This window comes from Meles meles, chromosome 2 (genome assembly GCF_922984935.1).
Source record: "Meles meles chromosome 2, mMelMel3.1 paternal haplotype, whole genome shotgun sequence".
Classification (NCBI taxonomy): domain Eukaryota; kingdom Metazoa; phylum Chordata; class Mammalia; order Carnivora; family Mustelidae; genus Meles; species Meles meles.
Genome location: NC_060067.1, coordinates 49,310,332 through 49,382,420, shown reverse-complemented (window position 1 = coordinate 49,382,420; position 72,089 = coordinate 49,310,332). Strand labels below are relative to the sequence as shown.

General features: G+C 42.2%; 1 protein-coding gene across 2 annotated transcripts; it reads right to left on the bottom strand.

Moving 5' to 3' along the window:
* Positions 1–34,427: 34,427 nt before the first annotated feature.
* On the bottom strand, positions 34,428–70,768 carry SEPSECS (Sep (O-phosphoserine) tRNA:Sec (selenocysteine) tRNA synthase). 2 transcript variants are annotated; one of them, XM_045997512.1, is made up of 11 exons: positions 70,580–70,768; positions 69,620–69,774; positions 67,394–67,512; positions 66,911–67,069; positions 63,716–63,869; positions 60,741–60,843; positions 53,554–53,683; positions 53,346–53,437; positions 42,164–42,257; positions 40,245–40,335; positions 34,428–38,840 (listed from the first exon to the last, which is right to left on the bottom strand). In XM_045997512.1, the coding sequence occupies exons 1-11, from the start codon at positions 70,691–70,693 to the stop codon at positions 38,537–38,539; spliced, it is 1,515 nt and encodes a 504-aa protein (XP_045853468.1). In that variant the 5' UTR covers positions 70,694–70,768; the 3' UTR covers positions 34,428–38,536. The 2 variants fall into 2 exon arrangements, with proteins under 2 accessions (XP_045853468.1, XP_045853469.1); XM_045997513.1 differs by lacking the exon at positions 70,580–70,768 and adding an exon at positions 70,134–70,490.
* Positions 70,769–72,089: the final 1,321 nt, after the last annotated feature.

Genomic DNA, 72,089 nt, shown 5'->3' with positions numbered 1-72,089 from the left:
CTGAGAGGAAATAAATTTCTATTGTCTACGCCTACTCAGTCTGTGGTGTTTTGTTGTGGCAGCCTGAGAAGAAATACATACAATGGCAGGCCAACTTGGAAGGTCCAGGTCTAGCCAAGCTCCCAAGTGAATGGCAGAGACTCATGAATAAAACCCAACTGAGACCTGGAGAAAACTGCCCACCTGAGCGCTGGCCAATGACTTGACCTGCACAATCATGAGGAAATTAACAAATCATTGTTCTAAGCAACAAGTTTTGGAGTCTTTTGTTAGACCACAGTAGTAACTGAAAAACAAAATCCCCCTGTGGCCTCTTTTCTTTCCATTGCGTGTGACATAGCAGTCTGATCTAACCAAGCTCATTCTGTCATGCCCAATTATTAGTTGTGCAGCTATTATGAGCCTCCCAATGAGGGTTTTTAACCTAAAGGTCATGGAATTCAAGAAGGTCCATGAATTTGGATAAGGAAAAAAAAACAACTTTATTTTCATTAACATTTAACTGAAATCTAGCATTGCCTTTAATTATGAATGAGGCAACAAACTAGAATAGTAAAGAATTCAGGGCACCTGGGCTTAGTGAGTTAAAGCCTCTGCTTTTGGCCCAGGTCATGATCTCAGTGTCCTGGGATCGAGCCCCGCATCGGGCTCCCTGCTCAGTGGGGAGCCTGCTTCCCCCTCTCTCTCTGCATGCCTCTTTGCCTACTTGAGATCTCTGTCAAATAAATAAATAAAATCTTTTTTAAAAATAGTAAAGAATTCTTGTGACTCTGCACTAATAGAAATCACAATTTTTTTCATATCATGTGACAATTGCTATCAAATATCCTCAAATATCTTTCACACCTATCATTGCCCATTGCTAGGCATTGCTACGTAAGGTGTTAAGAAAGGAGTACGTATAGTATACTAAATGTGTTCATTAATATTGTGGTAAAGGTACTTCAATGTAATTGATTCCATCTGTATACTAACATTTTGTTTTACGCATTTAGAACCACGATCTTGCAATGGTATCTATAGGCTTCACAACTGCTAGGGGGGCCCATCGCCCTAGAGAGGAATAAGAATCCCTGAACCAGAGGTGGGTATGGGCCCAAATTCTCTACTCTATGAATTTCCCAGCAGGTTTCACTAAAAGCAAGTCTCAGACTGACTCCCGCCACCTACCCAGACATTTCTCAGCAAGCTGGTACTAAAGCACTTCCTCCAGTGTATTCTGGAAGCAAGACTGAGTTCTGGCTCCCTTGGTCTTTTTAGGAGTTCCATAACATCTCATCTGAAAGGTTCACTCAAGGCAAATATTCTAGCTGCATGTTTCAGCCAACTAGCAGCTGGACACTATAATCATGCCTTAGGAACTTTTCCAAAAAATCACAATAAAAATAGAGTGAATGAGAATAATATAATAACACTTAATTGAGAACTACTCCCTATCCTGGTCTAAATGCTCAACATAAATTAACTCATTTAGAACCTCACTACTACCCGATGAGGTAGACATTTTATTATACCCATGTCATGGATGGGGAAACTGAGCTCGCAGAGGTTAGCAACGTGCTCAAAGGCACACAGCTCACAAGGAACTGAGCTAAAGGAGAAGCACACCAGTGAAGTCAATCTCTGCAGGCAGAATTTGGGTATCAGAATTTCTAAAGTGTCCCACCCTGCCATCACCATGTGTAGCCAGGTTTGAGAACCCTTACATGGTTGGATTCCCTGGATACTTAAAACTCTGCTTGTGCAAGAGTAGGAGTATCAGTATAATATTCAACCCCTCCACACACCTTAAATACTACATATTTCACTGGTGATAAATACTTTCTAGCATCCATTATGTTAATCAACAAAACCTCTGACATTGACCTGAGATGAAGATAGCTGAAAGCTTGTGGTAGCCACCTCAAGAGGTTAGACTGATTTGAAGTGCTAACCAACAACCCCTGGAGCACTCTGATTAGAATGTTCTAAATGCTAACTGTCTATAGACCATGAATCAAAACTAACTCACATACATTTACATATTATACTATCTGTCAAAATATTTTATTTATTTATTTTGAGAGAGAGTGTGGCAGGGGGACGGCAGAGGAAGAGGGAGAGAATGCAAGCAGACTCTGCCCTGAGCACAAGCCCAAGGCAGAGCTTGATCTCTTGACCCTGAGATCATGACCTGAGCCAAAATCAAGAGCCAAGCACTTAACCCACTGAGCCACCCAGCTGACCCTCCGTTAAAATATTTTAGATTAATTTATAGAAAACATAATACATTACCATTACCTCCATTCTCCTCTCATATTGAAAAACCCAACAAACCCTCCTAACCTGCCTTATAGTCACCAGCTGGAGTTTTCTAAATCACCTCCTTAATAATATTAGTGGGTGTTTTTAACTCCCAAATCTTCAACACGGAACTTCAAGATCAGTTTCCCTATCCCTTGAGATTAAGATCACCTCAAGCTACTCTCTCCAACTCCACACTTTATACTCTATCACCACTATTCTGTCGGGATCTGAGACATGATCCTCCTTGCAGACTCTTAAGTAAGCCTGACACAGTTTCATGGACGTTAGCAGAAGACATGAGCTTCCTGGGTCAGAGATAAAGGGATTTATTACTCGCAGCCTTGCAAGTAGTAGAGCACAGTGTTGACACTGGTCTTCATATCTCCCAAGTCCTGTCAGGATGACACAGGGGGCCTAGCTGGAGGCCACTCATACAGCAGAATTACATCCCAGCAGAAGAGCATCATGCTGGGGAATTTATAGCTTTTATAGTGAGTGGTAAGCCAACCTGTTCTATGTGTGATGGGAAACAAGATTGCTCATCACAAACACAATCATGAGGGAGGCCTAGTAGAGAGTAATGAGGGTCTCCCCTTCTTGGCATACCCAGCAATGATGAGCAGGGACACTCAGCGCCTGTACTGGATTGCCTCTTCCAACACCCATCGCTTGGTTTTATTTTCAGTGTACCACCTACCTTCCTGATATTTTCTCATTAGTTGGTTCTTACTCATCTCTTCTAATGCAGTGGCAGCTTCAGCAGGGCAAAGGTCTGTTTGTCTGTCCTTTCACTGCCAATTCCCCAGCACCAAGGACGTCACCTGGCTTGGCCCACAGAAGGTGTTCAGTGAATGTTTGTCAAATGAATGAGTAGGATTGGCTTCAAACTCCAATCTGGGCCACAAATTCTCCATGCCCAGTCAAAGAGAAATCTTTGTTGTCCCCATACATGTCTGGCCTCATGGCTTCTGCCTAAAGAAGCCTCTGCCCCAGGGCTTACCTCCCCTCCCACTATACTACACCCACCCCCAAGTCCAGTTCCATCTCCCTTTCTCAACTTCGTTCCACCTGTGGTCTTCTCTTTTTTCCAAAAGTCTTCTCTTTGGGCCTCATGCATTATTTTTATTGCTATTATCATCCCCTTCTTCTCTATCATTATTATTTAGTTGCAATGGCTTAAAGGTCTTGTTAACATATAAACATCCTGAGTGGGGAACAGAAAGAGAGAAGAGGCAGGGAAAGTAGTAACAGATCCCAGACATCTGCCTTGCTACTTACCAGCTGCATGACTTTACACAAGCAGTTTAACTTCTCTGTGCCTTAGTTGTACGATCTGCAAAATGGGAATATGGCCATACTTACCTCATGGGGTTATTCTGAGGATTAAGTGGGCTGTTTTACAAAAAGCATGCAGAAGAGTGTTTTTTGGTTGTGTCACACTTCTTACACACCCTCCTAGATTTCTCAGATGAATTCTTGGAGGCCCCCTTGGGAATGCCTCCGTGGCCCCCTTGGAAGGGCAGGGGTGTGGATTTCTAGCTCTCCTGCTTCTCAAGCAGTTCCTCACTCTGCCCCAGAACACAAGGGGGAGGGAGGGCACAAAAAGCAAGTTTGGCAGATATTCCTAGATAGAGTCAAATCTTTCACAGAATTGGAAGCTGGTGTTCACGAATGACTTTAATCATGGTCAAAAAGAAGAGGCTTGTTCAGCCACATGGCTGAGAAATGGTTACCCCACATTTCAAGTCTGGTCAGAGAAGCAAAAGTAACCTTACTCAGAGTTGGCTTTCTGAGCTGAGAAAGGCAAATATTTCTAACTGGCTCTGGACTGGCCGTTACCCATTTTTCTCCCTAAGTACTATTTTATTGATAACAAGAAGCTACCTGTTTGTAGAACTTCAGAAAGTCCTTTAACATATAGCATCCCCTTTAGCACTTAGGCTCCTTAGGTATTTCCACCAGCCTCATCATTATCCCACTTTAGAAGGAAGGAAACTGAGGCACAGAGGGCTGCAAATAGTAGAGCAGGGGTTTAAGCCCTGCCCCACCCCTAAGGTAAACAGAATAATGGGTTCCCAAAGATACCCTTGTCCTTATCCCCAGGATGTGTTAATGTGTTTGCTTGCACAACCAAAGGGACATTGGAGCTTGAATAAATTAAGGATCCTGAGATGGGAAGATTAAACTGGATTACCTATGACACAAGTCCTTGTAAAGAAAAGACTAGAGTCATAGGTAGGAAGATGCTGCTGGTTGTGAACATGAAGGCGCCACAGGCTAAGGAATGCAGAATCCTCCCGAAGCTGGAAATGACAAGGAAGTGGATTTGCCCCTGTAGTCTCCAGAAGGAATGCAGCTCTGCCAGAACCTTGATTGTAGCCCAGTTAGACTGACTGAGGACTTAACGGCTATCAGAACTATAAAATAGTAAGTCGATGTTGTTTTAAGCCACTTCGTTTGGGGAGTAATCTGTTATAGCAGCAACAAGAAACTAATACAGCCCCCAAGTGGCTGCCAGGGCACCATGATGAGGTTAGCATGCTATTTTCCAAGGAAATTTCTGCTTGATGGGAAAAGGATAGCGGCATATGGGATCCAGAAGGCACCTCCACCTATCTTGTCTTGCCAGCTCCTGGAACTCTGCACAAGGATCTTGGGAGAGGCAGGATGTGTGCTGGTTAGGAATGTGCCTCTGGAGTCATGGCCCGTGAGTCCACAAACCAATAATTTAGCCTCCTCTGTTTCCTCATCTGTGGACATGAATGAGAGTAGAATGGACCAGGATAATTAACAAATGCTTGGAACTGTGCCTGGAACTTGGCTGTCAGCTATCACTATTAAAGAACTCTTAGTCCTTTAAAAGATTGTTAAAATCTAAACATGGTAGAAGGGATAGTGGGAGAGAGATCACTTCCTGAGCTTCTGCTGGGTTCCAGACACTGTCCTGGGAACTCCAGACACGCTATCTGATAATATTCTCCTGATGGCCAAGAGGTGAAGGATAAAATGCCCAAAGTCACACAATGAAGAAAAGGCTAAATTCAAAGCCAAATCTGTCACGTTCCAAAGTCCTGTCCAGAACCACCTCTCACACCTCAGCAAGAGCAGAGAGAAATTGGAAGGCAACACTTAAGTTAGTTTATTTTCTGAGTCTCAGTTTTCTCATCTAGATAATGAAGCGAAAAATAACCAGACCGTCGGGAAAATCAGAAGAGATAATACCCACGAGCTTCCTTTGCAAACCAGAAGGCACCATTCACATGGAAAGGGCTGCTATAATTACTGGGAAAGTCAGCTGGGGTGAGGTTGAGGAGAGGGAGGGATGGAGTGGCCAAATGTGGACAGAGCGGCTGGGGATGGAGAACAGAGGTCAGACTAAGGCACTTGAATCGAGAGCCACTCTTCTGAAAGGTGGCTCTGGGCTGGGGGCTGTGCCAAGTGCTGGACATTCAGTCCTCAGGCCAGCCCTTCCTCCCCTGAAGGGTCCGATTCTTCTTTCTTAGAGATAGGAGAAGTGGAGGTTTGAGGGGAAGTGTGCAAGCCACTAATTCATTTTCGGCAATCACAACCAAAATGCTGAGTGGAGAATGTTCTGGCCTGGAGCGTATTGGCTGATGGCTTTTCCAGAAAGCAGTGGTCAGGCCATTTGGGGTCAGTCAGCAGCCTAGTCTAAAAGCAGATGTTTTGCGGTGGAAGAGAGCTCTCTGTGTCCCATGATTTCAACCCTTGAGTTTGGATTTCTTGCCTGAAGCAGAGATTGCCAGCATTTCCAAACCAATAGCAAACATTGCCCATTTGCTGAGTGTTTTACAGTTTGCAAAGTGCTTTCATATACATCAACATGTTTAGTCTTTAGAGTGATTTCAAGGCTAAGGAAGATTAAAGATGGCTGTATAAGGAGTGCTTTAGGCTATAAGGGACAGAAAACATAACTGGAGTGGTTTAAGCAAATAGGTTGGATTGTTTCCCAAAACAGGAAGTCCAGAGGTAGGCAGCTGCTGGGTTTGATTCGTCAGCACAGTGATGTCAAGAGGGGTGCCTGCAACTCTCCTGGTCTTCCCTCGTGATTGTAAGATGGCTGCCACTGCTCCGGGCATCTAGTAACATATTTGAGGCAGGAAGAAGTAGATGAAAGAAAGATACCAGCGGGATTTTGTTTATGTTTCTTTGCCAGAACAGTGTTATACAGGCATTCTGAGCTGTCTGGCTGTTAGAGAAATCAGTGCTTAGATTTCTAACATCTATAGTAGAGGAAGGAAACAGATAAAAGGTTGGGGAACGGTGTTAAATAAGTCACCTGCAGGGTCTGCTGTAAGAGGAGTAGAGGCTACAGGCTATTATGGGGCCCAGTGGTTCTCAGCACCTGGCTGTACATTAGAATCACCTGAAGATCTTTTAAAATAGTGATGCTGGGGCCTACACTAGATCACTTAAATCAGAATCTCAGAGAATACATCCTCGTATTGTTACCTTTATAAGCTCCCCAGTGAATTCAAACTCATGTAGCCAGTTTTTCAGAGCTGTTCTGTCTAATACAGTAGCCCCTAGCCCCATGTGGCTATTGACATTGAATTGAAATTAGTTAAAATTAAATACAATTTAAAATTTAGTTTCTCAATTACAGTGGCCACATTTGAAATAATCAGCAGCCACATAGGGCTAGTGTCTCTAGTATCGGGCAGTGCAGATCTAGAACATTTCCGCCATTGTGGACAGTTCTGTGAGTGGATGGCACTGTTTCAGAGGAACCTACAGGAAAAGCCTGTTCAGAATTTCAAGGCTCTGTAAATCTGGCCTGATTTACATGGGGCAATGTAGATGGGCTTGACTGGGAGGCAGTTCGAGAAGAGTGGTTAAGGGCGTGAACCATGGGGCCACACCACCCAGGTTTGAATCCCAGATCTCCCACTTCCTGAGCAGGTGACACACACAAGTTATTTACCTTCTCTTCCTCCATCTGTAAAATGGGAATACCATCTCCTGTGGTTGCCGTGAGACCTCCAAGCCGATTCACAAAACAGTGCCCTAGCTCATGCTATCTGCTATTTGTGCCTGAAGCCCACGTTATCTGAGAGGGTTGACAGGTGCTCAAAGCCCCCAAGAGGCCCTCGCTGGACACGTTTGTCATGCTACCCCTCAGTTCCACCTGGGACTGCACGGAGTCTTCCCGACTAGGGCTCTGATGCTGGTATTTCCATGGGACCCCTTGCTCTGAGTCTGACCTCCTGGTGCTCCGCTGGGTGGCCCGCCCTGGCCCCTGCCTGCAGGGTGAGTGGGAGAATGAATGAATGCATCAACCCTGAACCCATTCTGGTTTTCATCCACAGAGTATAAGCGGGCCCTTTGACTTGTAGCTTGGTCCTGGGTCTGGTGGCTGTAGAGGGTGTAGGGGCGGGAGAGGCAGGTGTGTGGTACCGGGCAGGTCCCCCACCTCTCTGAGTTCCAGGCACCTGATCTAGAGAACCAAGGGTTGGGGCAAATGCTGAGTACAGCCTCTGAAGGACATGGGATCTCTGCAACACAGTTTTCCTTTCTTGGGGAAAATTACAGCTTCCTAACCAGTGTGACTGTGCCTCGGTCTTCTTCCAGGGTTTCTGATCTCCTCAAGGTGAAGTGCGACTCCCAGTCTTCCCTGCCCCCTCCCTATCTCCAGGCTGTGTTAACAGTGTTGGGAACAGGGTTCTGGGGTAGGAAGATGTCATTTACTGCACCAGAAATGAACAAGATGCCCCCCTCCCTGCCACATGAGGGTTCTCAGAAAGTCGGGGTGGGGGGTTAGGCTCCTCCAACAGCCCTCCTCCCAGGGAAGGAAGGGCATTTTCAGATGCAACAACCTTGAGGCTCAGCACATCTGCTCCTGGCGTGCGCACTCCACAGCGCGGCAGACACGCCAGGATAGGTCCCAGTCATTAACTGGCTGTCAGGTTCTTCAGATGATGGAGCTAAAAATAGCACGCTATAGATAGAAGCTTCTCCCACGCAGGCAGGCACAGGCTGCAAATGGAAGTGGGGAGAAGGAACTGCACGGCTCCCTTTCCCCTAAAGGGAAGTTCGTGCCCATCTGCAGCACTCCACCCCCTGCCCTCCTGGGCAATGCCCTGCCTCCTTCAGTGCATCCCTCCGCCTGTGACCCGCAGACGCGCCCCAATGATGCGCCCCAATGTTGCCAATGCGCCCTGATGGGCGGGGTGCACAGCGGCGGGGTTCATTTGTATGCCGCACCCTGGATAAAAGTGATAAGGCCCCAAACACTCCAAGGAGACCACGCGGATGAAACCCCCACGCGGCTGGCTCCGGAGGCGAGCTATTTATAGAATCCAAATATCAGCATTTTCCACCCATTTACACAAAGCAATTTCAGCCTTTTCAGATGAGAAAAGAGCAGCCCGGGCCGTCATTCATTCCGATGCTGGAATCACATTTGGGGCCAGGAAGCTCTGATTTTATAGGAAACCTCCAGGCAGGCTCGGATTAAAGATCAATGGCCACATAAAATGTAGGCTGTCATATTTTCGCTGCGAACTTGTCCTGGTAATAAAAAATGTTGTTTTAGTAAATAAACTCGGGGAGATGCATTGCCGGCTGCTCTTTATCCCCCAGCCTCACCCTGAGCACTTGGAGCAAAGGACTCAGAGACAGAAAGAGACACAGGAGCTTCTGCTGGGAGCTAACACCCCCCCCCTTCCAGCCCCAGAACCCGCCAGCCGCCCCCTTGGCCCCTGATGCCCTCGCCAGCCACCGCAGAGCCCACTTGCCACCTGCCAGGTATGTCCCTGCAGACAGGCTCGCTCTGCTGCTGCTTTAAGAAAAGTGTGAAATGTGTTTGTAAATAATAGTGAGGCCGGCAGTGGAGCTAGCCATCTCGCAGCGCAGACTCTTGGGACACACGGACTTGGGGTCAAGGCCAGGCCCCAGCGCATCCTAGCTGCCCGAGTCTGGGAACGTTAACCCGATCCCACTGAAGTTTGGTTTCTTGTCTGTTAGGAGGGGGCCAGTGACCCTCCATCCCTCTCACTGGACAAAGAATCTTGTGCCAACCATGTCCTCCAAACATCCATTCCCTCCTGCACCACACCCTGATTTGGCAAACAGAACGCAGAGGGGAGCCGGCAAGGGGTTGTCTCTTTTCCAGGTGTCATCTGGTCATTGCTCTCTTCCTCCACCACTCACTCGTCTGCTTGCTGTCTAGACCACTGGTCCTCCAACTTTAGGAACGTCCTCAAAATCATCAGGACGGCTTGCTAAACCCCCTTCCCCACCCAACCCCTTGGAGCCCTGAGCTCCACTTGCAGTCTCTGATTCCCTTAGAGTGGGGTGGGGTCTGAGAATTCACATTCCTAGTAAGTTCCCAGCTAATGCCAATGGCATTGATCCCTTTCCAGGCCCACACTTGGAGAACCAAGGGTCTGGAGAAACCAATAGGAACAGTGCGGGACAAGAAAGTTCTGCTCCTACTAATCACATCTTGTAGAGTGGCAGTGATTAAGCCCTTTAGGTTTTGATGAGTCTGGACCTCTGAAACACCAAGATAAATACCTAATTACACATGAAGATGAAAGCCATGTAGGAAAACTCAGTGTCCTGAGAGAACATATAGGGGGCCCTGGTTTAGGATCATCGAGGCCTGCTCTGAGCACAGTGATAGAAGCGGAGAACGAGGATTCGTGAAATGAGTTAGATGAGGAACTGGCAAAGAGCCCTGCAGGAAGGGGGCCTGGACCAGGCTTGGAGCCACATTGTCAAAGGAGAGAACATAATAAATATGAATTTCCAGCCCAAAGAAACCACCAACTCCCAGCTGTGTGAGACTCATTGGCAAGAGGTCAGAACGGAGACTCCCAACTTCCATGTCACTGCTCACCCCGGCCACTCCCTAGGGGCCCCTCCCCGCGGCCCCAGCTCTGTCAAGTCCTAGGGCAGAGTGCCCTGCCCATGTAGACTGTTCTCTCATTGCATGTTGTTTCCGGTGGGGATTGCTGCATAATAAACCCCAGTACTGGGTTCTCCCACTTTGGTGGGTTGGTTGGTTCTTCGGTGGGCAGCGCCCTGGCTCACACAGGCAGGCACACTCCGCGGGTGGGTGGCCTGGGGCAGCAGGGCACCTCCGTCCATGTGGTGTTTCCTCATGGGTTCTTTGTGCCATGACTGTCAGAGCAAGTTTCCAAGAGGGAAACTTTTTTTTTTTTTTCCTGCATGACACTGCTTTATTGATGCACATACTCATTTCAGTCTGTGGCTGGAGGAGAGCACAAGGGCTCCCTGCTCCCAGCCACCTGGCCTCAGAAGCTGGATACCTCACTCCTTGAAGAAGGTCCAGGCGCAGGTCTGGGACAGTCCTTCATGGTCCCTGTTCCTCCAGGGGAAGCAGGGGCCGAGAGACCCACAAGCCAGGCATTTTATCCTGGTCGTGTCCATGTGAGGGTGAGACCTAAATCTGGGTCTCGGTGGGGAAGGAACGGGAGTTGGGAGGCCTCAGGCTGCCTGAGGCCGAGGCTCTAGAACATACCTATTATCACTTATGCCACATTCTATTGATCGAAGTAAATTGGAAGGCAGGAGGTAGGGAAAAGAGTCTTACTCCATTCTGTTTTCTTCCTGTTCCCATACGCATCAGCAACAGCTCTCAGACCGCAAGAAAGGGTCTGGAGATTGATAGTCTGAAGGCTGGCTTCATTTCTCAACAATGCTGCAACGGACCCAGGTTCTATCTTCCTACTCTGTCACCTGTAGGTGTTGTCTCTTCATCTTCATGCCTGTCACCTCATGGTAGCAAGATGGCTGCTGCAGCTCCAGACATCATGGCTACATTAAAAGGCGGAAAGCAGAGATGGCTCTGAGAGGTAATGAGAAAGAACTTCTTCCTTCTCTCTCTCCCTCTACTTTGCTCACTCTCTCTCTCTGTCTTAAGATTTCCTCAACAGACTTTCCCCCACACTTCATAGACCCAAAGTATGACAGTACACCATCCCTAGCTGCATGGGATGCTGGTTAATGTAATATCTAGCAAAGGAGGATGCGATTACCACAACAGGCTGACGTCAATCTTCATTCCCTATCCAGAGCTCCACTTACTCCCTGAAAAAAGTCAGGGCTCTCTTCTCAGTAGGGGGAGTAACAAGAATGAGGAATGTTGCAGAGAAAATGGTCTCCATCCAGCCCTGGGCCCAGCCTGCCTCCCTTGCCCCCTGGCTGATCTGCAGTCACTCCACTTGGCTCCCCTCCAAGTCTCCCTACCCTAGGCTTGCCACAACCTCTGCACAGCTCTCCCCTCACAACCTCTGAGCACCTCCCATCAAAACACAGGAAGGGAAGACAGAGAAAGGAGCTTTGGTCCTCCTGCTACTAGGTGTGTAGGCAGCTACACAAGCCTGGGGTCCTGTGCTGCAGCCCCCTGGTCTCTCTCTCTGCCTTGGCTCCCACACTCTTGGCCAAGGACCCTCTTTCTGGCCACTTAAGGAGACAGAGCTCCCCTTCCAAGCTCTGCTTTTCCACATATGCTCTCAGTTCCCTCAGAAGAGAGGTTCAGGCCTTAAAAAAAATTCAGAGTCCCACCAGAGCCCTGTCTTCCCATTCTTCCTGCAACTGCCCAGCCATGGCCTTCCTGTGTTGAATAGGGAAATAAAGGACTTTAGAAGAATGCTTTTCCCTTACTGGAGCAGGCTGAAGACTCTGGCCCAGGAAGCCTGGGCATGCCACCTCAGGGACATTTGTCTGCCTGCTCCCCACCCCTGCCTCTCCACCATCATCCATAGCTGAAATGTATGGTCAGACTGAGAGTTGGGGTTCCCTGGGGGTCTCTGCCTTCCCCTAAGCATGAGCACCCAGTGGAAAAGCTCTAGGACCCAGACTCTCTAGCCTGGATATTTCTCTCTGGGTATTTCAAAAGTTATTCACTCCACCAGCGGCCAGCAGGGTACAGAAAAGCAAAGACCCAGGCAAGTGACCTTTCCAGTCTCCACATGGTGCCCTTTTTCTCCATGACCTCTTGGGGCCAGAAGGGTGAGAAAGGCATTTCCACCTCTTTCGTGTTATCCCCTCCTTCCCTGCTCTATTCCCAGGGCCTCAAACTGTATCTGACACACAGTGGGTGCTCAGCGCATGTACTCTGGATGGGTGAGCACCTAACATCCAGCCCATTTCTCCCCCGACCCTCACCCTGGCTCTTCCTGGCCTTTCCTGCCTATCCTTTAGTTTCCCGCACACACTCGCATTTTTCAGGAAGCCCTCCCATCCTCTGAGCAACTAGAATGAATTGAGTTTCTTCTTTCTCCCTCTGGCCTCTCCCTGAGCCTCATCCCCACCCCCTCCGCTTAGAAGGGATTTTTTTTTTTTTAGCTTTGTGTTAGATCAAGTTGCATATGCGCCCTACTCCCATTCTAGGTGTTTGTTCCTTGCTGAGGAGAGCAAGAGACATTTTATTCTGCTTTATATTTGTTCCCCCTGCCTCTCACCCCCATTTCCCGGGGCCATGACCATGCTTGGCACACAATGGGTGAATATTTGTTGAACTACTACAAATTATTATTAAATTGTTCATATGTATATTACATTGTATATAGCGTATATATATTATATTTACCTATATTAGATGGATGTTGTATATGTATATATAATATACTATGTATGTTATATATACAAGTTATAATGGGTCTTCCTCTACATTCTTAGCATTTTATTAACTCATTCCATCCTCCCAGCAGCCCTGAAATTTGTCCAAGGCCACACAGTCCGTAGCGGGGAGGCCTGGGAAGCCACCACAGGAGGGGGCCCAGTTTTAAAAATACATTCTTTTTAAAGATTTTATTTATTTTAGAGAGAGAGAGAGAGCATGAGCTGGGGAAGGAGCAGCAGCAGAGGGCATGGGCGGGGTGGGGGAGGGAGAATCTCAAGCAGATCCCCCGCTAAGCATGGAGCCTGACTCGGGCCAGATCTCAGGACCTGAGCCAAAACCCAGAGTCAGATGCTCAACGGACTGAGCCACCCAGGCGCTCCAACAGTGTATTCTAAGAGAAAGGTGTGGGGTTTTGGAGTGCCGCAAATTCAGGAAGGCTTCTTGAAGGCAGGGGTAGATTCCATGGTTATATAAAGGAGAGGAAGAGCATTTTCTAGGTGGGAGAAGGCAGAGGAAAACAAGGCAGAGTAGGGGGTCCACGGCAGGAGCTGTTCGCCCTTTTTCCATCCCTCACTCTTCTGGCCTTAAGTCAGCGAACTTGAAAGAGCAACTGCTTTATTTGGTTCCAGGCAAAGATGGTTCCAACAAACATTATCCAGTTATGCTGACTGTATCAGCCTCATCGCTGCTGGAAAAGGTGCCCCGTCTCAGCGCATCAGACCTTTAGTAAGAGTTTACGGTCCGTTTTCAAGGTGCATTACCTTCCACATAGGTATTCCGTGGATTGCAGAAATGCCATCCACCGTAGCTAAAGGGCTCCATCTCCATCTGCATAATTCCCGATGCTGTCAGTCGGTGTGACATGTGTGCACTGGGCCTCTCACGGCCATCTGGCAGCCTCTCTGAAATCACAGCTTCCCCTGCACCCTCCGAACCCTGTCCTCCATCAGGAGTGGGGTCCCCGAGCCAAGACTATTGGTAAAGCACGATCAGGACGTATGGATGCCGGTGTGATGATTTAGCTGCGTCACTTGCTTTCTGACATTTCCATAGCTCTTCCCGGCTTCACCTCTGCGGCTGGCCGGTTGAAAGCGGCAGGAGGCAACAAGCAGAAATTGAATTTTCCACAGTATGCTCATTTGGGTGGCTCATTCCTCAGTTCTATGGGCAGCTACCTGGGAAAGTTCCAGCAGCTGCTACTGTCCCCCACGCTCTGCCCTTGCCAACTCCCCTGAGGGGAACTGTCCCCGCCTAGAAAGGGAAACTTGGCTTTGAGGAGCCGGAGGTAGGAGTGTGCCCTTCTCTGGGGCCACTTAAGTGGTATATGGAGCTCCCCTCCCCCTGCCCTGAGTATCCTCAGAAAGCCCAAGAGAATTTCCCATTTTGTTGACAATTTGGCTGCACAAAGACTCCCAGGAATGTCATGGTGAGTGTGCTTATGGGAAAGGTCCATCGCATCCACCTAGCCAACATCAGCATCCACGCTTGGCTGGTTCTCTAAATCCCTCAGAGGAAGGAATGTTCGCCCGCAGCAAGGTGACACAAGAATCAGCAAGAGAGATTTTCTTTGCAGTCTTGACACCAGAACAATGGGCTAATGTGAGGGTGTGTGAGTGAAGTGAGGGCGCCAGACAAACTGGTTATTTGCTTTTGTCTAAACCCTAAATCCTCCTTCTCTGACTGAGCGTTTCACTCTAACACCTATGAGGTGGGTGTCTCCCTGAGCGCTGTCTCCTCCATTCTGGCGGGTAAAGTTATTTCCTGCTGGTTGTGTCAGGACCTGTCCAGTCTCCAGGGGTTCTAAGTTGCTTTAAATGAACCCAGGACAAAGCACGTCAAGCAAGTACTATGTAGGGTTCCCTTGTAGGTGCCTCTCAGCGGTAGTTTAAGAAAGACGCTTGCTGGGGTACCTGGGTGGCTCAGCTGGTTAAGCATCAGCCTTTGGGTCAGGTCATGATCCCAGGGTGCTGGGATCGAGCCTCATGTCAGGCTCCCTACTCAGTAGGAGCCTACTTCTCCCTCTCCCTGCTGCTACCCCTCCTTGTACTCTCTCTCTCTCTCTCTCTCTTTGTGTCTAATAAATAAATAAAATCTTTAAAAAAGAAAGGGGAAGAAAACAAAAGAAAGAAATGTGCTTGCTACCCACAGTCCCTTCCTTCTGCATTGAATCTTTCCTTGATGGCGTGGGTACCAACATGGGGTATGTTCTGTGTGCCCTCTTTTCCTCCCTTAGACACTGTATCCACTCCCAGCCTCTGTAATTTACTGCTTGGGATGACCCTCACTTTCCTGTGTCCTCCCTCCCACGGTGTTGGCTTGTTTCTGTCCAAAGGCAGATGCCCCCCACTCCAGGTCCCACCTGGTTCTCCATGTGGGCAGCAGCAGAAATGATGCCTAGCAGGGCAACAGACTTTATAAATATTTTCGAGCTACTGCATTTCATATATATTAAGTATTAACCTTGCTTCAGGCCCTAAGCTAGCTGCTAATGAGAAAACAGTAGACAAATAATTCTAACCAAAATTGATAAATAGCACTGAAGGTAAAGTATACCGCCTCAAACCTGTTGGATTGGCCAAGGTTGAAAAAAGGAAAACACCCAGCTTTGGCCGAGGTAAGGAGAAGCTCTGACAATGTGTGTAGGACTATAAATTGGTAGGACCATTCTGGAAAGCAATCTGGTGATATGTGACTGAAATAAAAATATCTATTCCCTTTGATCCTAAAATTCTAGTTCTAGAAATTTTTCTAAGGAGATAACAGAACAAGGACACGAAGTTGTTCACTTGAGTTGTTCCGCAAACATCTACTGAGGATCTTCTATACACCGGGCCTGGAGCTGGGTACTGGGCAGAGTGTGACCAAGCAGGCAGGAGGATGGGAGAGCACGGATCCTGTCCATGTATGGGTGTCGGGGGTGGGGAGGAGAGGGGTTATCAGAGCAGAAGGCCGGCAGCGCCCTCAAAGTCATTCCATGGCTGACCCATGCCACATTTTGACAGAACAGAATACCAAGCAGCCATTTAAAACGTTGCTGTGTGTCTGTCACTGTTGGAGGAAGCTCTCTGTAATACTGTTGAATAAGAAAAAATGCAAATTGGGAAACAGAAAATGTCTCACTATGTCAAGTGACACATAAATGTCTACATGAGTGTATACATGGAGAAAGGTGTCAAAAACTTCGCTGTCAGATGTCAGAATGTTCAGAGGATTTGTTTCTGGCTCATAAGGTGTTGTGTATGTTTCTTTCAGACCTTTCTGTATTTAATTTTTTTACATGAGCAGGTACACAGAATGCAAATCCCATCTTTGTAAACAGGATGAATGAATGAACCAACAAGGGAAAAAGCAAAATAGCATTAAGGCTCCACCAAAGAACACAGTGCCTGAGAAGGCAAAACCCTCCCACTCCGCCCCAGGAAGATTTGAGCTCCCAGAGGGTACAGACTCGGGGGCCGGTAGTAGGTGTGCATTTTCGTGGCTGCTGCCCTTCTCCTGTGTCCTAAGGTGACCCCCTCTCACCCCAGAGAGCCTCACAGATCTTCCCTCCTCCAACAACAGTTGCACCCTGTGATTTTCCTGGGCCTCTTCCACCTGGGAAGCTCGGAGAGGCTGCGACTCAGACAACGGGTGAAATCAATCCAGGTCCCATCGGGCTGGGGTTGGCTGGCTGGCCCCGGGTTGTTGTTTCTTATCTGCAGAGGCTCCATGGAACTGGCTGAGTGACGAGGCACAGCTGAGGCTGTTCAATTTCCCCCGCCACGCATGTGCTGTTAGGATTATTCACAGTGGCTTCGGTCCCTTGCCCGAGACCCCGTTCTCCAAAGACACCCTTCCAAGCCCGATGCAAGGCTAACAAGCCCAAACCCAAATTGATCTCCCAGCTGTTCTTCAGAGGTGCTGCCAGCGCCCTTATCCGAGCCAAGCGGTTTGGGATTGCCATAAATCGGGGCAATTTTTCATCCGGGACTTTTCATCGGCTTCAAAAACTGTTCTCATTCAGCAAAGGCTTTGTGTTCTGGGTTCTTTGTTTTTAAGATTTAAATTTTTTGGAGCTGTTTTAAGTTTACAATAAAATTGAGAGGAAGATGTAGAGACTTTCCATATAGCCCCCTTATCGCTCCACGTGCATAGCCTCCCCTATTGTCAACAACACTTATCAGAAGGGTGTATTTTTTTTTTTTTGATTAAGGATGAACCTACATCGCCACATCATAATCCCCCAGAGTCCATAGTTTACTCTTGGTGTTATACATTCAGTGGGTTTGAACAAATGTATAATGGCATGTATTACCTGGAGCCATAATGGTGTTGGCAGTTGTGGCAGAGGAAGAAACAAATATAACAACAAATACTTATGTAGAGCTTGACCTTTCATAAAGCATGTGCCTGTATATAATCCCATTAGCTTCCATTGCAAAGCCAGGTTTTCTCTTAGATGCGTAGCACTCAGTGGCCAGGCAGGATCCATTTACTCATTCATTCATTCGCTTACTGACAAACACTTTTGTCTGAGCTCTAACTTTTCCCCAGGCACTCTGCTAGGTGATTGTATTGTCCAGGGTATGCCAGAGAAACAGAGATGTTATGATATTTAAAACATATATTTAAAACAATATTTTAAGGAATCTACTTACAGCTATGGAGGATGACAAGTCCAAAACCTACAGGGCAGAAAACCAGGAAGAGCTAATCATAGTTCAAGTCCGAAGACCATCTGCTGGCTGAACTCCCTCTTGCTCAGTGGAAGTGAGTCTTTTGTTCTATTCAACTGATTGCATGGGGGGCCTTCAACTGATTGGGCGAGGCTCACCCACATTATGGAGGGCAATCCCTTTTACTCACTGTCAACTGATTTAAATGTTACTCTCATCCAAAACACCTCACAGAAACATCCAAAATAATGTTTGATCAAATATCCAGGCACTATGGCTCAACCAAGTTGTCATCACATAAAATTCAGTACCATACTAATGAAGGCACTCAGCTGAGTAAACTCAGCCCTCAACAGTATGTACTGGAACAGTAGTACAAGACAGGAAGTGATACACACTATGAAAGAGACACAGATGGTGCTAGAAGTCTGAACCGTGCTGTGTTTGGCCATGGGTAAGAGGTACAGGAGCAAGGGGTTCACAGGAGGCTTTCTGGAGTAGAATTTGAGTGGGCTCTTGAAGGATGGGTAGTCTTTAGATGGGTGCACATAGAGGGAAGAACGTAGATGGCACGAGGTAGATGGAAGGGCGTGAGCAAAGAAAGGGATTCGAATCTGTTCATGGAGCAACCCGGAACGGATTACAGGTATGTAAAGAACTAACAAGCAATACTGCAATCGAGAGAGCAAAGGCATTGCACCATAAAAGTTCTTTCTTGTCCTTTGTGCCTTCTTGTTCCCTGTGCTCTGACTTCTTTCTCCGCAGAGTTACAGTGAACTATGAGTAAGACAGGCTGTGTGACACACGCATCCACCGCCTGCCCCGGCACCCGCAAAACGCCACCTGCGTTTACCTCCTCTGGGGGATACTCTTCTCCAATCTCCAGCCCTGCTCTTTAGCTCCCACTCCGCGGTTGGCTCTGAGACGGACCGTCTGACCCAGCCCTGAGCCCGTCAGAGCCTACACTCGCGCTGCTAGAGTGATTGGTCAAGAATGGACACCTGACGCCACCGGGCCAATCATGCCTTGTGGGCGGGTTTTCACGCTTACTCTCCCACGACCCCGAGAGGCGGTGGCGGTGAGTCAGGGCACGCACAGGAGCGCAGTGCCCAGAAGGGAGAGAAGACGGGTCCCGGTACCTCCAAACAGAGCCCTCAGAACATGGAGGAGGCTTCTGCGGGACAGAGTGTGAGCTTGAGGTCTACAAGCATCTGGCAATGATTAAAACCCTGATAGGAATATGAGCAGCAACTGTTTACTGAACACTTAGTGTGAGTCAGACACTGACGAGGTGTGTCATTTAGTGGTCTCACCCTTGAAAGGTAGTTGCTCTCACTACCCCCCCCCCCCCTTTTATCGCGGAAAGAACAGCCTCCAGAATCTAAGGAACATCCTCGAAGACCTTCATCGAAAGGTAGCAGGAAAATCAAGTTCCCTGGCGTGGAACCCCAAGCTCCTGCTTCTTCCGTGGTTCAGAAACATCTGGGAAGAATCTGAGGAAGTATGGAAATCCAGGCCACCCGCTAAGACAGGTGGGTCACTTGACCTGGAGGGGGGCCCCTGGCACCCCTAATGGGCAGCCACTGCAGGAAATCGTGTGGGAAGCAGTTCCTAGTGCTGGCCGCTTGCACAGAAGCATGTGACCCCCACCTCCCAAACTCCCAGCAGCCCAGGACGACCCTAACTTTGACTAAACACCGCCCTTTGGATTACATGATTCCAGTCAACCCTGATTCAGAGAACTGCCCTGTCATCTAGGGGGTGCAAGTGAGGGGTTGGGGGCAGGGGGCTAGGCTAAAACAGGAGACTGCTCCTTCTCTTTTTTAAAAGCAGCCGGTGGTTTTTAGAAAATAGGCTGTATAGTCCACGAGGTAAGGAAAAGCAGCTGCAGTGGGAAACTCAGGGACGCTGGCTCCTGGCTTGTCACAGCTATGATCCACATTCAGTTCCACTCCACTTAGGAGCGCATATGGCCCTGTGATGTTCCGGGAACAGCGGTCCCACCACACACATACCACCCTGAGGGCCAGGAAAGGAACTAAGGCAGGGCATGAGCCTGACTCCATGTCTGGGGGCGACTAGGATATATTTAACTGCTGGGTGGTAGGGATTGGGGTCGGGGGGCAGATGGGAGAGAGGTTGGGGTTGTTTGCCTGTTTTCTGGAGTTGGGTAAAAGTTATCATTTAGGACTTCTTTTCTGAACATTCTTCTTGCCTTAAAAAAAAAAAAAAAAAAATCCTGGGCTGCAATTTTGTTTTTATGGCCTCTCTCATGAGACCAGCTTTTATTTCAAAAGTAAAACCCTAGCACAAAGGGTAAGGAAGGTTGCAAACCTTTTGAGGATGGCTGTATAGCTTGAGCTTTCATTAAAATGCTTCCATAACTCCTGTGTTATCAGGAAAAGACCTTTTGCTTTACTCTAGAAACTCCAGGTTCCCTCTGGTTTTATGATCCTGTGAGGCTCTTGTGCCAAGCACAGTGCCTGGCATGTGGTTGGTATTAAGCAATTTTTGTCCCCCAAGGAACAAGAGCAGGAAAGAATGCTTATTGACCGACTGGCTTTTGTCTTCATCAGCAGCTTGCCTCTGGGACTTCAGTATCATATGAAATGTGAAATTATTACCAAACTGAATTTTAATGAAACATTTCAGCATTGGGGGAAAGTTTAAGAAAAAAATGCAAATGCACAATTATCCTATGTTGTTACGATTTTAACATGATTCTACAAATGAACTTTAAAACAATGTTCAGAGGGAAAAAACAAACAGAATAATAGGAGTGGTGCTGGAGACCATTGTATCTATTTCTAAAATGCAAAAGAGAGATGTTTGGAACCAGGACTTAAGACCTTCCTCTCAAACTGGTCATTATTCAACATTCTTTGGCTACAACCAAAGATGAATCAGCCTACCTGTGCTATAGTCAGACCACATTTCTCCTTCTTGTCCAAAAGACTGTTGTTAGGGTCTCTGATGATAAATCTCTCTCAAGATCAAGGTCTTCCAAGTCTTCAGCATTTCCCAGATGCATATTGGCCCCATCCCCAAAAGACTTGGAGTGGGTTTGGCATGACTTACTTATAGTGAACCCATGAGAGTACCAGATACTCTTATTTCTTCTAATCCAGGGATGACCCAAGTGTCTAATATTTTCACAAGGAATCATAATCACATCAGTCTGGCGTTTCTACAATTTACCATTTTCTCTTAAAAAAAAAAAAAAAAAGAATCAGGAAAACCCTTTCCATTCCTGGCTCTTTCCCACCACTCCCCTATCTCTTGATTCCTTGGCGGATACTGACAGCTCTATGGCTGCGTCAGCAAGTTTTTCAGGGTCCTCAGGGTACAATTTAGCTGAGCCTTGGGAGTGGCCCCTTATGCTTTCTCTCTCTTCCTGGTCTTTAGAATCAGTTGTCTCATTCTCTGGACATTTGTTTAAAGGTAAGCTCTCTGAAGAAACTAGAAATAAACTAAGCGTGGTCATGGTCTGTTCTGGGCTTCCCCACAGGCTCACAGGTTCTGTATAATAACAGCTTTATCTCCTGAGGAACATTCAACCTGTTAGACATTGTCCCACGGGCTTTACGTATGGGCTAACGAGTGATTCTTTCAAGAACTAAGTGAAGAAGGTACAGCTATTAACCTTGTCAAGCGGGTGAGGAACCCGAAGCACACCAGGCTGAAGTGGAAAAGGAGAAAGAGGATGCAGAGGTCCAAGAAAGCTGCTGGCCTGGGTGGCCATGAAAACCACAGGAGCAGAAATAAGGAAAGCCTGAGGCTGGGGACGACAAGCCTACTTCTAGACCTTGATTCAATGGGTTTAGAGTATCCATCACCATCTGGTCACAGTGACCGCCTGTGAGAAACCCACCTTGCTAATACCAAAGCTGTCCCTTTTGGGCCTTTTCCCTGGACCTGTGACTTTTGGGACGAATTCTCTTTTCACCTGTGGCTACCTGTGATGGGTGTACAATAAATCATGGATTCTGCTGTCTTAGCTGAAGAAAAAAATGTTAAAGAAGATATTAAGGGGCATAGTTCATGTGGGGTAGCATCCTGTATGCAAACATATGGATGTCTTCAGCACAAAAATGGATGCATATGCACGCAAAGTAGATTAAATGAAAACTAAAAAGAGCCCTACATTCAAGTCAAGTCAGATCTTTAAAAAAAGATTTTATTTATTTTTAATCTGAGAGAGAGAGGGAAAGCACAAGCAGGGTGAGGAGCAAAGGGAGAGGGAGAACCAGACTCCCCGCTGAGCAGGAAGCCCCATGTGGGCCTCGATCCCAGGACCCTGAGATCATGACCTGAGCCAAAGGCAGACAGACGCTTGACCAACGGAGGCACCCAGGTGCCCCAAGTCAGATATTTCTTTTTTTTTTTTTTAAGATTTTATTTATTTATTTGACAGAGAGAGATCACAAGTAGGCAGAGAGGCAGGCAGAGAGAGGGGGGGAAGCAGGCTCCCTGCTGAGCAGAGAGCCCAATTCGGGACTCCATCCCAGGACCCTGGGATCATGACCTGAGCTGAAGGCAGAGGCTTTAACCCACTGAGCCACCCAGGCGCCCAGATTCTTCTTTATTAAACTAGATTTTCAGAGGTTTCGGTGCCGGGATGATGTTAATGGAGTGTGGCTCTGTTGTGGAGCAAAAGCCAAACTGAGACCCACATTTCTGCTACTTCTCGTTTCTAAGAAGGGAGAGTGCTCCGGCAGAGAGCCTTTCCCTTGTCTCTGTGTTCTAAGGTCATAGTCAAGGTGGGTTTGGGGTGGGGTTCCCGGAAGAACCTGTTGAAGATAAAACCATTTGTTCACTTTACAAAAAGACAGTGCTTTTGCTCAATCAAATGGTGAGAGGCAGAGACAGAAGTCTTCTCAAAGAAACTCAAATCTTCCCTTTAGTTCCAGACTCCATCTTTCCCTCCCTAATAAACCTCATTTCCCTGGGAAAACGTTCCACAGACATCTTCCCAGCTATGCGGAGCCCAGCTGTCCCAAGCTGCAGATGCTCTGGGCAATATCCACGTGGAGCCCCGGGGAGCCCGCGGGGCAACTCCCGGACCTGCTAAGCATTGAGAATGCTCCCCTCCTGAGGATTTGCCCTTGAACCTGGCTGAGCTTTTCGTGCATGACTGAGGCAGCTGCTCACATAGATCTGCTGTCACTCAAGGACCACAGAGCTGGTCCAAGCTTGACTTCTTCTACCTCATCAAGGGGTGAGGGTTAGGATAGGGCAGAGGGAGGAAAATAAGATTCAAGGCCAGGCAGATTTGGCCCGCAGGCTTGTCCTTGCTACTTGCTTTGTGACCTTCGGCACGTGAATCAATCTTTCTGAATTTCAGTATCCCCCTCTGTAGAACAAGAATAATGATTTCTCTTGCAGGGTTGCTGTGAAGATGAGACCAGATGGCACATGATAATATAGGAAAAGCCTAGGCCTTTAGTTTATAGCAACTATTCCTACATTTGCTGTTCCGTGAACCGCCCAGTGATATTCTTGGAACCAGTGGCCCACGGTTGTCTAGGCGGTATGTGGGAAGTGGGGTGATGGGGGTGGTGGGCTTGGAAGACATTTGGAGCAAGGCCCCAAGCTTCTCCTGTACCGGTCCATACTCCCCAAACCTCAGGCAATCCCACAGATTTGGGGGTCCTCCACAGACTCATCAAAGAAGGTTGTCCTGGGTTTAGGGCTGGTTCCTGGGTCAGTGTTTGCAAGCAGTCACTGATGCTCCCACCAGCTCATCTGTGGGTGATCTCACCCCCGTGGGGCTGGTAGACCTCTGCAGCTGACCCTGCCCCAGCGCACACACCCCGCAAGCCTGGGCACAGTTGGGCAGGGCACAGCCCTTCTGTTCCTACCAAGTGAGATGGTGCTACAGTTGGCAGTTCACAGGTGCAGGAGCATCAGGGAGGGGACTCAGCCAACACTGAGCACTGGGATGAACACCCAGGATAGCACAAAGGCCTCCTTAGCTTCCAGTCCATGTTTGGTTAGGTTCTGGAAAGACTTACCATACATGTCCCTCTTGTCTACGCTGTGCCCTTCCCTCCTGTATCAGTTTAGATCAGGTTTGGCTATATGTAACAAGTGATTTCATGACAATAGCAGTTTTAAAAGGTAGCAGTTTATCTGCCTCTTATGAAAAATGCCTGGCAGTGTATAGCTCAGGGAAAGTTTTGTGAAACTGTCATCTTCAGAGGCTCAAACTCCTACCTAGTTACTCTACCAGGCTTAGTGTGTCCAGTTTGGGGCTCAGGATCGTGGCTTGAGTTCCAGCCATCACATCCAAATTCTGTGTTAAGAATAGGGAAACAGAAAAATGTGTATTGCTTCCCTTTCAAGGAAACTTTCCAGCAGTCCCACACAATTTTGCTTACTTCTCATTGACTTGACCTTTCTATGCGGCTACACTGAACTCCAAAGCAGGCTGGGAGGTTTCACTGGAAGGGTGCCATGATTCCCAGTTAAAGTTGGGATTCTAAGGGAGAGGTGGGAATATTGAAAAGAAAATAGCAGTCTCTAGCCAAAGCTCAGTAAATCTTAGAAGGATAAATGCTGTAGCCCTTCCCAACCACGCCCTGGGAAATCCCATCCACTCAAAGCCCAGTTGACCTGTCATTTGCACAGGCTGTGTCTATGGTCTGTGTCAGAGTCAGAGGGTAAGAGGCAGGCTCAGGAGAGACGGATGGGCAAGGCAGAAGCAACCACTTTTCACGTTGTGGCTTACCCCCTCCTTCCAATAAGCACATCCCCCAAATCACTGCCAGAGCTATCCCTGGGCACAGAGGAGGTGACTGACCAGCAACGGGGCTGCCAGGGGAGTAGGCGTGGCCACAAGCTGAGCTTCCTTACTCATGCTTCACCCCAGGATGCCATTTGCTTGGCAACCCATGGTTCTCACCATCCACCACCCCTGGAGGAAAAATGTCACCTTGCAGCATGGTCAGCGGGAGTGCTGTGGGTCCCCTGGGCACATGCAGACATTCCAGCTGACCAACTGGAGCTTCAGGCCCAAGAGGGCAGATACTCTGCACCGTCTCTTGGGCTCCAAGAGCCCTGCTCTCACCTCTGGACCTGCGTCCTCCCGGGCTCAGGAGTGTAGAATCATCCGAGCAGGTGGGTCTCTAGAGGATTCCAGAGAGAGGGTCTGCACCACAAGCATCTGTTCCTGAAGGGAGGGAGTGGGGAGACAGATTTGGGCTGATAGAGGCCAGCTGCCCACACGCTGAGCAGACAGACTCCGGGCTGTTTCCTGGATTCAGCTCCTCGGCAGCTTTCTGCACTCATGAGCACCTTCTGCCGGCCTCTGTCCCAGTCTTGTCTGGTGATGCCAAGCCCCATAGATGATGACTCCTGGCCGGGATCTGAATTCTCCGGGTGACAGGATCAGAATGCTGTTCCCAAAGTTCTCACCCTCTGCATCCTCAGGAATCAGAGGTGCTTGTGTGGCTAATAGACAATCCGCTTGCCTCTGCACCACCACCAGCATGGACACCAATGCCAGTCTCACTGGAACCTGAGCTAGGAGGGAGCCACTAACGAGGCACAGAACGGGAGTTCACCTGCTCTGGAAGAGGGCTGACCCTACGCAAAGCTCCAGCGTATGCCTTGACCCCTATTATCCCATTTGACCTTTCCCTGGAGCCTAGGAGGTAGAGTCTATTATTATGGTCCCCATTTTTCAGATGAGGAAATTAAGGCCAGAACACAGAAATACCTTATCTTGGTTTCGGGTCAGGAGACCCATCAGGCAGCCTGTATTCATTTAGTTTGGGCCTTTATTGTCACTGATGAGATTATTTTTAAGGGCATAACTTTGGTTTAAAAAAAAAAAAGTATTTCTGCCCTGTGGGCATGTCTGCATTTCTCTTCAATATATGATTTTTCATTAGCACCAGGTGCGGAAAAGGCTGAGGTTGTTTGAAAGAGACAAGTAGATTTGGGGAGGACAAACGATTCCCCAGAATGTAGCATCAGGGAGTTCTGGCACCTCCCATCCCCCAAGGGTCGACTTCTAACGAACATTCTGCTGAATAACGAACGTTCTGCTGAAAGCTTCACGGTCATGACATTTCATCGTCCAGTCCCTGCAGGGAGAAATCATCACCTGTCCCACCTTGTGGCTGAGGACATGGGGGCTCCTCTGGATCTGCCCAAATGACACACTTCATGACCAGCCAAACCAGCTGTAAACGGGCGTCGGCCCACCGTGGCCCAGAGCAAGCTCCAAATGGCCTCCTTATTTTTGAGCAGCTCATGAGCTAAGAATAGTTTTTACACTTTTAAATGATTGAAAAAAAAATCCCAAGAAGACGAATATTTCACAACGCATGAAAATTATGTGAAATTCAGATCTCGGTGTCCATAAATAAAGTGTTACTGGATCACCGCCAGGCGCATCATTTACATACTGTCTGGGGCCGCTTTCGAGTAATTACGGCAGAGGCTGTATGGCCTGCAAAGCCTAAAATATTTACTACCTGCTGCTTGAGAGGAAAAGTTTGCCTGTCCCTGTCACACGGTCCTGTTGGAAACCCTTGCTCCAAAGTGTCCAAGGACGCTCTGAGGCTGGGGTCACAGTCCTGAGTGCTAGGGTTTCTAAGACCCTAGCCCTCAGAATGAGGCCACACAAGACACCTAGGTCATCAAACTTCTCTTGGGCTTCACAGCAAAATAAGGATCATCACGGGGCGCTGGGGTGGTTCAGTCGGTTAAGCGTCCGACTCTTAATTTCTGCTCAGGTCATGAATCAGAGTGCTGAGATCGAATCCTGGTTGGACTCTGAGCTGGGCGTGGAGCCTGCCTAAGATTCTCTCTCTCCCTCTCCCTCTGCCCCTCTCCTTCCTCACACACTTTCTCTAAAAAAATAAATAAAATAAAAATAAGTAAGATCATCGCCATGCCCTGCCTGGCTCCGAAGACTGTCAGAAGATGAAAAATCGATAATGTATGCAGAAGCATTTTGTAATCCAGAAAGCACTCTCTAGCAATGGAAGGGATTACTGCATTATTGAATTCAGAGAAAAAGTATTGGTATGAGGGAAGTAAGACAGTGAGGTGGAGAGGTAGGGGGTGGAGGGAAATATACTTTGCTCTTGCATGATTCATAAGAAAATAGACCAAACCTGCTAGAAACGGGCTTTTGTCATAAACCCAGTGCCCCGGGCTCACGTAGTGGTTTGTTGGGCATTGCCCAGTGAAACTGACCCTTCAGCATTCATATCTGAGACTGGTGCCTCAGCCCTGAAATAACTTCAGGGGGCATCCCAGGTCTGGCATTCTCCCCAAGGACTGGGCTTCCTCCCCAGGAGATCTTAAGGTGCTAAGAAGACACCCCTGCCCCCAAAGGGGCCCTGTGCCTTCTGCTCACTGGTTTGCCAGATTTCACAGAAATGTACTTCTGTCTTTTTTCTAAACGTGTTAAAAAGGAATATTTCTAGAACAGGCTAACAGTCAACCCTATTGGTTATTGCTCTAGAGTGAGAAAGTCAGTTGATCATTTTTTCAAGAGATATTTACTAAGGCACTTCCACGTGCAGAGGAGAAGGAGGAAAATGTATGAAGTAGATCAATGACGCCCCCCAGAAAGGAGGCAATCCGGGGTATGGGCAGGGGAGGCTGGGAGGGCGAAATCGAATCTGGTGCCATCACCACTGTGAGCTGAATCGACTCTATTTCTCAAGGTGTCTAAGCAAGTGAAAGATGGAGAAGAAAAGGCAGCAGGAGTCTCAGAAGGTATGGTTAGGCTCGAATAGTTTTGCAATACAGAAGGCGCAGGCATGAGCCACATCTTGAGTGTGAAGGGGTATTTGGAGTTGGTGCCTGGTAACTCTGGGCTGGGGTCTGTGGCTGTGCTGAGCCCCCTCCCCTGTACAGGAGCCCTGCTGTCTTGGAGGCCCTCCACACAAAAGCCAGGCTGGAGCCCAACAGCAGCCCTGCTCTTCGGTCTGTGCCCCCGCCCTGCATCCCCCCACTGGCACTGTGCATGGCTGACACTCAGCCGATCTTTTTAAAAGTGAGAGACAAACAAAACTGTGTGCAGAATTGGATGTTTATTTCCACCATCTGCGTGGCAATACAAGTTCAAGTTTTAATGGCATCCGCTCTCCATCAGTATTAGGGGACCGTTTAAACATCCACAGCCATTTACTGATTATAAACACACACTAAAAAAAAGGCGGCAAGTGGCATGTGGCCCCCGCACCTGCTGCCTTTGTGTGCGTCAGTCAATTTCATGCCTAGGAAGTGCCGGGCTCCGTGGGGATGGCCATATATGCAGCCTGCTTGGTTGGGAGTTGTGCTGTTTTTCTTTTTTTCAGGGGGAATAGCATAAACCAAGTTGACCCCAAAATACTCTTATTGCAAATAGATGGGAATAAATGGAAAATAGACAATGATCATAAATGCAAACCAAAAAAAAAAAAAAATCCTCTGAATTTCCTAATGTCAAAAGGTCCATCGCTTATAATTAGTAGATTAAAACTGGAGAGTATTTTTACTGGCTTTCAAGAAAAGCCCCAGGTGTTGCTGTGCAAAAGGCTCCTGTCTCCTGCCCTCCCACTGACCCTCCCACCTCACCCACAGCCACCCCTAAACGTTTGAGTCACCCGGCAGTGGCAAATAGGGCATACACTGGACACAGTGAGAGCAATCATGGAAAACTGAAGGAACAAAGAGAACTTGATGCATTTTATAGGGAAACTAAAGTTTACCCCAAAGCTGTGTGAATGTTCTTTGGATCAACTTTATCTTGCAAAGGGTTTCTCCACCTCCTTCAGACCAACCCCTGCCCTGTCATGGGTCCACCCATGGCTTCCGCCTCAATTCTGACCTTGAATTAGCTGCTCAATTTTGGGTCGCATTCTAGAAACCTGTGTTCTTATTGGGGAAAGCTGAAGGGGCTGGGGCAGGGGTGTCCCATTGGACCAGTCTGCTACCTAGACCTGTGGATCTCACCTTTCTAGGTTAACCTCTCCAAGGAAAAGGGTTTGGGGTTTTTTTGTTTTGTTTTTGTTGTTGTTATTGTTGTTTTTTGTTATTTTTGGCTTTGTTTTGCTTTGTTCTGTTTTGGGTTTTTTTTTTTTTCCCTGCCCCTGACAGCTTCCTAGCTGAAACCACTGTCTGCATTTGTGGTGTAAAGGACCCATTATTGCCTATGACCCGATTTTTGGAGAGGGAAGTACAGAACAGCACTCTCAGTTTCTTTCTTTTTTTTTTTTTTTAAAGATTTTATTTATTTATTTGACAGAGAGAGATCACAAGTAGACAGAGAGGCAGGCAGAGAGAGAGAGAGGGAAGCAGGCTTCCCGCTGAGCAGAGAGCCCGACGCCGGACTCGATCCCAGGACCCCAAGATCATGACCCGAGCCGAAGGCAGCGGCCCAACCCACTGAGCTACCCAGGCGCCCAACACTCTCAGTTTCTTGCCTGGCCAAAAACTCTAAGTACTTCCGAAGAGTTCCTTTGTCTTTCTGATGTGATGCACAAGGCACGTGAAACCCAATGCCAACTCTCGCCACCAGAGCATCACCTTCACTCCTCTGATCCATCCCAGGGGGCTTGTCTGCCTTCTTTCCCTCTGAACACTGGTTTTGGATGGCACTCTAGTTTCCATGGCTCATGAAACTGGCCAGCTGGAATCAACATAACGGCTCACTCCTTTGATACATTTATTTAGAACAAGGGTTCCTCTATATATCTAGAACAATTACCTCCACTGCCCTGTGGGCCAAAGTAGTTGGGGTTCTAATTCACAGCCTTATGTTAAGGAAGCTGGCGTTGACTTGTATACACATATGGACTGAAGTCCATTTTTTAGGTGAACCAGCAAAATTGGGAGCAGGTCTAATCGTAACTTCCCCAGCGTCCTGGGACGTCTTTGGGAGCCCATGCAGAGCACAAATCTCCTTCATGAATCCAGTATCAACCATCCGTGGAAAAGTTGCTAGAAAAACACCAGCTCAGGTGTTTTGCATCTCCTCTCTCTGCATGGTCACATTTTCACTGGTTCCTCGAGCTACTTCTCGCCTCTTTGCTCTTTTCCACTAAAATCCACCCCCAGGAAATCTTATTTGGATCCTGATTCAAACATAAAAAGAAAGGTAATTAGAAAAATGGGACACTGACAGCATATTGATGCTATCAAGATATTGTTATTAATTTTTTTAAAGTGTGATAATGGTATTGTAACTTTTTTTAAAAAATGAGTCTTTTACTTAGGAGATATATATTTAAACGAGCTATCTGTGAAATGACGCCTGGGAGTTAATTAAAATAAGGTGGTGCTGGGGACACAAAATTAGACATGAGTTGATAAGTGTCAAAGCTGAGTAATGGATATAAGACTTCATTATATGGTTCTCTCTGCTTTTATATATGTCTGAAATTTTCTGCCAGAAAAGGTCTTTTTGTTTTTGTTTCAAATAACCTGCTCCTGAGGCACCTGGGTGGCTCAGTCAGTTAAGCATCTGCCCTCAGCTCAGGTCATAATCTCAGGGTCCTGGGATTGAGCCCCATGTCAGGCCCTCAGCTCAGTGGGGAGCCTGCTTCTCCCTCTCCCTCTGCCTCTCCCATCCCCACTGCCTGGCTCGAACTCTCTCAAGTGCATAAAATCTTTTACAAATTAAATAATTAAACAACCCACTCCTAGGTAAACGTGATAAACTCATCTACGGTAAATGTTGCTAACTGATAAGGATAAATGGCAGCTTTCTATTTCTTGATGTATCTGCATTTTATTCTTTTTAAGATTTTATTTATTCTGAGAGAGAGAGTGTATGGGCAGGGTGAGGAACAGAGGCAGAGGGAGAGAAAATCTCAAGCAGACTCCATGCTGAGTGCAGAGCCCAATGTGGGGCTCGATCTCATGACCCTGAGATCATGACCTGAGTGGAAATCAAGAGTCAGACACCTAACGGATTGAGCTGCCCAAGTCCCCCAACGTTAGGGACCTATTAACAGGAGAAAACAGACTTAAGACAGAACAATGAATCCAACCGTGGCAGGTGGGGCAGAAGCAAAGAGCAGGGCGGGGAGGGAGTGGGCCAGGAGGGAACAGGCCACGTGAACCAAGACCTCACAGCGCAGTTCATCTCCGTGTTCTTGTTTTCATCTGACCAAATAGGATCTAATAAAGATCACACAGCTGTATTGTGAAATGACTGTTTTTGGTGCTACTTAATGGAAGATCTCTCCATTTCTCTCTCCAGGTAAAAATAGCTACTGTCAGACCACTTGCTCTGAATCAGAGTCTTTGCTCAGTACTTGACACACATGAGTTCATAGGACCTTTATTAAACCCTTTTAGATTTTTTTGTCTCCATTTCACAGATGCGTCAAAAGTCACTCGTGCAAGCTCCCTTGGCCCAGGGGAGCCTGCCTTTTAATTACTTCACAGCCACGCCAGGGCCTTGAACGAAACTCCTCCCGAAGGTTGGTCGATGGAGCGGATTTACTTCTCTCCCAGAATACTGACCACTCATCAGAGTTGTGCTAAATTACAAAGTCTTGCCACATAGTCAAAAACATTAATTAGTATTTTAAGTTAAGTTACAAAACAGCTAACAAATGATGCCAGACGAAAACAATGTAAGAATCTGGGATGGCCAATAAGTGAAAGATTAATTAGGCTGAGGAACTGTATTATGCGTTCATATTATTTAAATAGTAATAAGCGGATGCCCTCTGGGTTTGTCTGGTCTGTTTAGAGCCAGGGAGAGAGGGGTGGGAGACGTGGTCCTGGTAGGCAGGGGACTAGAGTGCACCGTGAAGCCACAGGTGTCCTAGGTTGGAGTCTCAGGGAAGCAGAGGCTGAAAAAGAACCTGCATTTTTAAAAATATTTTATTTATTTATTTGACAGAGAGAGAGTTAACAAGTAGGCAGAGAAGCAGGCAGAGAGAGGGGGAAGCAGGCTCCCTGCTAAGCAGAGAGCCTGATGTGGGGCTCGATCCCAGGATCCTGAGATATTGACCTGAGCCGAAGGCAGAGGCTTAACCTACTGGGCCACTCAGGTGCCCCAGAACCTGCATTTTGTACTTAAGAATACAAGGGGTTTGGGACGCCTGGGTGGCTCAGTGGGTTAAGCCACTGCCTTTGGCTCAGGTCATGATCCCGGGGTCCTGGGATGGAGTCCCGCATCGGGCTCCTTGCTTGGCAGGGAGCCTGCTTCTCTTGCTGCCTCTGCCTGCCTCTCTGCCTGCTTGTGTGTACTCTTTCTCTCTCTGGCAAATAAATAAAATCTTAAAAAAAAAAAAAAGAATACAAAGGGTTTATGGGGAGTAAGGCCTGTCAAAGAAGGGTGGGGGGGGCAGGCTGCAGCAGGGGGAGCCAGCAGACTGCAAGGCAGAACCCACCAAATTCAGCCTGCCCTATGGCGGGATCTGAAGCAAAGATAACCCTTTTGAGGAATCCTACATCAGGTACAAAGAGTCAGGCCATCGTGTCACTGCCTTGCTCGGAAATGGGCCAAAGGTGTGACTTTGGCTCAAAAACGAAAGGTTTGTGCTAAACTTGAAGGAGCTCAAGGCAGGGAGGCTGTCAACTAAGTGCCCTCCCTACAGCTGGGTAGTTAGTCCTTTCTTGAAGGGAGCTCCAAGCAAGGTCTCTGTGGCGGCCACAACGACCAGGAGTTTGGGGACTCTGTTCTAGAAGTAGTAGAAAACCACAGAAGAGTTTCAGTCAGACATGACGGGATTTCATATATAGTTCTAGAAGTATTTAGTAGTGCCTAACGAATCATTCCTACCACAAATATTTGAGAGTCTGTCACGGGCCAAGTACTCTTTGGGTGCTTGGGATACATGAGTGGACGAAACAAAGATCCTGCTCTAGTGGAGGTTCTGTTCTACACAACAGGACAAACAACAGGACACAATACATATGTAAACTACATGGTACGCTGGATCTCTGCTCCTGTGTGGTTCAGTATCCCCTCGGGGTTTGCTAGCAATGCTGACTTCGCCCCAGATCTACTGATTCCAAATCTGCATTTTAAAGAGAACCCCAGGAGATTCTTACACACAGTAAAACTGAGGCTTCATTCTCAATTTTAAGACCATTTTTAGAGACACTATTAAGGGAGGGAGGGGAGTAACCATGGTATTAAAAATGAATAGTCTGGGGGTATCTACTGGCAGCTCAGTTCATGATCTCAGGGTCCTGGAATGGAGCCTCAAAGTCGGGCTCCCCACCGAGTGGGGAGTCTGCTTCTCCCTCTTCCCCTGCCCCTTCCCCACTGCTCATGCACATGCTCTCTCTCTCAAATAAATAAATAAGATCTTTTTTAAAAATAAATAAAAATAAACAAAAGAGATGGTCTGGGTAGACATCATCAAAAAGGAAAATTCTGATTAAAAACAAGAAGCAGGGGAGGTGTGTAGCCAAGCATCTGAGCTGTAGGGTTCCCAGGTGGGGGAGGGGGGGAGGTTGGAGGTATCCGGGATCAAGGCTCTGAGGCAGAGTGTGCCCGCAGTGTTTGAGGCACAGCAAGGTAGCTAGGTGGGCTAGAGCGGAGGAGGCAAAGGTAAAGCGTGGGAAGAAGAGTCAGAAAAATCCCTGAGGTGGGGGCAGGCAGGCCACATGCTGCAGAACCTCTGGGGCCAGCCAGGACTTTGGCATCTGCTCAGTAGCATATGGAGCCACCACCAGAGTCCGAGCAGGCAACCGATAGGATCCGTGTCCTAAAGGTTCACCCTGGATATTGTATTCCCAATAGAATGCAAAGGGGCCTGGATAGAAGGTAGGGAGGTTCTTTGGGGGGGACGCAGGAAGGGGTGGGATACTGCAATAGTCCAGACCAGGAACAGACAGTTCAGATGTGGCTGGGAGCAGAGGACGAGGTAAGGAGGGGTTTGATTCTGGATACTTTTTAAAGGTAGACACAATATGATTTCTTGATGGGTAAGACATAGACTGTGAGAGAGAGGAGCAGAGGATCTCGCCAAGGTTTTTGGATTAAGTAATTGAAAGAACAGAAGTTTATTCAACTGAGAAGGGGAAGACTATGGGTGGAACACGTTTTCTGGGGGAAAAGATCAAGGAATCACCCTTGGCATGAGGGAGATAAATGTCTAGCAAATCTAAAAGATGAACAGGCAGTTTCACTGAGTGTGGAGTTGAGGGAAGAGGTCTACTAGAGATGTAAATTTGGGAGCGTTAGTCATTCTGCTGAATGTGGGAAGCCCTAAGAATAGGGCTAAATATAATGAACTTAGTTATGCTTGCAGGTCTGCTGGCTATCCCAAAAACTTTAGTCCATAATACAGCCAATTTGGAAGTCACTATGGCATGAACTATTTCTGTCCATCTCTCCTAAGTTCTCCTGAGTGATCCGAATTCAAGTTCATAAAATAGTGAATGCATTTTAAATATGTTTCTTGACAATAATTCTCAAGCGTAAACAGAAATCAAAAAGAAATTCATAGAAACCAAAATAGAAACTCTGAAAGTAATAAAAAAAAAAAAGTGGTCACCTAAAATCAACCACATACTTTTTAACTTCCACTGGAGAAGGGACAAAATCCATTGATGACCCTCCCCCCAAAAAGAGTTCTACTAAATTACCTAGAAAATAATGTATTTTAATTTAACTCTAGTACAAATTAACTTTATGTAGAGCATCATAGCAATTATTAACAGAAAGTGCTATATCAGGCACTGAGTTAAATCTTTACATATATTATCATTTTATTTAATCCTCAATCCTGTAAGATTGTACCCATTTCACACATGATGGGACCAGTACTCCGAGGTTAAATATATGAGCTCACATGGTTAAATAAGCACCCATGCAGAGATCCAGCTCCAAAACAAATGAGAACTACCTGCAAAATTCAAACAGCACAATTTAAAAATGAAATCTGAAGAGGGAAGTAACACACTTTCTGTAGTTAACAGACCTTTTGCAAAAGGTTGCTGTAACGTCATCTCCTTCCTCTTTAAAGAACAAAGTAGCCCCAACCCCGTTAAGACTGGTGATTCCCATTATAAATAGGACTTTTCTTGCTGATTGGTACTGATGACTGAATCAAAAAATGAGTAAGTAATCTGGTGTTCATTATCTGTACTTTTCAGATTTTATCTGCAGCCATGATTAGGTAAACTAAGGAAATGTACTGTCAATGGTTTTTAAAAATTTATCTCATGTTGTAAATTATATATTTCATTTTAAACAGTTTACACCAAAAATACTTTTTGAAACATCTTTCTCTTTTGGTAAAGCGTACAGGGTAGCAGGCTGACATCAGCTTCAATTCTAGTAGGTAGAGTCCCCTCACAATTACACAGTGAAATACAGCTTTTCTTCACATTTCTCTAGAAGTTCAAGTTGACACTGCTTACTAAAAACAGGACAGTATAAACACTTCCAGATTCTGCCTAAGGCCTTAGATTGACCTAAATAGTACATAGGAGACTATAAAGATATATTCATTAGCCCTGCACTCATCAGCTGATCTGTGTACACACCATATGGCTGAAGGAACAGGCAAACAAGACGAAAGGCACAAAGGGACGTGATGGGGACGTCTTGCACCTGTACACTAGGCGCGGCCACAAGAGACAGAGAATCAACACAATGGGACAGACAAGGAAAAACTGCTGATGGGAATTGTTTTTTAACCGGTAAGAGAATATTCATAGTTTTTATTTAGAAGGTACCTAACTTCTGAGATGACCAGGCTTCTGTGTATACACACCAGATTATATTTTTGTTCCCAAATAAAGTCAACCTCATGAATGCAAAATACAACAAAATCACTTAAGGGCTTGGGAGAAATTAGGACATCTTAGGAAATGAGAGGAGAAACCCCAAGTCTTGTGTGCACCCGATGTGTATGTATGCAAAAACCTTTCTCTGTGTGTTACATGAATGAGACTCACCAGTTTGCTTCAATTATTTTCAACTGTTAGCTACTCTCCTCTTTGAAAGAACACAGAATTTTACTCTCATGATGAGCTACTAATTCAAGATTAAAGTAATATCACTGGTTAAAAAAGAAAGTCCTTAGTTCTTTTAACTTTTACTAAAGCCTCTCATAGACATATTGTCTACAAATGAAAACAAAGCCTATAGCTTAGGCTCGATGACAATCATGATGGGGTGCTTACAGAAATAGAACCACAGGAAAGTTTGTGCTGGGGAGAAAATCAGAAAAAACTTAATTTATATTTAAATTTACCATTCTGTATATCAAGGGCCTATTGGCTGAACAGAACTGTATTCAATAATTCACATTCTAGAACTTCACTCAACTAATGCAAAAAGCTAACTAGAAAGATTTACGGTTGAACACTGAACTCCTGAGGCTGGTATCACGCATCATTCCCTGATAGAGTGAGAATTCATCAACGGAAGACATAAGAGCCAAATTGAGAGCTGGATTTTAAAATACCTTTCCCTGCTGTCTGTAGAAGTAACACATTGTGTAGTGACCTAAAGAATATTTTGTGTTATTCTATTTTCTTTTCTGGGAAGACTACCACAGTCCAATGACTTTAAAAACCAAACTCCAAAACTCTACCTGAGAGCCTTATTAAGGGCAGCTGGATCGTAAGGACAGGTCATCTTAGTCATGACTGGAAAATGGATCAGCCATTGCCCCTCTACCACATTGCAAGGGTAATGAAGGCCAATTACGAGGTTTATCGATCAGTACTAGCAACTTAAAGTGAATTTAATTGTACATACATACTTTTTTTACACTTATATGTGGAAATGGCGGGAGTGAGCAGAAACAACACTGGGGTGGGAGCAAAGGCAAGCCCGAATCAGCAGAACCTACAGCACCCCTTCAAAAACTCTTGTGAATTCCAGGACCTCAAGGTCAAATTTAAACCAGCAGGAACAGAGCTATTACTCCAAAACCTCTCAAAGGAAAGAACTAATAATAAAAACTGCAGCTGATTTTACGCACCAGGAATGAAATGTTACAACACATCTATCATTCACATGTGGGTTCATGTAATTTATCTTCAATTAGAATTATTATCTATTCAGCAGCTGAAGCCCAAGAACTGCTGATACACTGCAGATGAGAAAACATTTGCTGGTCTCTCGGCTCCGGCCGTCTCAAGCTAAATGACGCTCACACGGTATAGATCACTTGTTCTAGAAACCCGCCCTGGCTCCCGCATCCAGGAAGCTGTGCCAGCAGCCCTTAGCATCTGCAACACGACTCCATTCCCTCTTGCAGACTCCAGAGGCACGGCTGGGACCCTTTTGCTTTATTGGTTCTGCAACTCGGTCCCAAATCCACATAAAAAAACCTCACACCACCTTTTCACCCAGGTATTAGTCCTCCAGAGTGTGTTGTTATAGCTATTAAAAAAAAAAAAGATATCTAAAATATTAGAATCCCAAATAATTAATTAATTTAAAAGTAGCCTTTACAATATCGATAATTAAGTACTTAATGACGTCCAAGGAGGTCAAGGTAGGGTTAGAGTATTTTAACTTACGCACTGACGGGAGTGGTATCTGTTTGAGATCATGTGTGACATAGTTTACACCACCAATTGACAGAGAAAAACACAACCCAGAAACCAAGGCCGCATTCTCAACTGCAGTGTTTTTGAAAGCATGTTCAGTGGGATGTCAGTAGGTTTTTATTTGAGAAAAGGGTTCCACGTTTGGATAAGGACCCACTTAAGTTAGTTTTCAAGGAATTCTCAGAGCCTTTAATGTGCTGATAGGCAGGTTTACGAAGGCCCAAAATGATCTGCCCACAGAATACTTTATTCCTGTGAGCATCTCGTAGGAACATTGCTCCAGCGAGCAGGTCTTGAGAAATATGGCTTTGGCATTTTGGTTTATTCAAAACCTTCGCTCCTTCCTCAGGCTTGGAGGCATTAGTCTATTTCTTAAAACATAAACAAAAATTGTTACAGCCAGTAAGTCTGGAATATCAGACTAAAAAAGTGAGTGTGTGGGAAGGGGGAGGAGGCAAATACACCTGTTCATCCTATCACATCATTTTCACCTCCCTAGCAAAAACAGATCCCCAAATACCCAGGTTAACCACTCTTGATAATGGCTGTGCACAACACCTGAACTAACCAGTATGCAAAGCCTGCTTAGAGCAGAAACAGTGGGAGAAAGCTTTCACTGGCCCAAATGGAAAAACGCACAAATGCCATATTATCTCAGGTTTAGAACAGGCAGCCCAGCTTATCACTTAATCTAATGGTAACATTTACTGCTTTCTTCTTTGAAGCACTACTGAATAACGAAAGTTGCTGCAGGAAACTTTGCTTGAGGAGTTGGGTTAGGGTAGTATTTCTCCTTCTCAGCATTACTGAGATTTGGGGCTGTGTTCGGGAAAGCCGGCTCATCCACTGTGGGATGTTGAGCAGCAGGACCCCTGGCCTCCAGCTCTAGATGTCAAGAGCACGCCACAGGTTGTGTGCACTAAAAATGTCCCCAGGTGTTGCTTGGATATAAGCAAATCATTCCCAGCTGAGAACCACTAAGTGAAAGCTAAAGCTTATGCTGGACTCCGCTTCCCTGGGGAATGACCATTTCACAGGCAGACTGTGACTTACAGACACCAACATCTTGTAAATAGCAGTACTGGATTGTTCTCAATTCTCTATGACCAGAAACAGAAGTCATTTGTGAACAGTAGAGAATGGTCAGGAGGAAACAATTTACACATTTCAAAAAGAATTAGAAGTAATTTTACTTGTCATATTAGTAAGAATGATCTGAATCATAATGCTTAATTGACAAATATTCTAACAATTAGAAAAATCCTAATTGTATTTTATCTGTTACGGAACATAATAATTGAGGCAGTCTAAGAATAAAAAAGATAACAAGTCATCAGATGGCTAGCTCAGACCCCGGTCTGTACCTTGACCAGATACCCCCCATATCCTCCATGACATTCTCAGTTCCGAAACCTCAAGCCCTATCTTTAAACTGCTTGTTTGTACTGTAGCTTCATCACTTCTTTCAAATAATCAAAAAGAAACCTTTCACATGTCATGAAGAATTCTGGGACGTGTCAAGAAGCACATTATCTAGTTTTAAAGCCATTTCTTCAATATCTACATCTTCAGTTTTGTTGTAATTGTCAACTGCAGATGCATTGCTCTCTTCATTTTGTTCTTTTCTTACTGTCTTTAAACACTTGTCAAGTCTCTTCACGAACAAGTCCACATCCTGTGTTTTCATTCCAACGGCTGCTGCAGCGTTGAGGTAAGCGCAAGGGTAATTATTTGTATGTGCCATAAAGCCTCGGAAAGTGTGGCCACTCACGGCTTGCACAGACCCAAGAGGCACAACCCTGAAAGGGAGAAGATTTAGCAATTTAATATGTCTGGTGGTGTTAACAGAATATTACCCATAAACAACAGATATCAGTGTTACTAAGCCTTAGATCTACTGATAAAGAAGTTAAAAACAGCCATAAATCAGGGCCTATGAAAATAGACGGTGGCAGCCTTAAGATAAAATTATACAATACACGGCTATTCTCCGTAGAAGAGTGCTGCCTGGAGATGGCCACTGACTTATCTTCCATTAAGAGCTATTACTTCTAGGAATCACAAATACCTTTGCACCTTCTTCAAAGAGAAAAAAAAGAAAATTATTTCTGTTTTTGTACTAAATATGGAATCTGACTTCACATATATATATACTTCAAATGGAATACTGAAATTTCTAAGTCAAACCACGTTGACGAATTGCTGTGTATCACCTCCAACAATCGACAAACCGAAATTCCATCTATCTGATCCGAGCTGTGCCATGGAGGGTTTTAAAGCAAGGATCCAGAAAGAATTCTGTGACTGCTTACAGGTGGTGGTGGTCAGCATAAAGGGATATTTGGTGATGGCATGTGCATTCCGTAAGCTTGATTTCACTGGCATACTTGATATAAGCAGAATTCTAATGGTACTTTAAAAAAAATAAGTCAATTAAATCATCCTAAACAAAAAGACAAATAGTGGCAACACTAAAAGCAAGGCCAAGAAAACCATTTTAGAAGCGTCAAAACTACGCCATGTATCGATATAATTCATCAAGGTAAAAGCTGAATTAATCTAAGATTTTTTTCTTTTAAAAAGTTGTCCTTTGATGTGAAATCTCTCATCTCTGGTAGTCAGAGAGAAATTCTTTAATAAAGGCACGTAAAGAAGAGTACTTAGAGCAAGATATTTCTTTTCAAGTCCTTTTTCTCTGACCTCATCAAATATAAAATGAAAAATGAAATGCATTTTTAAGCCATGTACATGTAAGAGCAAAAAGTACATTTTTCAAAGGCAGTACTTAGACAAGAATTGCCTAACTTTTTGGTTTAGGAAATGAGCTTTTCCTTAAAAATGTTTTCATCTGAATTTAGTAATGAAGATGACTTATCTCTAAGCACCAAAATGTGACACCACTGAAGGTGATCAAACAAAGGAAAATAACGACAAAAATCTGTACGGAGGGGTGGTGAGACTTTGTTTCTGGATGTCCATGAAAACAGACAAGGTCCCTATCCTTCTGAGACTGCTTCAAGGGCAGGCCTTCCACACATGGGCTACCATAGCCCTACACACTCTCCACCTCATCGTTGCTTCACCCATGAGGAACACTCACACGGACCTCAGTATATACTTGGGATCAACTGTTCATGAAAAATACTTTACAGTTAAGTTTTTGGAGAAGCAAATAAGTCCAGGCCTCTTTCACACATACCCACCTGGCTCCAGAAACCTGTCTGGTAAAAAGCATTGAGCCAAGCTGAGTGACAGATCTGTCCTGGTATTCACTTAGTGTCTTAAGTGTCATAGCTGAAAAAGAAAAAAGGATCCCAATGCACCTTGGTTCACCAGCACAGAATCCCTCAAAAAATAAACACTTAATGAAGGAGACCCTACTTTTGTGTGTGTGTTAAAATACACGTACCATAAAATTTACCGTCTTAACCATTTTTAGGCATACAGCTCGGTGGTATTAAACACATTCACACTGCTGTGCAAACACCACCACCATCAATGCCCATAATTCTTTTCATCTTGCAAGACTGAAACACTGCACCTACTCAACAGTAACTCTTCATTCTCCTCCTGCCCATCCCCACCCCCCACAACCACCATCCCATTTTCTGTCTCTATGATTCTGACTATTCTAAGTACCTCTGACAAAAGGAATCACATACTTTTTTGTAACTGGCATGGAGACATTACTTTTTATCCATTGTCAAGTGGCATGATTTCATTTTAATGCACTAAATAAACGATAGTAGGATCTGTTTACCTATCAGACAAAAAGATGTTACTACAAATTAACACAGTAAGAATCAGAATGGAATTTCCCTATCACCCTTCTAAAGAGTGAACTTACCAATTGAAAATGGAACACTGACATGATCAATATGGCAGTTTATTCAAATTCGACCATGTTTTAAGAACATATAAGATGAGAACATGGGAAATTTTCAGTATATATGTGAGACAAAGTAAAATCAACTTCTGCATATGCAAAGGAGAATGATCTTTCTGATGTTATGTGGGTAAACTATATTCTCACTACTACTGCTTGCTACAATTTCCTGATATGGTTTACTAGATACTTGATAATCTCAACCATTTTTTTAAAAAGATTTTTAAAAATTTATTTGATAAAGAGGGAGGGAGAGCAGTAGGGACAGGAGCAGAGGGAGAGGGACAAGCAGATTCTGCGCTGAGCTCAGACCCCAACATGGGGCTCAATCATGACCCTGAGATCATGACCTGAGCCTAAATCAAGAGTCGGATGCTTAAGCGACAGAACCAGCCAGGTGCCCCTTAACCATTCTCTAACAATTTTGTATGTGAGGGATCATTGTCTCTATTTTATAGATAGGGGAAAGGAGGTTAGAGGTTAGTAAATGGCAGAACTGGGATTCAAACCATACCTTATCATCGTCTACAACATTTACATAGATTAGAAACCAGCAAAGGACTAACTAGGGTGGGTTTTATTATGTATCAGTGGCAAATGGTTTTCCATGGAAACAGGCTTCAGTTACAAATGATTGAGTCCTTACTTTCCTTAGATACACACAAAATATGAAATTGGGGAACTGTCATTCACAAAAGGGATAATTAGGAAACTTGAAAGTTAAATGCATAAAAGTCAGCATTCATATTAACCTGTTTCATAGTCCTTGTACTATGTGACAAAAATATATAGTACTTATACAAAGGAAATTATCATAAATACAGAGTTCTCTAACATAGACACTCAGGAAACAATCACAGCATTAAAAACAACACAGATTTAATTTCTAATATTATAGTTTCTTGTTAACGGGTAGAAACTTTTAAAAATTTTTAGAGTTCTTACTAGTGACTAAATTATTTTGGTTAGAAGCAGGAGTTAAAGTATCATTTTCTGCATATGCATTATAATACTTAATATTGATTCGGATTCTTTTCAGTGTATCCTTTTTATCTCAGAAATACATTAAAGCATTTCAAAAGGCTAAACTTTTTCAATTTCCAAATTAACACTGTAATGAATTTAGAACTATCATTGTAACCACAAAGAATTCACACTCTTTCTAGAAATACCAGCTCCCTGCTGGGGAGGGTTAAGAAGCAATGATTTTTTTTTTCCTTAAGAAAAATATATTACCTAAAGATATGGGATTGTGAGGCGTATACAAAAGTCTTTCATTGTAGCATTCTGACAGCTTCTCTAGTTGGCTGGACAAATATGAAAACATTTCCTGCAACAACAAAATGGTACATTTTTTAAAAAATCAAATAAATGCTTACTGCAACTTGCCAGATTAAATAAGACAAAAATCTGTTTGGTGTGATGTCTGTGCTGTAAATTAACTCATCTACGTGCCCTATGAGCAATTCTTTCTTTGACATATTATAGTGAGATTCGAAGCTGCCACAATGATCAGAAACCACAAGATTTAGGTAAAGAAGGCAAAGGACCAGCATATTTCCTGCTTTGGGGCTATTATGTATCTATCACAAATTCATCCTCTCTTCAGAACCTCCAGGGCAATCACTGGAGACCAAGCAGCCATCAACCCGTTCCCTGGACCACAGCAAAGATTCTAAATGATTTCTCTGCCAACTTCCCGGCCCCTCTAATCTATTCTACCTGCACAGGCCCTGGGCAGTCTTTGAAAAGCATAAATCAGATCATGTCCCTCCCAATGACTGACTCCCTTCTCTGTAAGTATTACCTAGAAGGCCCCAAATGAACTAGCCAGCCAACATAGCCAACTGAGCAAGTCATTCCCCCACTTAGTAGAGCACCACAGCAGCCTCCTTTCCAACTGCTGAACGTGTCAAGCTCCTTCTAGGGTCAGAACCCTCATGCCTGCTTCCCCTGAATGGGACCTCCCTTTATGACTTCCCTATTAATGTACTCCCATCTCCCTCCAACCACTACATATTCTGGGTTCTCCACTATACTTATCACAATCTGAAAATACCTCACGGACTTGCTTAAATGAATACTCCCTGTGACTACCTGCTCAAGTGGGAAAACTTGAAAGCAGGGACTTGGTGTTCTTCACTGTTTTCCAAACACCAAGAAGAATGTGCCAGACTTTTAGTATGTGAGTAACTTAGGAAAAAGTACTTTAAAATGCATTTCTGGGGCGCCTGGGTGGCTCAGTGGTTTAAGCCGCTGCCTTCGGCTCAGGTCATGACCTCAGGGTCCTGGGATCGAGTCCCGCATCGGGCTCTCTGCTCAGCAGGGAGCCTGCTTCCCTCTCACTCTCTCTGCCTGCCTCTTTGCCTACTTGTGATCTCTCTCTGTCAAATAAAATTTAAAAAAAAAAAAAATGCATTTCCTTTAAATTGCACAAACTCAAAATTAACAATTCCCTCAAATCAAAAGAATATAGCAACTAAAAATGAAAACCTGTATTCTTGGTCTTACTCTGGAAAATAAATAATATCTAATAGTAGAAAATAAAATAAAAATATGTTAGAAGTATAAAATTTCATGTACACATGTAGTTCAACAAAGTTTAATAAAATATTGTAAATAAATATTAAATTTTCAACTGTTTGACTGAAAATTATACTTTCTTCTAGTAAGCTCTTTATAAAGTGTTAAAATAAAAATCTGCCCAAATACGTCTTGCCTGAAAAAGCCCATTTGTATCACCTCCTCCAAGTCATAGTCAAAACACATAAAACTCTAGAGATACACCAAAGATCCAATGACCAACAGAGCTGGTCCCAAGCGGGGACAGCAGGAAATGATATTTCTACTTCAAAGGCCACAAAAACTGCTTCAATTTTTTCTAAGGTAAAAGTTAGATAGTCTGATCCTGCTAAATCCATCTTTTGTTAAGTAAAGATTAAGAAGAGGAAAAGTTGGGGCGCCTGGGTGGCTCAGCGGGTTAAAGCCTCTGCCTTCAGCTCAGGTCATGATCCCAGGGTCCTGGGATCGAGCCCCGCATGAGGCTCTCTGCTTAGCGCAGAACCAGCTTCCTCCTCTCTCTCTCTCTGCCTGCCTCTCTGCCTACTTGTAATCTCTATCTGTCAAATAAATAAATCTTAAAAAAAAAGAAGAGGAAAAGTTGTACCAAGTGTGTTAATTATTAATGGGTCTACTTAAGACCACAAACATTTTCACCCTTGTCAACATGGTATATTTTATACTCTGACCTGAAAAAAATTTAAATAGTCATTCTTAAAATTTTAGACTATTTTGTAATATCAATTCTCTCAGCAAGTCAGAATTGGGAAATCTTAGATCACTAAAATAAGCTGATTTTTTTAAATGAAAAAGTTAACATCCATACTTGTCATACCTAATGAAGCTACGAGGAAATGTTACTATTAGACGTAGTAAGCCTTTCTTTTTTAATAAAAAAAAGTGCCAAGAAATACTTAAGGAGGCAACTGTTATCACCACTTGCAAAATGTAAAAAGCTGTTTAGGGCATCTTTTCTTAGACATGTAGGAAGGTCTTCCCTCTTAAACTACTATTCTGACATTCACTTCAGAAGGTGAGGCAGTAAGATAATCAAATGGAATGCATAAATCAAGAGTTTTCCAGGCAACTGGAGTAATTCGTAATCTTTTAGTACTATACCAATGTTAATGAACAGTAGAACTTCTGGGTTTCATTTTATATTTTCAACAACTATAAAGCAATTAGATCACTAATTTAAATGCTCTGTATTGTTTAAAAAAGAAAAAAAGCAGAGACATATTTTAATTTAGATACAAACTGCTGATTTTTCATCAACTATGTTACACACCAAAGTCTTAATCTGCATCTCTCTTAGTTTCAAATTCAACTTCTCATAAGCAGAAACAAATCTGATAGACAGGAAATGCCTTTTATAGACTCCTACATTTTCTACCGGAACAGTAATAGCAAAATACTTATTTCAGCGATGAGGACAAATCTAAAATACTATTCTACCTAGTATGGCTGCCACATTAATCACACTGTGGTCACACATAAACTAAGAGATGCCTGATGAGTAATTAATATGTACTTAATTTGTAGTTAGCTATTTCCAAAAAAAGAGGAAATGTTTCCTTAGTAACACCCCTAGAGGCTGTTTTTAAACTTACTGAGGCACACATGGCTATTAAAAAATTGAGATTTTCCTAATATTCCATTTCTAATACTTTAACAAATCAGTTTTAACTGGTTCTAGCAATCACTTCCTAACACCACTAGAATTCAGTTTTAACTGCAGCTAACATCTTAAGACTACAAACAAAATGCTAAGGTAAAATAAATCTTACCTATCACTAGTATGGGAATAATTAGACAAAAAAGAAAATATTTGTGAGTCAAGTTCACATCCATCTACAAATACTCTGTGTAAAGGGTAATGATAGGTAATCCAATAAGCAAAGAAACTTAAATACCTTAATGCACAATATACTGAATCCTTTAATATTTGACAGCTTAAGGTCCTAAATGCTCTCCCATTAATATCACTACATTTTAAAAATATCGTTTAGGAGATTGTACCACTATTTCCTACACTACTACTTAGCTAAGCAGTTTTTTCCTGATATATTAAAGGTACTATTACTTTTTTTTTTGCCACAGTTAAATCTATAACTGACATTTATTATAAAATACTTCTATAAAGGGAGAAATTATAAGCACCCAAAGCAAACGTATATAGAAAGGTCTTACTTAAAAGAAATGAAATATTATTGATTTTCTATGTCTTTTGTGCTATATTTAACTTAATTTTAAAAAACTCTTCACTAGAGATAAACTGAACTGCATACCTGAATGCTAATGTCAGCTATATTTCTAGAATAAAGATACAAAACTTTACACCATAGTTCAGGATGTTAATGGACGGGAAGTTGAATTATATTAAGCATTATCTCTCACATGGCCTTTTGTAAATTGATTTGCAGTCGTGAAGCCCAACATTTAGCCTATCGCTCCCCATAGTCCCCAAATGTGCAAAATTCAGAAAATTTTACGGGAAAATGTCCTATGTAATCATGTTTTCTGAAACATACTGTTTCATGTTACAAGAGCAGACAAAAAGAGAACTTTGCAAATTATTATAGGATGTCTTATAGGGTCGGTAATAAATCAAGGGAAACCTAACAAATGGTCTACCATATTCACAATACCATGGAAGGGCAGATAGATGGACAAGAGCCTATGGGTACGGATCCATGCACACCGAGGTCCGTAGGTGTGGATACCAGTACTAAATGCAGCACACAGTTTGGCCTGCAGCCTGCCGAAAGAACCTGGGCATTCTCGGCCGGCTGTGCAGCTCAGGCTAAAGCGCAGCTTCCACACACTCTTCTGTCAAGACCCCAAAGGCAGGCCGAAAATGAGATGCTTCTGTTGACATCAACAACTCCACTTTCAGGACGAAATCTACTCAAGCCAAACTTCGCTTTGTTACAGGACAGTGTTTGCAGCTGTATGTCTGATGTTCTCCAGAGCCTCAGCTAACAAATGCTAGCCACTGGAGCAGCCATCTGCTGTCATTCCTCTTCTGTACTTGTCCAATTCAGCAGGTATTTGCAACAATGAATAATTATCTCCTTGCCCTGTTCAGCAAAGCACTCTTTTAAAGGAAAGCTAAGCAGAATGATGGCATTCTCTGGAAGCAAAGAGAAGTCAGGAGAAACTTCTAAGAGTGATCTTTCTTTCTGCTGAGAAAAACTCCTAGAAATAGCGTCTTAAATTTTAACCCCTTTTCTTAAAGGCCTCTTCAGTTAAATATATGGCCATTTCTCCCCTGGTGAAAATGTGTGGCTCGGCAAGGGGCTAAGGGCAGAGGTTCAATTCACACACACAGTTCCACTCTCTGATCCTTTCACCCTTCAAAAAAGAAGACTTGAGAAGGAATGGCTTCAAGCTGAGTTCTTGTCTGCCTCTACTGTGAAAAGATAAAGCGCTTTCTGAAGAGATATACTAGATGAAATAACCTCTAAAAATATCATTGTGGTGAATAAGGGCACAGGAAAAAAAAATCCTAAGTTTTCTTTTAACACTCCTTTTTTTAGTACGCAGTAACACCGATAATATGAAAAGGAGCTCTTAGTGATGGTATATAAATAGCTCTAGCTGAAGCAAAATAGCTTTACCTCAGCTTCTCCAGAGCTGAACCAATAAACTATCACGATTATTTTTTCACAGTTCTAAGGAAGTCCATTTAAACAAAAGAGGTCTTACTTCTGCAACAAATCCAATAAAAAAACAATATTTATGCTACATATATGCAATTAGGGTTTATCGAGGACAGCCACATTTTTCAAAGAAAAGATCTGCCTGTTGAATGAAGTTGTTAAAGAGTAAACTTTTACTCACTTAAAATGACAAGAGTTCTCAAAGGAGCACTTCAATACTTTGAAGATTACTTCAGGTAGTCTCTAAGTAAATTCTATACAAAGAATTTTTAAATAAAACCAATTAATATATTAGAGCCTTTGGGGTTTTACATACCTCCAGTAGCTAAGAACAGAGAGTCACGAGGATCATCATTTTTAGGGCGCCAATGCCTAGCCCAGAGCGGGAAAGCCCTCCCTCAATGCTGGATGAATGAGCAGAAGCAGCGAGAAGAGGGTGATGAGACACAAAGCGCAGAGGCTTTAGAATCACACAGACCTGGTTTCAGAAGCAGTTCTGGCACTTTTTGTGCTCTTTGGACAAGTACTTAATGTCTCTGAGCCTCAATTTCATCTGTAAAACGAACGGGGGTAATACCTACCTCATAAACTTGCTTTAAGTAGCACATGAAATAATAAATATAATAAACCTCACAGAGCTCCTCGCACACAGCAAACATTCATAAAAATGCTGACTTCCCACCCACCTACTTTTCCCTCCTAAAAGAGTTTCCAGATAAAATAACTAACATTAGTGGAGCGTCTGGGTGGTGCAGTCAAGTGAGCATCCAACTCTGTTTCAGCTCAGGTCATGATCTCAGGATCGGGAGATGGAGCCCTCCCTAGGGCTCTGCGCTCAGTGCAGAGTCTGCTCGGATTCTTTCTCACTCTCCTCTGCCCCCCAACCTCATACTCGCACTCGCTCGCTTGCTCTCTCTCAAATAAATAAATAAATCTTTTAAAAAATAACTAAAAAATAATAACTAACATTAGTTGGCAGGACCCTTACAGACATATGCTAATACCCTGTAGCTACAATCCTATTCTTGTCCTATCCCTGTGAATTCAACTCTACTCCATCTAGATAAAAGGAAAAGAACAAAGTTCTGGATGTTACAAAGAGAGGTTACCTCTTGATATCTGAGATGGAGCCATCCGATTCATAAATATCACTAGAACATAAAATCTGGCCCATAGAATATTTATACAATGATTAACAAAGTCCCCATGGGAAGCAAAGCCGGGCTACCTGCTGGATCTATTTATCAGTCAAGCTACATATTCCTACAGGTCATTCCCAAAGCAGGTGGATTTTCTTTTTCATATTAAACAACATTTACACACGCATGGGTATTTGGAATTCCCTAAAAGTATCTGAAAAATTTAAAGTCAAAACCTCAGTGTCAAAAGTCAAAAGAACCATGGCATCATGGAAATTCTTAGATTCCAAAAAGATGACAGGGCACCCATAAAATCAACAAGTCCAAAATCCTAAGGTAAGGAAATTATCTTGGAAGAGAAGTACCTGCTAGAGAGGAAGACCTACTTCCAAAAGTATAATACATGTTACACACAACAGGCACCACCATTTCAACTCACTTCTTTTCACAAATTTCCAACTGTAACTATATAGAGAAATATTTCTATGACAACATCTAACTCATAATGTAAGTCAGGATCAAAAAGTTAATTTACTTTCAATTATCCAGAAAGATACTTATTCTGTGCAACATAAGAGATGACTATATGAAACTAAACCCAGGTGTTCCCAAATACCATCCATTAGTTCATTCCACCAACATCTGATGAGCATCTACTAATATCAAGCAAAGGACACGAAGAGTAGAGGGATGAATGCAAACTCCAAGGTGGACGCTAGTCTCCCAGACTACCTATAATCAAGGACCAAGTTTCATTTCAGAGACCTGATGGTGATTCTGGGGGGCATGCACTCAGATAATCAGCTTAATTTGCTAGTTAAATAAATTTAACTACAAAATCATTCAAGACCTGTTTTAGTTTATTAGAGCAAATATATAATAATATTAGTTATCATATATAGTTTCCATTCAAGAAAAGAAATAGGAAATATTAAATAGTATACTTGCTTGATATAATAAAAAGAGCATATAAAAAGTTTTAAAGTTTCTATCTATATTATAAAGAATAATCTTTAAATATCTAACTTAAAACTTTATGTAATAGTCTTATCAGAGCTATTATAGATTCCAAAAATGAATTTTTTTAGCCAAATCTGCAGAGGGATCATTGTAAGGTAAAGAGCAGCCACAATGTAAGACTGTATCTAGGATAAGGGAAAAGATCAGAAATAAAGAGGTAATTAACAAGTTATATTGTTAAGCTTTGATATTTGGGATATTTATACAGTCTGTCTCAAACTCCATAAAATATTATCAACCTATGTATTCAAATGCTAGGACACTGTTATGTTTCTTCTCCAAGTTTCTGCTACAGATACAAGTGACCTGTGTGCCCCCCAAACAATGGGTTTCAAACTAGGATGTGCATCAGATTCATCAGGGAAGTCTGTTACAAATGCAGGTGTTTGAGCCCCACTCCAGAGTGACCGACTCTTGAATTTATCCCAAAGGCCAGCCAGTTTTATGAAGTGATCTAGAACAAACTCTCCAATAACTGGCAAAGTACTTTGCTTTCTAGATTCAGTCTAAAATACCCTTTAAGAGTTCATTTTAGCCATCCATTCGGGTTAATGATGACACCATAGGAGTCTAATAAATGGACGAGCTGTACTTCTGTAGAACAGATGTCTCTTCCTCAGGGAGGCCTTCCCCACCCCTGCTGGAACTGGGTTAGCTGCCACATGCTCTCCTACCTTCTGCTTGTCCTTTTCATAATGCTGGACAGATTTTTAATTGTTTATTTAATATCTAGATTTCCCCTCACTATAATTTCCATGATGGTAGAGACTATGCAAGTCTCATTTGTGAATTTACCTTAGGGCCTATGCATAAACATTTCTCTGCCTGAATAAAAGAATGACAGGGTCCAATACTGCCAAAGTAATGGGAGAGCAGACTGTAAAGGATCGTGATGGCAGGCTAAGGAATATGGACTTTGTCTTCCAGGCAACCATAACCCAAAGCAGAATAACTTGAAGAACTTTAAAATATTAATCTAGCACTATGCTATGCTATAACATAGCAAATTAGAGTAGACTAAGATTGGGAATTGGGAGAAGAACTGGTCAATTACTGTAAGCATCCAGGTGTACTACAGTAAGGGTCTGAGCTACAAGTGGTGGCTGTGGAAGGGGAAAGGAGGAAATGTATGTTGAGAAACATTACAAAGGACTCAAGGGTGTAAGGGGAATCAAAATATCAGTGTTAGAAATCTAGTTTATTATTATCATTTTTTTAAAGATTCTATTGATTTGAGAGAGAGAGAGAGAGAGCAGGAGCAGGAGGGGGAGGGAGAAGCAGACTCTCTGCTAAGCAGCGAGCCCGATGTGGGGCTCGATCCCAGGACCTGGGGATCACAACCAGATCCAAAGGCAGACGCTTAACCGACTGAGCCACCCAGGCACCCCAGAAATCTAGTTAAAACGGAAAAGGGAATTTGTTGGTTCATCTCACAGCCAAGTCTACAAGCAAGCATGGCTCGATCCAGAGACGCAAATGACTTTTAGCTCGTTTCCCTCTCGTATTCTCGAGTCCCAAGAAGGCTTTCTTGGCATGGCCAGAAATATGGCAGCTGAGTATTATCTCCTTATAGTTTACTATCTGCAAAGCAGCAAACCCTCTCTCTCTAAAGTACCTATCAAACCTGCTGGACGGAATCTACTTCCACATGCCCACCTGCGAACCAAGCTAGCCAGATCACAAGCTCACTGCTCTGAACAGAGCAGGAAGGGGTGCTGTGATTGATAGTCTCGCTAGGATCACCTGGAGTCAGGGATGGGCCATTCCCAACAACAGTGATTCTGCACAAGGCAAATACGTTATATCCTTTCTAAAATATAACTGAGGTTTTTTGGCCAGGATCACTAAATTTATTCATTGTTTTTGCGTCCAATGGCTATTAGTAGACCTAAGTCTTCAGATTTATAGCTATATAAGATAACTATATAGCTACCAGGCCAGACTATTTATCCACATAAGGAAAGAGCAGTAGAGTTTAGGAGTTAAGATGGCGGATCAAAGGCTCAACTGCCTAGCTTTGAACCCATGTCTCACAGTTTACCTCATACATGTTACTTCTCTATCCTTCTACTTCCTGTAAAAATGAGGATAATGGGAACACCTCACAAAAAAAATCTGTGAGTTCAAACATCTTTTTCATAGTGAAACAATCAGTTATAGGAGAGCTAAGGCCCACTGGCATCTAATACAACTAAGCTCTCATATAAACAATATAAACCCATGATACTGGTTTTGCTCATCTATAATCAGGCTTCATCTGTCATATGGAAAAGGTTCCATGCAACATTTATTGAGGTCTTCTCTTTGTAGCTACAACAATCTGACCACGATGATTACCTTTGGGAGTATATCAAACCGGACTTTTATTCTAATCATTTGAAAATCTTTGTTAGGTTTATTGAGGCATAATTTACATATAGCAAAATTTCAGAGGCCCAGTATTTAGGGGTCCACTTCTATGAATTTGGGCAAACATACACAGTTATGAAACTGCTCCCATTGTCAAGATACAGACCATTTTCCCATCCCATGAGTCCCTTCCCTCAACCCACGACTGTCCACCACTGATTTCTTCTCTGTCCTGATATTTTTTGCCTGTTCCAGACTGGCATATAAATGAAACCAAACAACATGCAGCCCTTTGAATCTGGCTTATTTCATTTAGTATAATGCATTTGAGAGTCATTATTTTGTTGCTTATATCAGTAATTTGTTCCTTTTTATTGCTGAGTATATATGCACCACAGTTTGTTTATACACCAGATGATGGACATTTGAGTTGTTTCCAGGGTTTGGCAATTATGAGTAAAATCCCTATGAACATTCATGTATAGGTTTCTGTACAGACATAAATTTTCATTTCCCTTAAGTGAACAGCTAGGAGTGGGAAGGCTACTTTATACGGTGAGCATATGTTTAACTTTATAAAAGCCGTGAAAGTGTTTTCCAAAGTTACCGTACCATTTGTGTTCTTACCAGCAATGTCTGAGAGTTCTCTACTCGCTTGAGCTCTTTGCCAGCATTTAGTATTGTCGGTGTTCTTTATATTAGCCCTCCTACTAGGTGTGTAGTGGTATCTCCCAGGTTTTCAGGGGCATTTCCTAAAGACTGAGGTTGAGCATCTTTTCTTATATCTCATACATCTTAAGAGATGTCCTCATAATACAAAGTAAGCAATTACTTTCCTATGGACTGAACTGGTGGGGGGAAGGGGATAACTAGAGGAAACTAGGAACAAAATTTTTCAACCTCTGTTACATATTCATAAGGCTGTTGAGAGGATCTATCAGAAAATACATAAAATACATAAATATATTCTAAATCTCAGGGATTATAATTGCTACTAAATGTTAGAAATTCACACAAATGTAAAAACTGTACCAGGGGCCTCTAGGTCTCCCAGATGGGAGATGAATAAAACATTTTAGTCTGACCCACCCTGCCAACACTGTCTCTGTCTACAATTTTGGAGTTGTCCTGAATTAATTAAGCCAGTTTTTAGTGTTGGAGACAAAGTCCAGTTTTCAAGCACAAATGTCACTTTTCTTTTCACAGCCAACATAACCAATGAGTTCAGCATTCCAGTAAAGACAAGAGATGAATGTATTACTTTAGAATGAGAAGCTGGCCAACTTCTGACCTGGTTCTTCCTCTTGTGACTGACATCTCACACCTACACAAGTCTTCAGACTTCCAAAAACTAAAAAGAAAAAACTTGTCCATTTGTCTCTCAAGACCCTCTATCTTTAAGTGATAAATGAACTGAATTTTACTAAACTTAATAAGAATCTCTGATGTAAGTTTCTAAAAAAAAGAAAAGCAAACTCACCTGTCCAAGATCACTCACAATATCTGAATAAACAGGACAAAATGATTAACTGAAATCACCTGGAGTGATTCCACATCAAAGTAAATCCCTTAGGACCACACTAGCCATCTATACTCTCAAAGTGGCAAACCAAAGGCAAAAACACCAATAATTTGGAATAATTCTTGTCAAGATTTTAGACCTATTTTATACCTAAAGGGAAAGCTTACCTTTCTTTCTTTTAATAGCTTCTTATAGCCATTTGATCCAAGTGATAATAAAGTAATAAGGACATCTAAAGAAGGTGAAGCTGAAGCTCTTCCTGAGATAAGATAAACAAATTATATTCAGGAAGGGGGGGGAACCTTTAGAAATTAAGATTTTTTTTTTTTTATAGTAGTCTAGGTATAAATGGATTTTTGTTGGTTATTTCTTTACCTGGATACATCTTGCTGATTTCCTGAATGAAGGAATCATTAAAGCCAGCAATTATAGCGCCACCTACTGGAACCATAAAATTTTTGTCCAAGCTCTGAATGAAAGCATCTATTCTGCCAACCCGAGCCCCCTAGAATGAAAGAACATGTAATGTTAAATATTGGCTTCTAGGAAAAAAAACAACAACAACTGCTATTAAGAAATAAATACCATTAAATAATGCATGAAAAATAATAAATAGATCAAATATCTTATTTTCTTTGTAACAGTGCCAATAAAACATTTTTAGGCATGAAAATGAGTTTTTAAATGTTGCTCCTTTTATGTGAAAGAGCACTTTATTTACAATCTGCTTTTATAAAAAAAAAATCATTAAATCCTCACAACAACCTTGGGAGGAAGGCAGAGTTTTAGTATTAGTTTAGGTGGGGACTCAGCTTTTCACCTTAAAGTTGGCTAGGAGAGTAGTTTCCTCCCCAAGAATACCAACAGGCCATCCTGCAACTATTAAGTCATTTTAAACACACTCTGTGAGTTCAAGACTGGCCACCAGTATCTAATGGACGGCAGCCACCCATGTTGCCCATCAATCAGTTATACATTTACATCCTTCTCTTTGATGCTGGGACAATCGACCACCTGCATGACCACTTTAAGCAACAAGCTCTGCTCCCACCACCACTCAGATCACAAAAAAGAAAAAAAATTATTTTTAACATCAACTAATGGATTTTTATTTTGTATACTCTTGGCAATGTTTCTGTATAACTCACGTTTCCTAATGTTATAATCTTAGATGATCTCATTCTACTGCAAATGAACTTCAAGTGAAAATCTAATATCCCAGTGAAAAATTGAATACTTCCAGTGAAAAATTGAATACTTACTTACCGGAAACATAAAAAACTAAGTTCTAGTCCCCATCCAACAAAGTCTGTGACCTTCTATCTAATGTGCTTCAATTTTCTCCTCTTAAAAATAGAGATATTATCTAAATTTCAACTAAGATCGTTTTTTTCTTTATCTGTAATGACAGATTTTCAATCTGTATTCACAATCTACATTCCTATTAATATTACAACCACACTTGACCTTCATCTTCACACTTTCCCTCCACATCCATATCTAAGGGAGAAAAGAAAGAGCAGATAGCTGGCCTAATCTGAGAGACCAGATCCAGGCAATTGGGAAAAGCACAAAAGCAGGAAAGGGAAGCAGACTACTTTGGAAGCTACCACATGATTGTTTAAATCTTAACCTTTCCCTGTTACTCTTCTGACGTCCTCATAAATTAAAATCAAAGAAAATCTCACCCATATCACAAGGAAACAGAAAGAAGCATATAACGACTGATGGAATAAATATCCAAACAGCATGCAAAGTAGTAGAATGTATTGGGGAGGGGAGGCGAACCATAAGAGACTATGGACTCTGAAAAACAACCTGAGGGTTTTGAAGGGTCAGGGGTGGGAGGTTGGGGGAACAGGTGGTGGGTGATGGGGAGGGCACGTTTTGCATGGAGCACTGGGTGTTGTGCAAAAAGAATGAATACTGTTACGCTGAAAAAATTAATAAAAAGGGAAAAAAAAAAAGAAAAAAAAAATAAAGAGGAATTCTTAGCATTGAGCAGGAGTTTTAAGTGAACAATCGCTGCCAGACTTTGCTAGAACCCTTCATCACTAAAACACAGAAAGCATAAAGGGCAGCACATTCCGTGGCAAGAAAACAAACAGCCTGACAAATAACAAATGGTTTTATCAAAGAAACAGAGTGAATAAGCCCCAATATATACCTACATATGTTTTAAAAGAAAAATAAAATAAATGTGGAAGTAAAATATGGCTTTTTCATTTTTTAAATGAAAATATTATTTTGCCAGTTTTACTGAAATATAACTGACACATTCTGTGTATGTTTGAGGTGTACAATATGATGATTTAATATATGCATATATTATGAAGTGACTACCATAGTAAGTTTAGTTAATATCCACAAATATGGCTCAATACGTTAACTGCTTAACGAAGAACAACAATAAAAAAAAGCTGCAAGTTGGACACACTCTCGCTGAAGTCAGAGGATATCAATGAGGAGGGGAAAAAAACACCAGAAGACTGAAAGGGCTTAAATAAAACAGGAAACATGAGCATGTGCTATGAAGGAAAGGGCTACCATTTATCAGTTCATTTGTTTCCTTGTTTATTCACAAAAGAAATATCTGGGCACCTATCGGCTGCCAAACATTGCTTAAGGGTCTAGGGGTCCTGGTAGCAAATAAAACAGATAACTGTTCATATAATAAAAATTTCTGCCAGAATTTACTGAGAACTTACTAAACATCAGGCACTGTTCTAAGCACTCTATATTTTTAACCCATTTAGCCCTCATAATAACCATATGAGGTAGATGCTACTATAATACCTATTTTACAGATGAGAAAATTAAGGCACAATAAAATTAAAGTGGCCTGCCCAAGGTCAGAAATGTACTTAACGACACAGCTGGGATTCAAATCCAGGCAGTTAAAGCACCTTATTGAAAGTCACACAGGCAATCAAAGGCACAGCAGGGCCTAAAACTGAGGTAACCCGGAGGAAGAGCCCATGTTTACAAAATATTATTCCTGTGGCATTTCCATTCTTCCAGCTACCCAAGCCCAAGCCCTGGAGTCCCTGAATTCTCATTTCCTCATACCTCACGTCTGATTCATCAGCACACCCTGTAAGATCCACTCTCAAAATACATCTGAACCCAACCATGTCTTAACCCTTAACAGCCACCACCCTGGCCTGAGCCACCAACACATTTCATGTGGGCTCGGCAACAGTCTTCCACTCTTGCCTTCCTACAGTCTACTCCCCACATAGCAGCCAGAATGAGGGCTGAAAGATGTAAATTACATGTCACTCTTCTGCTCAAAACCCTCCCATGGCTGACAACCATACCAAGGATAAAATCCCCAATCCTTAGGGCACCTCAAATCTCTTACTATCATTGCTGTCCTCATTCGCCCTGGTCCAGCCGTATTGGCCTCCTTGCTCTTCCTCACATCCTCTAAGCACACTCCTGCCTCTTATTCAGGGCTCTGCTCAAATGTTACTTCCTGGAGAGGACTTCCCGGATCACTCCATTTACTCTTGACACCCCCTCCCCAATCCAGAGCATTTATTAAGACCTGTCATACTTAATGTTTACTGTCTCCTTCTGCTCCAGGAATATAAGAACATTGTGGTATTTACTACTGTATCCCCAGTGCCTAACCTGATGCCTGGCACATCAGGGGGAACCCTGTATCTGCTGAAAGACCTGACAAGTAGGTCTGTGAATAAGTAGTATAACACCCACTTTTTGCAAATTCTTAGTAAGCAAAGCTGCTGCTTCCCACACTTTGGGAGCTTTATAATCCACTCCAACTCTAAAATAATCAATCTTATGTATTTCTGTGACTCTATGACATCCCTCTCCATTAATCTGTCCTACCATCCATATTCTGTCAGTCTCCTAAATTAGTCAGTTTACTATATAAACAGAAGTACTGGTTCCTCAAAGCCACCTTCCTGGGGATGACACGTGCATACCAAAATATTTTATATGTTCTTCATTAAACCATTCTGGGGCATCATCTTTAAAATAAAAAAAGGAAAAACTGAGGTGCCTGGGTGGCTCAGTCAGTTAAGCATCTCCCTTTGACTCAGGTCGTGGTCTCAGAGTACTGGGACAGAGCCCAGCATCACGCTCCTTGCTCAGCGGGGAGACTGTTTCTCCCTCTGCCCCTCACCCTGCTCTCATGCTCCCTCTCTAATAAATAAAATCTTTCAAAAATAAAAATAAAATAAAATGAATAAAGCTGAAACATTTTAGTTATAGCTCTTTCTCCACTGACTGATTACTACAATACTGTCTTCTCAAGAATGTATTTGCAATTTCAGCACTCTGTTTTTTAAGAGAAAATATGAGGCTCTGAAGTCACACTGAACTAAACGGGCCATTTTGTAGCTACGGGACCTAGGGCTAGTCACTTAATCCTTCAGAGTTTGTTTCTTCGTTTGCAGAAAGGAAATAAATAATAATACACCTTAAATTGTTAGGATTAAGCTAATAAACTTTAAAAGTCTAGCAGAATGCCTGACAAATGGTGGGTACTCAACAAATGGCATTACTAATGGCATATTACTAAGAAGAACTATGGAGATGAATTAAAGCTAACTATAATTTTTTTTTAGAATGTCATCAACAGCACCTCTCACTCAAGAAGACTCAAGTATTTCCTTGGCTTAAAGCCACAGTGCCACCACCTCATTTTGTGAGGGCCAATTTGGGAACATTAAAACATTGAAGTACAGTTTTTTTCCTTTTAAGAAATGCTAATTTTAGAAGTTAATACAGTATCTGCAACAATACAGTAACTATTTAAATATCACTCACCCATCTTAAAGTGTTATTTTCTGATTAAAGTTTCAGTAAAATCACCTCACAAATTAAAAGTGATGGCAAAGTAGAGCATGCTTTCAAAAGAATTGAGGCTGCTAAAAATTAAAGAGGAAAAGGGAAAAGGGAAATAAAAATAAATCACTGAAATAAAATGTTTTCAAGAATTCCAGTATAGAAGGTGCCTGGGAGGCTCAGTTGGTTAGGTGTCTGCCTTCCATTCAGGTCATGATCCCAGAGTCCTGGGATCAAGCCCTGCATTGGGCTCCCTGCTCAGCCAGAAGTCTGCCTCTCCCTCTGACTTTCCCCCTTCTTGTGCTCTCTCTCTCTCTCTCAAATGAATTAATAAATCTTAAAAAAAAAAAAAAAAAAGATTTCCAGTGTAGAAAATTATACAACCTTTCTTGGCTACCATTCACATTGGAAATAATCTAGTCTAGAATTATGACAGAGGGGTGCCTGGGTGGCTCAGTGGGTTAAGCCTCTGCCTTCAGCTCAGGTCATGATCTCAGGGTCCTGGGATCAAGCCCTGCATCAGGCTCTCTGCTCAGTGGTGAGCCTGCTTCCCCTCTTCTCTCTCTGCCTGCATCTCTGCCTACTTGTGATCTGTGTCAAGTAAATAAATAAAAATCTTTAAAAAAATAGAATTGTGATGGAAAAGTTCCTTAAAAAGTTAAGGAATAATGGAAAAGGATATGAAAGTAATGATAAATAGTCTTCCTCTGGCATAACATGCCTACTAGCCACTCTACCTGCGGACTTATGTTATATAAACTAACCATTTCCTCACTGGTTAGCTGAACTTGAGTTGGGCTTCTGTTACCTGCAACCAGTTGTGCCCTGATACAACCTTTGAATAAAGAACTTAAGCAAATCAGCTAATACTATCATATAAACTACATTTATATGAGAAATGATACTAGTATACTCCAAATTTTTTTTTTTTTTTTTTTACCAGCTAGGACCTACTGGGCTAAGGAGCATTCACCACTGCACTGGAGAAGGCCACAGATAATCTGTGAATAAGTCTTCCCCAGGTAACACAAACCACATGTGTGTTAAAACTGAGTATGTGATTAACACCATTATGTACATAAATTATATAACTCACACCATACATGGATAATAGCTATCCACATCTTAATACAAGTAATTAACCACGCTAAATAAATATAATATTTCATTTATTCATCCAATTTTTTCAGGAACCAGTCACTGAATATCAATTATGTACCAGATTCTGTCTTAAGTACTGAAGACATAACAGTGAACAAAACAAAGTCCTTTCTCTAACAGAATCTTAATTCTAGTTATTACCAATAAGTAAACAATAAAAAAAAATAAACATCATATCAAATGGTGATGCGTGCTATGGAGAAAAAGAACAAGAGGCCATCAATTTTAAGAAGCACCCAAATTTTCCATACTACTAGGTAAGAAAAAACATTGTCAATTAACACTACAAGACACCACTGATTCTAAGACACCCCAATTTTAGAGATGTTATAATGTGGAAAATGTGTACTTCAGAATAAATGAGTATGATATAAAATAGGAAAAGGGAGTCAGAAAATGCAGGCAAAAAAAAGGAACCTGAAATTTTAGATAGGGTGTCTGAGAGAGGTAAAAAGCCATGCAGCTCTCTGGAAGAGGAATCCAGTGAGAGGAAGGAACAAGAGCAAAAGCAGGGCAGTGCGCACACACACGGCACAATGGACAGAAAAAATGTGCCCAGAGGCAGCGGGTCAGAGAGAGGGGGCAGTAGTAAATGAAATTGGAGAAGGTGCAGAGGCCTTAATACACAAAGCCTCACAAGCCATGGCTATGCCTCTAATTCTGAGCAGGACGGGATGCCCAGGAGTATTTTCAAAATAAGAATCTACAACAGGGGTAAAGTCAGTTAAGTATCTGACTCTAGGTATTGGCTCAGAGTGTGATCTCAGCGCCGTGGGATGGAGCCCTGTTCAGAGGAATCTGCTGAAGATTCTCTCTCCCTCTCGCTCTGCTCCTATCCCCCACATGCATTCTCTCTCTCTCTCTCACTAGAATACATAAATAAATCTTAAAAAAAAAAAAAAAAAAAAGACTCTATGGGTCACCTGGGTTGCTCAGTCTGTTAAGCATCTGATTTGGCTCAGGTAATGATCCCAGGGTCCAGGGAGGGAGGCCTGAGTTGGGCTCCCTGCTCAATGGGGAGTCTGCTTCTCCCTCTCTGTCCTCCCCCAGCTCGTGTTCTTTCTCTCTCTCTTTCCCTCAAAATAAATAAATTTTTTAAAAAAGAATCTAAAACAGATGACTAGGATCTGGTTGATGCTTAAAATAATAAAATCATAACTTTTTTTTAAAACCTGCCAACTTCATAGTTATACACTCAAATGTTTACAAATGAAGCCATTTTCACCCTAGGATAATAAGGTATAGTGATTCCTTAAATAAGGAATAAATCATCAACATAGTTTTAAAAATGCAATAATCCAGTATATTAGAAAAGCAACAATACTGGTAATGAAACAATCTCAGAAAGTTAAAAAAATAAGCTACTAAGTATTTCTATGTTGGTCCTGAGCAAAGCTATCAGTCCAATTACCAGCAAAGAAGAGTCACTTTTACCATATGGATATTAGATGCCAATTTCTAATGCTCCATGAAGTTGAAGATGCCACAGTCGATTTTACTATGTTAAGCAGTAAGAAAGACAAAGGAATAATCTTGTAATATATTAAAATCATTTTTCCCTGACATTATCTTTTTAAACTTACCTGCTGGATAAGGTGCATACACTTTGAAGACTGTACTCCGTATGCATTGTTGACTATATGTGGGATGCCATAATTAGCACAGATCAGAGCCAGTTCTTCTACTCTACAAACATAAATATTCAACAGAAAGACATATTCCTACTGTGCTTTTATAAATTACAGTGTGAAAATTTCTTTAATTCAATAGTTATTCTTAATGTGCACCAGAAAAGAAATGGGAAAACTGAAATTTCTACAGTGGTATTTTAGCATTTTCAGCAGCAGGCACTTTAGGATAAACCTAAAAAAGCTTTTAAATTAATATTACCAATAAATGAGAAAACGGGTATTTATAAAAATATGGATGGTAGCTTTTAAATCACTTTAAGATTTCCCATACAAAAAACAAGAAGCAAATTATAATGACCCCTTCACAAGGTGGTATGTTCATTTTTAAATGCTTTTGGTTGCTTATCATACTAAAGCTAATAGCTGCAAAATAATTAGCATGTCTTGAAATCTTAAGAAATCTTACATTTAACATCTCGTAAAGTAAAAAATACATTTTCAAGTAGACTTTAATGTATTAAAAAATACAGAACATTAAATGTTTCAGTACCAAAATAACATTTTCCAACAACTTGCAAACTAAAGGATCTTTTAAATAGCTGCTGGTTTAAAATTCACTCTTACTTTTTCATTTGACGTTCCTTATATTAAAACAATTTGAGAGTCTAACTCTACGCAAAGTAAGGTAATAAATTTCAATTAGAGTGTAATAAATGATATTCCCTTGCAAAACCAAATACTACTTATGACTGAGGCCATTTCTAATAGAAATGTCTTCACATGCTATGAAGCTAAAACTAAATCCTATGATTTAATAAAGCTACATTTTTTTAAAAAATGTTCTTTCTACAATACAAAGAATTGGGAAGCAAAGCATTTTTACTCAATAAAAGTTCTTTCCCATAAGGATGCATTTCAAATATATATTATATGGTTTTATTATTTATTTTTGCAAAATACATTTTCTTTTTTAGATGTTTATTACTATGTTCTTAAAGTACAGATAGGAATGACATTATTCTGTTCTTCTGTCAGAGGTTTTCAGTTTACTATTTCCTTAAGGTATTATGAATTAAAAAGTCATTTTATCATTCATTTTCATAAACCTCACAAACTGACAGAGGAACCTTTCTATTACTCAAATTAATCAAATGTTGTTTTTAAAAAACACAACTTTTCTGGGTACAAACAAGTATGTTCTTCATAAAAGTCACTTTTGTATGTTTGTGTTTTAATAAAAGCATTCCTTAATAATAAAGCTCTTTGAAAGTATCCTATAATAACATAAAGTACTATTTTAAGAAGGAAAAAAAATCACTTGTGAATTATTTTAAATATTCAGAATTGATCAAATCTGCTAGTATTTAGGGGGTGCATAAAGGTATTTAATGAAAGGCAAGGAGACAAAAAATATTCTCCATGTGGATCAAACTGTATTGTAACTTAGTGGCCAATTTAAGATGTCTGTCAGATAGAAGAAATGATATGCCTTTTTTTTTTTACATTTCCTTTGACTGATCTGGTCCCATAATATTCTGTCCAATTAACTGATAAAGACAATATATATATATACACCTATTCGAATTAAGACTATAAAGGAACAGGCTTAATGTAAAGAAATCAAAATATATTTTAAATTTAATAAAATCAGAAATTCAAACATATTAATAACTGTGCATCACTATTTTCCTAAAGTTTACTCTTGCCAGAAACATTCATTAGACAACAGAACTAAAAAGTGGCATATAAGAATTTGCTGATAAAAAACTTTTGTGATTTATTTCCAAAGGAGAGAACAATGTAAAATACTTAACTCTATACCAAGTACACTGTAAACATCTAAAAAAATCAAAATGAAACAAAACTAACCTCAAGCATAAATAATCTAACACAAATACCCATGTGCTATTTTTGGAAATGTGACTTATTTCTATCACATGAAAATTTTTCTCGATAGGAAAATCATCAATGACGAATGAATAGAGATGTTTATTTAATATTTCAATGCAAATTTAAAAACTGATTGGTAAGTAATACATAAACAAGTAAAGCATATGCAATATAATCTTAAAATAGAATTCAGAGTCACAAATGAAACAAGGTAAATTTTCAAGAGCATGGTCTTAACATGTCTCTTAAAACATGCCTATAAAATAATACACAGTAACATATATTCATTAATGCCAAATTGTGTGATTCCATGAATTAAATAAAACTAAAGTATAACTTGATCTTAAAAAATAGCCCAAAGTCAATATAGTTTTTAAAATTACTAGCACTTCTGTTCAAAATGTTAAAATGAAACAAAGAGTTGCTGTCGAAACTAGAAGTCTGTATTACTATACCCAAGCCTATTAAACTTTCAGAATTAAATTTGTGGACATCCTTTAGAAAAGTATGCTTTTATTTTCTTAAATATATGCATTCTTCTCAAAATGCAGAGACATCCACTGTGTACACTTAAGTGTACATGTGAGTTAATCTTGTAATTAAAAAATTCAAAGGGCAATAAATAATCCTAAAATTTCCTATTCAAAAAATCTGTTAATACTAATAGTTCTTATATAGGAAAACTAACTGTAAGATCAAAGAGATAGAGATAGCAATGAAAACAAGTAAATCCAACATTAGAAGCTTCTACTAAATAATGAGGAAAAGATGCAAAGAGATCAGAAACAGAAAAAAGCAAGAACACAGAGATGTTCTGTGTCTACACAGGTGATAAAGAGATCTCCACTTGGGATTAGTTGTTTTTCCTTCTTCTATATCAAATTTTTATTTTCCCAAACCACCAAGCTTTTTCTCCGCTAGTCCATTTACCTATTTACTGCCCAATGTTACTTAAGCATCTTTGAGAATCAGGGTATCTGCATTTTGTTTAAAAGACCCAATGAACACCTAAAGGACAATATTTGTAAATGATTTACCTATCAGGCACCCTTGGAGCAAAACAGGATGTAGTGGAATGAACACACAGAATGGAATCAGGCCCAAGTTCCTGGACTTTAGACTCCACTGCTTTCAGGTCTGTGCGCAGCTCGTCACCTTCTAAAACATTCTCTATCACCACAGGCTCAAAACCTAACCAAGTCAATCAGAAATCAAAAATGTTAGATAAACTAAAATAAGGGAAGATCCTGAAACTCTAGGAAGCAGTGCTATTCCACACAAGAACTCTAAATCTGGTCAGTGAACCCTCCCTGAGTAATAGAGAGATGGCTTGATATTGGTAGGACTCAAAAGCAGGCCAAAATAATGTGAAGGACTAGTAGACCACAAACAGGACCACAAATTTACTTAACACTCAGACAGGACTACAAAGACTAATTCCGGGAAGGAAAACAAATGTCAAATAAATACCTATAAAAGTAATAACACAGCCATTGATGACAAAAAGGATCATTTGGTATAATTCAACTTCAGACCCCAGGAAAGTAAATCCACTCATTCTCTGGCAACATTTCACTTTTTTTTTTTTAAGATTTTATTTATTTATTTAATTAAGAGAGACAGAGAGAGCAAGAGAGAGGGAACAGAGCAGGGGGAGTGGGAGTGAGAGAAGCAGGCTTCCCGCAGAGCAGGGAGCCCAATGTGGGGCTCAATCCCAGGACCCTGGCACCATGACCTGAGTAGAAGGCAGACACCTAACTGATTGAGTCACCCAGGCACTCCTGGCAACATTTCATTTTTTAAGTTCACTTTATTTCAGAGATGGACAAGAATAACAATATAATTTAAGTACTAAAACAAATCACAATCACCAACTTAATATTTTACTCCTAAAGAAAACGTAATGAACTTTAGTAGCTTACCGACCACTGACCCATCCCACAGGTTCACAAGGGCCTTCTACAATTTAAATATAAAAACTATTTCTCAATTTTCAATTGAATTAGTACACTTAACTAGCATATGATCAAAGGCTGCCCCAAATAATAACTGTGTTATCTTGTATGGTGAACATTTAGGTATCCATAAACTTCAAAAGTTGTATGTGCAATATACACACCAAACACTGCACAGAGCACTTAGATAACCAAATATTTTATAATGCTACTAAGTACTCAGGGTATAAGTAAAATCTAAGTGGTCAGAGTCTTACAAACTGGATAGAAAATAAACTTGGGAGATTTTACATATGAAGTTATTACGTAGCCACATCTTCAGTATTCCTAAATAGCAAATCTACAGCAGGCTGGACTTAGGCATTTAGGGGCTCTAAGAGACTTAGAAACCATTTACCTCAACCCACTCATTTCAAAGATAAGGGAGCCAAAGTTCAGGAAAATTTAGTGGCTTCCCCAAGGTCACACAGCAAATTAAAGCACAGTTATAAGCAAGTAGTTTTCTTCTGTGCTTAATAATCCATATCAAGTTGTCTGCATTCTATCTATAGAAATAAAAAAACCTGGCCACTATAAAATCATCAATTCTATCATACTGGCTCAGAGATGTCCAGGTTTTATATCTATACCTTCACAGCTTTCAAAACAAACAAAACTTAAATAAGTAGTGCTTCCTAGTGACAGCTTATTTTCTATTATCTTTCAAATTTTCTAGACCCAGCCCTATTTTTGCCTTCAAACATTTAAAATGCAAGTTTTTTTGGAGGATACAAGTATCTGGCTTCCTAAGAATATAGGCTATCCTAACAAAGGATAAACTGTACATTGTAGTACAAATCCTAATATCTTTTGGAAAAGTTTCCAATTTTTCATATGGCAATCTTTCCCATAAGTTTGGTAATTAGTTCTTTGGTTAACAGGATGTAAGTAAACAGACTTGACAACTTTATACTACTTAACATAAAACAGTCTATCTTTTTTTATCAATTTCTGTTATATGTCCTTATAATGAATCTCTTTAAATGGATTTCTTTAGGATTATTTATGCAGTTTAATTATAGGCCAATACAGTTTACTTCCTACAACAGACTGAGGCTATTCAAAATTAACCTTAAGTTCCCAAATTCATCTTGACTTAAGCAAGCTAAATACTAAAATACCAATGTAAAGTTTTTGCCTCTCCTATATGTAATGATGCCTGGATCCTGACACTTGGATTTATGGTAATAATTTATATGTATCCCATTTATGTATCTACAACCACCATTCCTGAAGCTCCTTAGTACCCTTTATGCTCCAGGGATTACTGCTGGGCATTTCATATGTCATCCTGCTCGATGCTCAAAACAATGTTCTGAGACAGATAATCATATTCCCATTTCAAAGAATAGGGATATATGATACAGCCATTCTACTTCGGAGTATAGACCCTAAAGAATTCAAAGCAGGGACTCAAACAGGTATTCCTGCACCCATGTTTACTCAGCATTATTCACAAGAGCCAAAAGGTGAAAGCAATCCAGGTATTAATCAACAAATGAATGAATGAACAAAATGCAAGATATAAATATATACAGACAAGTATTACTCTTAGAAAAGGAAAGAAATTCTGATACATGCTACAACATGGATGAACTTTAAAGATACTGTGCTATATGACAAAAGCCCAGTCTCAAAAGGACAAACAAATACACTATATTCCATTTATATGAAGGACCCAGAGTAGTCAAATTCATGGAAACACAAAGTAGAACCGTGATTTCTAGGAACTGGGGGTAGAAGGGAAGGAGGCGTTATTGTTTAATGGGTAGAGATCCAATTTAAGAGGATGGAAAAGTTCTAGATACGGTGTTACGTAATGACTGCACAACACTGTGAATGTATTTAATGACACAGAACCATAACCTTAAAAATGATTAAAATTGGGGCACCTGGGTGGCTCAGTTGGTTAAGCATCTGCCTTAGGCTCAGGTCATGATCTCAAGGTCCTGGGATGGAGATGGCATTGGGCTCCCTGCTAAGCAGGGAATCTGCTTCTCCCTCTCCCTCTGCCTCTCCCCCCTCCTCCTGCTCGCCTGTGCACTCTCTATCCCTCAAATGAATGAAATATTTTTTAAAATAAATAATCAAATTAAAATGATTAAACCAGTAAATCTTATTATGTATATTTTATTACAATAAAAAGGAGGAATAGGAACTCATTTAGTTTCTTTTTCATTCATCTACCTCTAAAAGGGTGAATTTTCTACATTATATATGTCACATTTCTTCTTTTACCTGCAGTGATCATGGATTTAAAGCAGGACTTCTGATCTATTCTCGGCCATATAATATACTTTGCCTTTGGTCTTTTATGTCGTAATGTTAAGAAACACAAGGTTAGACTCATACCAGTTGCCATGGGAACTACAAAGCAGTTGGTCACTGTAGGGACACCTACAAATAAGAAAAGGAGAAATTAGTTATTTCACTAAAAAACCAGCATCCTTCTTGAAGAAATGGTATAATTCTTCAATCAAATAGTAAGAGTTATAGACAGTGCTTCCTCTGTATTTGACCTCAGGAAGCTCACTGCCAAATTCATCCTCCAGGCTTATGGCTCTGATTTTCTACCTTTTCCTAAAGGATTTTTAAAAATATGTCTTTATGTCTTTTCAAGAGCCCTTTAGAACCTGTTTGGAAAGAGGCATTAACAAAAGATATAAAGCAAAGGTGGGTGTGGCTGGTCAGCCAAAATATTATGATTAATATAGTACATACCAGCCAACTTTAGGATGTCCAGGACCAAAGAATTGGTAATTTTGTTCAAAAGGCTAGAACCTGCAGCTTTTGGTTGCACAGCAGAAATATCACCCGATCGTCCAATTCCATGAATGAACCTAAGCAAAAAATGGGCCAACAACTGGACAAAAATATTCAGTGTTCTAAGTAATTCACCATATAAGTATACAGATACAATAATAAAAAAAAAACCACTAGAAGCAAAACTTGACTACTGCAGATATATTTCATAAACTACTAAAAATGTGAAAATATCCTAGTTAAACTGAAATCAATTATACTGCAGTAGTTAGTCTCCAAAGATGGCCACCATCAACTCCTTTCCTCCATATGCACACACACTATTGTCAACACCAAGAGATAGAATCAAATTCCTCTCCACTTGAATCTGAAATGGCCTTAGTGACTTGGTTTGGCCAGGAAGAATCTAGTGGAAATGATGCTCTGGAATTTCTGATCTAGGTCAAAGAAGACTTAAAGCTTCACCTGGCCTCTAGAAGGGCCTGCTCTTGAGGGAGCTCCCTCCTATAACCCAGATGCCATGCTGGGAGAAGCCCATGCCAGGTGCGAAGACCATCTGAGCTCCCAGCCGTCTAAGTCAGTCAACCTGGATAAATTGCCCCAGTTGACCTAATAACTAAACTCTCAGCCAACTTCTGACTACAACTGCATGAGAGACTGGAAGCAATTATCATACTGCTGAACCCAGTTAACCCAAAGAACTGTGAAAGACAATAATAAATTACTGTTTTAAGCCACCAAGTTTTCAAGTGGTTTGTTAGCAGCAATAGAAAACCAGAATATATGCAACATTAGATTCTCTTCTTTCTTTCATTTCCTTAGCCAGAGCAGTGGACTAAGTTCCAATGGGGATGAGCTGCTATTTCAAATACAGTCTTAATTTAAAAAATACTACAGGTGACCCTTGTGGGGGGATTAGGGGTGCCTGCGCAGTCAAAAATCCATGTATAACTTTGATTCCCCCAAAACTTAACTACTAATAGCCTACTATTGACTGGAAGCCTTACCAGTAACATAAAAAGTCAATTAGTACATATTTTGTATGTTATATGTATTGCATAGTGTTTTCTTACAATAAAACAAGTTAAAGAAAATGTTATTAAGAAGATCATAAGGAAGAGCAAATACATTTACAATACTGGCCTGCATTCATTGAAAAAAATCCACATGAACTGCACAGTTCAAACCCATATTATTCAAGGGTCAACTGTATATACTCCTTGAAAAATCAGTGTGCAAATCCACTCATTTTAAATTAGATGAAATTATACACATGAAAGATACATCTGAGTATTTTTCAAAATCAAAAATCTGTTTGTACTACTTATAGTAATATCAGAAATCCATCACACTGGGATTATCACAGAACACTGGTGTCATACTTCATCACTACTGAAACTTAACGTACAAAGCATTTTTTAACAAATATTATAAATCATGTTATCAGCCCATTTTAACCACGAATTTTTCAGCCAAGTTACAGATCATTATCATTAGTTCTAACTGCAATGGTTTTGATTGAAATAAAATTCCATTATGCTCAGAAAAATTTCATCACTGAAAATTTCAAGACAGGAGTTTTTAAAAGTTTACCTATATTTCACAGAAAAGTGGAAGAACAGAAAAATGATCATATATGGAAACACTACCAATTAAATGGTTAGCAGAATTGATGAAAAGCTTTCTAAAATATTGTAAAAGAAAAGTGACTTAATCTAAAGTTTAGCATACTGTTCCTACATCTACTGCAACAAAGCAAGTTATTTATAAAATAGGATTCGGTTTAGATACTGAAGAACATTTTAAAGTTCTACCTACATATCATTCTCTAAAGAAACGTGCAATACCAGAAAAGAAATATGGCAAACTATCAACAACCTTAACATAGTTTAAACTCTTACAACCAAACAGATTTATTATGTTAAATGCATAGGCAGTATCTTAAACACCCAGAACGTGACAGGATCACTAGAACCTTCTCCCAACTGTCCTGAAAAGCAACTACTCACACAAACTGTTTCCATCTCCCTGTTGCATCTGGTTTATATACCCATTTGAATAGGGAAGAAGTAGGTCACCAACAGATGTTTTATAATTTAACATTAGTATTAACACCATTGCTTTTAACCAAAACAAAACAAAAAAAAAAGCAAGAAAGAAAGGTTTTCTACTTTAAAAATATACCTGTAATGACGCCGAGCAACTAAGGCAGATGCCACTCTGCCTTCCCTTTCTCCCACACCACAATTGCCCAGGAAATTGTTGCTATCCATGACTGCAAGTTCATGCAAAAAAAGTTCAAGTGTACTTTCATCCCAACCATCCTCTGGACACTTGCCCTGGAAAAAAATAAAAAAGCTTATATTTCAGAAAATCATCCCCTAGAACTGTACTTCAATGAATTTTTTTAAACTTTGCAATGCGTATTTTGCCATGCTTTTTGCTTTCTAAACTTCAGACACAAATTCAGCACAAAGAAGAAACCTCGAAGAGGCAAAACATTTGTTACAGTGCATTACAATTATCTACAGATTCCCAGAAGGGATAATAAATGAATACGATGACATTTACTCGGGTTTAAAGTTACAGTAAGTTAAGGTAACTGAAAACCAATAAACTATCTTCAATGAGGATTCTTCAAACCAGACTGCTGAGACTAGGTCTTGTCAAAGTTGAGTGAAATTAAAATTCGGGTTACTGGCAGGAACGAGACCCGTGAGGTTCTGCAGCAGTTCTTGGTTAGAGTTAGTGTCCTGGTTTACAAACACAAAGCACTCCCCGAGTCCTTGGCATAGTGAAAGATAGAAGGTGCGAACTTCGCCCTCTTCGCAAACAAAACAGTAAAGCAACTGGGACTTCCCCCTCACTTCACGTCCCCACGTTAGGAAAAACAAGACTCAAAATCCGGACTCCCACAAGCTCCCTTAACTACACGTTCTGGGTTTCGCTGGTTTATGGTGAGGCTGAGAATTTGCTGAGAGCAGCAAGTCAGCACAGCGCACGGCAAGCTGCGAGACACTCCGGGCACAGGTCTCAACCGACAAACAGGCGCGGGTGGGCAGTACGCGGGACTAAAGGGGCGCTGGGCGGAGCCAGAGGCTCTGGGGGGCGCGGCAGCTGGGGAGGGACCCGACAGCTCGGTACCTTCTCCAGAAGCAGCCTTATGAGGTGCTCATGTGAGCGGCGGGCCTCACAGCCCTGCCGCACATAAGCCGGCGACACCAGCCGCTCGCCCGCCGCGAAGCTCTCGCGGTTCATTTTGTTGGTGGCGACAGTGATCAGCAAACACTCGACACACGCCTCACACACTAACTGAACCAGGATGCAACTCGCCGCCCGGACGGTACGGCAAGGCCTTGGGACAAAAATCTTGTCTCACTTACGCACATGCGCAAACTGCCCTAGTTTGTGCACGAGAAACCGTGGATTTGAGCATGCGCAGGGCTGTCCGTGCGTAAAACAAGTTTCAGAGAGTGTTCGTAAGACGGACTTGGAGGAAGACTTCTGCCCTTGTGCAGAGAGGCTGAGGAGAGTAAGGGAGAACGGAACTGTCTGGGCTTCTCTGGATAAAAGCTTCCGTACCTTGCTCTGTGTTCCAGCCCTGTTGAAGGGTGAGATTTGTGCAGTCTGTACCTCAGTCTTACTTACACCGTGTTTCTCATATTCCAGAACCTTTCCTCCTTACTTTCGTAGGTCTCCTTATTTGCCATTGCCTGACAGCCCGCTATGAAATAGCAGTGCCTCTGCAATAGGGAATTTTTACCCCCAATCACCCACCACCTGATTTTACTTTTTTCTTGTACCCCCCACGACCACATACCTATGGATGTAAATTTTCTAAAGGTACAGATTTGGTTTTCGTTGCTATACCCCTAAGCACCTAGAACAGTGCCCAGAATACAGTAGGGGCTAAAAACAAACAAACACACACACACACACACACACACACACACACACACACACAAAACATTGATGAATTGCTTTGACCCTTCAACAACCTAGCGCTCGATATGGGAGATACAGAAATGAAAAGGTGGGATCCCTGCCTTCAGTGTCCTTGCACTCGTCTCCTTAGGTGAGCCTACAGTAATTCCTGACATTGCTCTTGTTCAGTGGTGTGCTAGAGTCCGCTCGAACTGGTTCATACTTACTTTCCAAGAGCTGATTGTTAAATGTTCAGTAGTTTTATGGACTGGTTTTTCAATACGGCTGTTTTTTAACAGTGTTATGTAAGTTTACAGTAAAGTTAACTATATGAAAAGCAAATATGGTAACTACACAAACTTGTCACTTCCTTTTTCTACATTTTACTGTTACCTGTGCTTTTGAGATTATTTACATCTCTTGTATCTGAACAGTGGAAATAGGACATGATGGTGTACTGCTGCACATCTCTTTTCAACTCCCTTTCAAGCGGCATCATATTGTGAGCTTGAAATTGGCCATGGTGGGAGTATTTATATAATAAATACTCAACAAATGCTGCAAATGAGGCTCTGACCTTCCTGCCACTCCCCCAGGAATTAATTGTTTAACAAGTACCAACTCACTGCTGTTCCTACTAAGTGTTCCCAGGGTATCGATACCCACTATTTGTCAGCCTGGCACTTGTCAAATTGCATTTCAGTTGTTAATTTTCTGTTTTCCTCAACTA

Bases quoted from the DNA above. Each gene is read 5' to 3' on its own strand.
- SEPSECS (XM_045997512.1), bottom strand. From the start codon at position 70,693: ATGAACCGCGAGAGCTTCGCGGCGGGCGAGCGGCTGGTGTCGCCGGCT. The intron at 53,684-60,740 runs GTAAGTTTAAAA...CTTTCATTCTAG, and splicing joins GTATGCACCTTATCCAGCAG to GGGGCTCGGGTTGGCAGAAT. The intron at 53,438-53,553 runs GTAAAGAAATAA...ATCTTATCTCAG, and splicing joins AATCAGCAAGATGTATCCAG to GAAGAGCTTCAGCTTCACCT.